We start from the raw sequence: 72089 nt of genomic DNA on the forward strand, positions 1-72089 counted from the left end.
TTCGTATGAACGAGTTAAAATTATAATAACATATTTACGTATTAAAATAAAGTGTAAATCATATATACGTACACACACACACACACACACACACACATATATATATATATATCTATATATATACATATGTATATATCATTAGAAAGGTATCGACGATGTGGTCATTATAAGACTAATGTTGAGCTCGTTCGACATTAGTTTAGTACGAATATCATTAAATCTATTTAAAATAGTATTATAAAGGGGTGTTTAGTTGTTTATATAATTATAAGGTCATTAAGTAATTATGGATGATAGATTTTGAAAATTCAATTAGTATAAATAAGGGTCTCTAGCTCTCATATTTCTTGCACCATTCTCTTGATTCAAGAGTCTTTCTCTTCTTATCCCCCAAGCATTTCGGTCTCTCGTGATTCGACTTCTCTTTCTGTAATTTTAGTATAGTAAGTTGAGCGCTGAAGCGCTGCACGAATATTTCTTAGAAAGATTCAGCAACGAAGTTCTGCCCCTGCAGAGCCCGACTCCTAGCTAAAACCCTCTTGTAAGTAAGTTATGCTTACCTTATTTTAATATAGCTTATATTTAAAACTAGTATTGTTATTATGAACTTATAATAAATATTTGAGCTATTATTATATAAGTGTTGTTATAATATCTTTTTAACTACTTGCGGTACGGGGAATCTGGTTTAAAGGGTCGCATAGGGTTGTTGGATTTTAGAAGTGCTATATGCCAAAATGGTCCTGCCCTCCAGTGTTTTATGTCTGGCCCCTGTCTGTACATAATGGTTGGAAAGTATTGTTTAAATGTTTATATAATAATAATAAGACTAATAATTTGTCACGGTAAATATTAGACTAAAACCTAGTGGTAATAATACTAGGTTTCGTCGAAGAAAATTATTTTAAAGTAAACGAAGCGCTGTCCGAGTACCGAGTCACCACCTTCTCAGGTGAGTGCATAGTTACTTTCATCTTACACATAGATATGAAGTATTTTATATAAATTACATGCTATATGTGCATATTATCAAAATACTTGCTGTCTATGGTAGATGAACGATTTTATACACGTTTTAAATGATTTAAACTGTATATGTATTTTATATCTACGAAAATGTTGGGGTAAAACATGGGTAGATGTAATAGATGGAATATGAGTTGGACGATGAGTTGAGAGGTGTTATAGATCGTGGGGTGAAGGTGAGAGGTGGGCGATGTGAGAAGCCTTTTTTCCCAAATGATGTCCCCGTCATTCGGCAGAGTATGGATGACAACCACAGACTATTCTAGACAGTCTAGTGGAACACTAGCAGGCTCGCAACCTATAGGTGTTGTGAACGATGTGTTCACCCGGTGTACTCTAAACCTTGGTGACCTTGCAAACTTGGTGCCTAAACCCTGGTGATCATGCAGACTTGATGCCTAAACCTTGGTGATCATGCAGACCTGATGCCTAAACCCTTGCGACTATGCAGACTTAGTGCTCGTTGTGTAAACCGTGGCAATGATGGACTTCGTGCTGATTCCTTAGGATGATCCTTAGGAATGAGTGAACGAGAAATAGCTGATTATTAGGGTAGATCCTTAAGAATAAAGAAGATAATGGGGTTGGGTAATTGGGTTGATTGCTTGATTGTTTAAACATAATATGTATATTATTGTGGGTTGAAAACCCTATGTACTCACCATGTTTCCGAACCTGACCCACTCAGTTTATTTGTATCACAGGTGTCGATATGAAGTTCCATTACACTGAGAGATTTAAAAGAGATGTAGATCACTAGTGATAATGAATGTAAGTTCTGTTAATGCTTATGTTTCTGTATTGACGATGATATCCCAAATGTTTTAAAATGAATAAAAATACTTTTCTTCGGAAATTCTTTGATAGCGTATTTATCATGTTTTACTGGAACAAATTCCGCAACATTTTTATTAAAAGAGGTACTCTGATTTTTATAAAGCATAAACAAAATCGGTCTTTTCTGGCCAAGAAAATGGGGATGTCACAAAGCAACAAGAGGTTAGTGTTCTATCTCTTATTTCATTTTAAAGTAGGTTGTTATAACTAGTAAAACCTAGATTTTAGGGTGCTTGTACACATAAATTATTGTTTTTGTTTGCACTGCCTTGATCATGTGTATTGATGTCATGAAAACCCAACATTTCCCACATTCAAAACCTTACACATTTCATAAAAGCTCATTTTCTAAGAAAATCGAAACATTCAATGCGACAATGATACGAAACACAATAATTTGCTTTGTTATAACTTTTACACTAACAATGGAATGCAATTTCATTCCTCGTGCCCACAAAAAAAACAGAAGTTTGAACAAAAATATGAACCATCAATAACGTCATTCGTACCTCCTCTCTTACATCCATGTACCACAATCATTTTAGCGCCATTATTTTCAAATGACCACATACGTACCACATACCTCCCATCCAAAATTTTAAATTACAATGCCAAAACCTAATTGCTATATAACCAAACTCCTTACATCCATCTTTGAGTTTTTGGATGCTTATGTTATCTAATTATTACCTCAACCACTAAAAAAATTACAACCACGATCCACACAATGCATTCTTTCTTGGATACCTTTCAAACCATGGCGGTTTTATATGTTATGTTCTCAACATTAAAGAATCCTCATCTCCCCACATTTTTGTCAATTTTTATGAGAATATATCTCCATTCGACAAAACTATATCACACCAACCCATATCTTCTGATTTATTCCATACTAACACTTTCCCATTCAATTTACACCCCTCCAACACACTAACAAACTCACCATCCCACGGAAAAGAAGCTCAATAACTCTGTTATGGGCCAAACTTATCTTCGATAGCATTGCTACCACACATCCGCCTCTCTTTTAAACTACAAACACCACCCTTAGTCCAAACCTAAGGCTACATATAACATTATGGACCTCCTAACCCGTCACCTCCACCATTTTGAGCCCAGAACCCATCCGCACCCATATTTCCCTCTTGTTGACCACCATTCCAGTCTATACATCTCCCTTTTTACCCATTAATAATAACCCAAACGCTCCAACACCATCTCCAAATATCTCTTCCAATCCTCAAACTATCTAGACCATATAAACCTATAACATGTTAGGAATTACATAACCAAAAATTCCATTTAATCTTCTTACAATTACATAAATATCTCACATGCCATAAAATCCAAAAGGCACTCTATCCGACCCAAATTGGAAAATGCCATGAATGGTGAACTTAATTCCCTTATTGATAATAAAACTAAGGTACTTGTCCCACGAAACTAGACATGTCAGCCATCCGCTCTATATAGATCTTTAGACATAAAATGAACTCGGATGAGGCTTTTGAATGCTATAAAGCATACATTATAGGTGATAGTGAGTCACAACAAGTAGGAGTTGACTACTTGAACAATTTTAGTCATGTTGTTATACTGAAAAACTATATGGACAATCTTACGCCTTGTTCTATCGAAATCTTGGCACAATCACTAAATGTATATCAAGAAGGCTTTCTTATATGGATCTCTTCACGAAACATTATACATTCACCAACCTATGGGATTTCATGACCCATCTCGACTAGACCATGTATATATTTTACATGACCCATCTCGACTAGACCACGCTCTTGGTCAATCGATCCACAAACGATGCACAAAACCTTCATTACATTGATCGTACGCCCAACATACTCATCAGGGACCAAAAATACATATTAAGATCTTAATGGTTAAGCCAATGACTTCCAAAGTCAAATATAACCTTAATAATATGTCTTAACACATAAAATTGGCAACTTTACTCCCTTTTCATGGCTTAATGGGACCAAAACCTTAATACAAACCATAATAAGCACCCAAACTCATGCATGGTCTAACACAACTCATCAAGATGACATTTTTATGAACAAGGGACCCCCCAAATGTCAAGATACATTATATTAAGCTCATGTAGTAGCTCATACTCACATAGACGACTCTAAGGACCAAAAATGAACCTAAAATGCTCCTTAAACTAGATCTAACACCTAGAGTCATCAATATAGAAACTTTTTACCTCCATAAGATAGATCAAGATGTAATAATCTTGGATCTAAAAGCTCCAAGTAATCCCACACTTTTACAAGAAGCTTCGTTTTCTTCAAAGATCACCAAAATACTTGAAATACCACCAAAAGCTCAAAAACCCACTCAAACAGGGGCTAGGGTTTCGTTTCTAAGGTTTAGAGGGATGGAGGATGAAGATAATAAGGTTTGGTGGTGACTTGTGGAGCTTAAATAGGGTCCAAGACCTTAAATTAGGGTTTAGGTCTGACTGGAGTATGCCTAGCGTACTCCATAAGGCATGCACGGTCATATGGCTTGGTACACCCAGCGTACTAACCTCGGCACTAGTACGTCATGAGTAAACATATGTACACCATGCGTACTCGCTTAAACCCTAACACCATGAATCTTCTGAAGGCCATAACTTCTTTTTTATAAGTCCGTGTCCGACGATCCTTATATCCATGAAGAGGTAAGAAGAAGTTGTACACTTCTATCAACTCATACTTGCCTTAAAACCTCTTAAACAAAAATCCAAATTCCATAAAAGCCCGAACTCACACTTTAACAAAATACCCCTTGGCTCCAAAACACAAACCGAACTTCCCGGATCATCCAAATTACCTTACCCACACCCAAATGGGTCTAAATCTATTTTCCTTATAGGCCCTAAGTCTGATGATACTCGGTCTTCAGGTCACCACCCTGCATTAGGAAATGATTCGAAACAGGGCGTTACAATAATCAAGTACCTTGCTCCAACTGATCTCCATCGGGTCTAACCCGCACGATCATAACCATACGGCCTCACCCATGGGTCTCACCCAGACTGCACAATCTAATGGGCCTCACCCACGGGTCTCACCTAATCGAGTGTTGTACAAGCGTAACCTCTCCTCGGTTCCAACGATCCTCATACCAACTAAGAGTAATAGTGACTTCGGTATCAAACCATTTCTTGCAATTTTCATGATTGTGTCGTGCGAATTTGCTAGAAACGAACGTGCAATTTACATTTAATTTTTTACTTTAATTAGTTTTAAAATGTATTAGGTTAATTCTATGACAATATTTGAAATACAAATGATGGGATAAAAGTCCATACCAAATAAATTAAGGTAGGTCATATACAAATTTTAAAATAGGTCACAAAATTTTTTATTAATTACTTGTAGCAATTATTATTTCTTTAGATTCATCAAGTGACCCACCTTCACTTGCAATACCCTCGCCACTACATGATTTTAACATATCCCCGAAAGCACACACTCTATATAAAAGGTATATATATATACGAGTTGTCAATTAATCATTAAAAGTACAAACACTACTAGAAAAGGTGTATTAGCGACGGAAAAATGCATCGAAAATAACGATGGTTTACCAACAGATCTCCAACAGATTTAGAAGGATTTATTGCATCGATTTTAGCAACCACTTTCTAACGGTTTACCGACAAGAGTAAAAAAAATAGATTTTGTGGTCAACATGTTGGTAAATTGTAAAAGAAAGAAAAGATTCTGGCGGAAATTGAATAGTAGACCTACTTATTGATTCCACCACTTCAACGAATCTACTGGATTTGTAAACCCGGTCCATTTTTTTCAACCGAAACCTAATTTACCCCTTCACGATCTAATACGCTTTGCCACCTCTGACTTACGCACACCTCTGATCCATGGCACACTATCTCCGACCATCGCACACCATTGTGCACTACCATCATCACTGATCTGAGGATAATGAGTGGTGATGAAGATCATGGTGGCTCTGAGGAGGAATTTCTGTTAACGAGAATAAATATCGGTGGTGACGGTGGCAGAGGTACGGGTGGTCGTGACGAATCATGTCGATTGAACTTCGACGGGTTTTGGTTCTCGTCGGAACATAAAAAGAAGCTTCCTCGAGGAGGTTTCCACAACTACCTTGGGGTTTTAGGTAAAGTTTTTCAGTTATACCATTCACATTATGTGTTGCTTTTGATTGCTTTATTTGAATAATTTGATTTATAAGTTGCTAATACTATAAACTTTTTGTCAGTGATGTGAAAATCTCTTTTGTTTGTTAATTTATAATTTTATTGATCTGTTTTGTTTGTTTTTATGCTACTGATTTCTTCCAAATGGTAGTGCATGGATTCCTAATATAGTTGAAGTGATTAAAAAGTTGCTACCAATGATAGCAATAGCATTTTGGTTGACCAAAAGTTGATTGATGGTCCAAATGCAAATGAAAAAGGGAAAATGCTCATTCCTCTCATCGCAACATTTCAAGTAAGTTGCTTCTTTGAAATTTTGGGGATGTATAAGAATCAAACAAAGGGAAAGGAAAAGGGACCCTACAACAGTGTTCTCTCTACACACTCTCTTTTAGAACACATAGATGTGGATATGCTTTTAGACAATGAAGCCATTTATGACATCTATAGAAGATCATTAGACATTGAGAGACCTACATACATGAACTTAAACAAATTAATCTCTCAAATCATATCATCTTTAACAACTTCCTTACATTTTGATGGAGCAATTAACGCTGACATCAGAGTTTCAAACAAATCTTGTCCCATACCTACGTATCTATTTCATGCGTTCATCATATGCCATTGTGATATGAGCTGAAAAAGCATACCATGAGCAATTATGAGTTCCTGAAATCACAAATGCACTATTTGAACCTGCAAGCATGATGGCTAAATGCGATCCAAGGTACAGTTGTCAATAGCGACCATAGCGGTCGTTATAGCGAATAGCGTGGCGAAGCAATCATCGACCACTATGGACTAAATAGCAACAGAAAGCGGGAAATTTAGCAATCGGGTTATTTTTCTTTTTTCTTTTTTTTTAAAATTTGGAATAAACGTATTAGGGTTGACGACTTGACGCTAACTAAAATCATGTCGCGTTCGCTACTTCGCCTCCCGCATCTATGCTTTGGACTTGCTCTGCGCCTCCGATTCCTTGCGTCCACCTCCGGTGAACCCCACCAGGCTTTTTCTCCGGTGACTTCTCTAGCTTCGACCAACATTTTCTCCGGCAACTTCAGATCCGATTGGAAGTTTTTGTTATTTTTTTTTCTTTTTTCTTTTTTTTGTTTTCACTTGTTTTTGCTCTCTTTCACTTTGGTTTGATGATTAGGCTTAGTATTACACTTCTAATTCATGCTTTTATCACTGCTACTTTCTTAGAAATGGCTAGTAAAAGAGAAACCGATCCTGGTTGGGCTTATGGTACAAAGATCGAAGGAAATAGCCAATGGGTGCAATGTAATTTCTTTTCTTTTGTGTCAAGAGGGGGATTACAAGGCACAAGCACCACCTTGTTGGTGATACCGCTCAAGTAGCAAAGTGTTCAAAAGTCCCATCTGAGGTAAAGGCTTTCTTTAAAGAAACTTTTGATAAGAAGAAAAAAGAAAAAGAGGCAAGGAATATCATACCACACTTTGATGATGTTGTCGATCTAGATGAAGAAGTAAATGATGACGAATTGAACACTCAAAAGAAGCGTTCCCCTGTTTCATCCTCCGGATCTGTAACACCCCGTTCTAAGAGTAACTATTCCTGGATCCCCGAGACCAAAAGTAAGGGCGTTTTGGTCTTTTATGGGCAATGGGTTTTATATGGGAAGGCTTCGAGTCAGGGAGTGTTGCTAGAAGCGTAGGGCTTCTTCCCACCTTTTCGAGGATATAAAGTCTTTCAGAAACGGACTTAGAATAAAGCAGTAATGACACTTTGAAGATAGTGTCAGTATTGGTCCCTTAATGGAAAAAGTTGTCAAAGGAAGGCCATGCATGCATTTGGGACACGCGTGGGTACGCCTAGCGTAGGCTGGGTTACGCCCAGCGTAATGGAGTAAATGAAATGCGGAGTTCCTCAACGTACGCCCAGCGTACAGGATGTATGCCTAGCATACGTCCAGTGCCCGGAAACCGTAATTTTAGGGTCAGCCACTATATAAGGAACATTATGGTTCCAACCCCAGCCTCCATATCTACCCTCTTACCCTCAGAAAACCTAAGTAGCCATCCTTCTTCCATTGTTGTTGATATTTGACCTTGGGGAGCTTGGTTTGACAAAGGAGAGCCTAGAAAAAGAAAGAAGAAGTTGTCAAGGAAGGAGTTGGGGTGGCTGGAGCTCGTAGATCTGGGAAGGCATCATCTTTTGGAGCCCTTTTGAGGTATAAAGTCTCTTGCTTGACAATTATATTGTGTAGAACTAAGTGTTATGAAGTTTTGACACCATTTCTTGTCCCAAAAACCCCAAAGTGATGCATGATGCGAGTTGGTCGAGATTAACTGTCCTTTCAGACCTTAGGAGAAGTCTTGAGTGAGAAAAATGAGGTCCCAATGGCTTTGGTTGTCTCATGTGTGATGTATGTAGGTCTTAATGGATTAAGACCTTGAGTTAAGAGCTTATTGGACGTCCCAAGTAATAAAGTTTGAGACTTTATGAATCCTAGGCATATTTGGTCGATGGATGTGAAGTTTGGGCTTAAGAGCTTAAGCCAGTAAGAACTTATGATGAATTTTAGTTCAGCGAGATTATGCCCCGCGTAAATTGATGTACACCCAGCGTAGTGGGTCAGTGTCCCGTTTCCAGTCCGTGAGAATCGAAGTACGCCCAGCATACCAAGAGGGGTACGCCCAGTGTACTCCCTCTGTTGGGTTTTGAATTTTGGGCCTTGAGTAATTGGGTTGTTTATGGGCTAGCTAGGCTTGGGTCGTGACTGAACATTATGGATGGAGTAAATTGGACCCAATAATTATTATGGCCTTGGATCTAGGCTCGTTTGGAAAGGTGGTCCCAATTTAGTAAATTGGGCCAATATTTGGCTTTGCATGAGGATTTGGTTTTGGGTCTTGGCCCAATAAGAGGAGGATGGACTTAATGAGTGTTGTGGGACCTTGGCCTAGAAAATCATGATGGTTTCTAATGTAATGATTTTGCATGTGATAGTTAGGATTTCCGGCGAGTCAGCAGTTAGAGATTTGTAGGATTCCGACAGTTGCAAGGCGAGTTATGTTGTGTTCAAGGGTCTAAGGCACCAAGGCCGGCCATTTGAATTGTTGTTTAGAGCTTATTATGTTGTGTGACAATATGCTTGCTAGTATCCTAGTATATAGGATAAGGACATGATGATATGCCTTGTTAGCTTAGTATCCTAGAGAAAAGGATAGTTGTGTGATGGCTAGTCTGTTGGATCAGCGCCCTGGTAGTTGGGTAGTGGTTATTTATAGACTGGTAGTTGGTCTTGCCTTATGTATGCTGGTAGGAGGATACCTGCAGGTTATGTATGTTGAGCAGTAACAGAGGGTATTCCATCCCGGTAGGATGATAGGGCCCTAGTATGTTGGTTCTGTAGAGTATTATGTGGTTGCTTGTTATTTGTGCATGTTTGCTAGTATAGATTGGCATTCCAACCCCATAGTTGTGTGTCAGGAGTATTCCATCCAGATACGATGATTGGACTCATAGCATGTCGACATTCCAACCCGATGGTTGAGGGGCCTGGGGTATTCCATCCCGAGGGATGATTGGACCCATAGTAGTAGTAGTAGTTACCGTATGTATAGGAGGTGGGGCATTCCAACCCGATGGTTGTGGGCCAGGAGTATTCCATCCCGATAGGTTGATTGGACTCATTGTATGTTGGCATTCCAACCCGATGGTTGAGGGGCCTGGGGTATTCCATCCTTAGGGATGATTGGACCCATAGTAGTTATTGTTGTACGTATAGGTGAATGGGCATACCAACCCGATGGTTGTTGGCTGAGAGTATCCCATCCAGGTAGGATGATTGGGCTCGTAGTACGTAGGCATTCCAACTCGATGGTTGAGGGATAGGGGTATTCCAACCGGAAGGTTGATTGGACCCGTAGTATGTTGTTCTTCGCTGTATGCGTATGTTTATTTGTGTATGGGTACTTTGGGGGAAACTCACTAAGCTTTCGGGCTTACAGTTGTGGTTTATTGTTTCAGGTGCTTCAGGAGATCGTGGCAAGCCGAAGGCGTGATCGTACCGCTCCTAATGTTTTATGATTTATGTGATATGGTTATGGGGGAATACTCTGATGTTTAAACTATTTTGAAAACAAGATGTATGATCTTAATGGTTTTTGAATGAAATAAAATGTTTTAATTTGGTTGAAATTTTTGGTCGTTACAAGTTGGTATCAGAGCCTTGGTTTGAGTGAATTGGAGGAACATTCGTGTGAATCCAGTCTCAAATCAAGGAGAGGTTTTCAAAAATGATTTTCAAATGGTTTTCAAAATAAGTAAGGGAGGACGCAGAGGGTACGATCAGCCGGAGCCAGTAAGTTACCCCAAAATACCATACAAGTTATTTGTTTTTGAGATATGTTAGAACAACATGCTACTACTAGGCTAGGGATCTTCAGGAATTGCATGATAGAATTGTCTGATTTATGATTCCAGCTAGCCTAGGGTTTCCTTGTTATGAGTTATTCGGTATTCCTATAGGGGTGAGGATTGAGTGTTTGCTATGTATGTTTGTGCTTAGGGGTTGTGGTAATACTTGAGACAAATATGGGTAGATGTGGAAAGTAGTATGGGCTCGTACTACTGAAAGCACAGGATCCATACGGGTGTCAAGGAAGTCACAACCCCTAGGTTGTTGATTAGAGGTTAGTTCTCGGCGGTTATGCGAGGAATCTGAGATTCTTATGGTTCTTTTCAGTATGGCGGATGCAAGACGTTTGGAGGCAGGATCCGGTTAGGGAACGGGATCAGGAGAGGGTGTCCGGGATGGACCAGTACCACCCGAAGTCATTGGTCAGATGAGTACAGATGAGTTGGATGCTAGGATTCGTGATATCCTGCATGATGAGGTTGCTGCTATGTTCAGAGCTGAGTTGCCAGAACTATTTGGGTCGATCAAGACCGCCAAGGTTGAGTATTTTGATGAGCATTTATGCAGCTCTTGTAAAGACAGCGGTCGCGGCAGCCGCAGCGGCTGTGGCAGCGGTAGGGGGAGGAGCCAATCGGGGTTTTCAGTATCGGGATTTCGACAATACGAAGCCCCCTACTTTTGATGGAGTTCAGGATCTGATCGTTGCTATGAGGTGGTTGTCAGACGTGGAGGGTCGCTTCTTCACGTGTTCATGCCCTGCGGATCAGAGGGTGAGGTGTGATCTTAAACTTTTGAGGCTCGAGGGCGAAGGATTGGTGGAGGTTGACCACGGGATCTTATTCTGATATGCAGCGGGTTGCGGTTTCATACGATCAGTTTCGGGAAATGTTCAGTACTCGTTATGTTCCGCAGGTTGAGAGAGAGAGAGAGAGAGAGAGGTTGGCTCAGGAGTTCCTGGAACTGAAGCAGGGTTCAGAGTCGGTGACGGAGATCACCAGGATGTTCGCTGAGAGGGTGATGTTTTGCCCGGAGTTTGCTTCGGAGCAGGCTCGGATGTCTCGATATCTGAGTATGCTCAAGAGGGACATCAGGCACTTTGTATCCACGTAGAGGTGTAGTACCTTGTTGGATTTGCAGGAAGCCACTAGGCGGCGCGAGTTAGAGATTGAGCTCCAGTTGAGAGAGCAGAGGCAGGCCCCGGTGCAATCGCTTCCTGCACCGAAGCGGATGAGGCCCGCTGATTATCGACAGGGAGGTCAGAGGAGTCGCACTTGCGGGAAGTGCGACAAGGTGCACGAGGGTAGTTGTCGTTCTTCTTCGGGGTGCCACAAGTATGGCAAGGAGGGCCACATAGCCAGGGATTGCAGGCAGTCGACTCCAGCGGCAGGGGTACGACTTTGTTATCATTATGATCAGGTGGGCCATATGAAGGCTAGTGTCCTCTACTGGCTGCCAGGTCAGTGCAGGCCCCAACGCCAACCACTTTGAGACTTACTGATGGAGGTCAGGGTCAAGCAGAGCCTCCGAAGGCTCCAGGGCGTGCTTATCAGCTTGTGACCGAGGAGATCAGATCTGAGCCAGAGGTGGCAGTCGGTATGTTTTCTACCCTATCTTGTTTATGCTTTGATTATGAGATGTTGTATCTTGCATGAGATGTTTTAGTGTTGTATGTATTAGAGGAGAGCGAGTATTGAGGGTTCTTAGAGGGTTAACATCCAATGCGGAATTCGTGAGAAAGGAACGTTATGGTTCGAGAATTTGGGAACATTCAGCAGGAACTTAGTTTCCTTGAAGTTCGGTGTATTAGTGGGTTCAATTAAGCAGCGTGTTAGCTTCGCCGCCAGCGGATGGTGGTTAGTGCCCTAAGTGGGCGAGAATCGGAAATTCTCAGGTAAGCCGCTGGTTGTAGAAGGTTGCCTAACGCGGCTCGAATGTTGATTATTGGGGTAGTGCGATTAGGCGATTCAGTTATAGTAAGGGCTTGCATGTGTCGAGGAAATGCGGCAGGCTATGTATGGGCTGCTGGTTATGCGATCAGTCTCTAAGTACGTATGCATGATATGAGATAGCGGTGGGCACTGCTAAGGGGTGAGGTATAGCAAGGATTTGTCGCTGTGACAATGTTGGATGATGTGTGGGCAGGTTTTCAGTCTCCTTGGAGGAGGAGGGGGATAGTGGCTCCAGATTGGAGGTTTGGACAGAGGAAAATGAGATAGCAGTTTAACAGATGCGGGAGCAGTCTGGACCGGTGATGAGGATTGTGTAAGATATTGCAGTCGGAGGTCAAGGACCTATAGATCGTGATAGGGAGGTATGAGTGGGTTACAATCAGATGTGGCGAACCAAAGAGTTCGAGGGTGACGCAAGGACAAGGTCCTTAGTTCCAAGTATGGTTACAGGGTTGAGTTAGGTATATGGAGGTATTCCAATTTGGGGTATTCCATCATGAGGATGACCGGACCCTATGATTGATTGGACCTGATGTGTTTGGTATTCCAACCCAATGGTTGATTGAGCCAAACATGTGTAGGGATACGAGGGTATTCCATCCTAGGGATGAGCGGACCCGCCGTAGGCATGCCTGGTATTCCAACCCGAGGCTGATTGGGCCAGGGTGTGAGTGTTGGTTTGGTAAGAGCATTGTTTGTATGTACGTTTGAGTATGAGTAAAAGAGAGCAAGTGTGGCCGACAGCAGAGTATGACTCGTGGTCCTATTTTCAGGTTGGAAATTCAGGTTCCCACGGTTGAGTAGTTGCTTTTCATAGCAACGGGAAGAGGTCAGGGGATGGTAAGTTTGGATAGCCTGTCTGGGAGACGGATTCAATCTAACTTTCCGAGTTCAGGGATTTTTGGAGAGGTAAGTATTGAGACTGCATGAGAAGAAGTAGGTATCTCTTCGAGGAGGAGTTCTAGTGGGGCTAGCCTCCCTTGGTGGTCATCACGCTTGAGGGGCGTGAATGTGCTTTTCAAGGTTATGGATAGCCAGAGTTGGCAATTGGCGATTTCGAGGGCGAAATCATATTTAAGTAGGGGAAAATTGTAACGCCCCGTTCTAAGAGTAACTATTCCTGGATCCCCGAGACCAAAAATAAGGGCGTTTCGGTCTTTTATGGGCAATGGGTTTTATTCGGGAAGGCTTCGGGTCAGGGAGTGTTGCTAGAAAGGTAGGGCTTCTCGCCACCTTTTAATGGATATAAAGTCCATCGGAAACGGACTTAGAATAAAGGAGTTATGACACTTTGAAGATAGTGTCAATATTGGTCCCTTAATGGAAAAAGTTGTCAAAGGAAGGCCATGCATGCATTTGGGACACGCGTGGGTACGCCCAGCGTAGGCTGGGTTACACCCAGCGTAACGGAGTAAATGAAACGCAGAGTTCCTCGACGTATGCCCTGTTGGGGTACAAAGTTATTCATGATTGACTTTGTAAATGTTTGACTTTTGTAAAACCCACTTGCATGTGGAGTATTAGCCTTTTGACACATGTGTTAGTGAGAGTGAGAAAGAGAGACATGTAAACACTTCTATATAAGTGGGTTTAGTCCACATGTAGAAGTGTGCTTGAGAGATGTGAAAGTTGAGTGTGTAAGTGTGTGTTATTTATGTAGTCTAGATCTAGATCCTTTTTGTAACACCATATACAATCAATACATCTCTTAAACACCCAAATCACCATGTTCAATTGTGCAAGCTTTAATTCCGCATGCCAAACCATGTTTTATGTCACTACAATTGGTATCAGAGCTACGAAGGACAATCCACTCTGTTACTCAAGTTCTCACAAATTGAGTGACTCCGACTGTTTACAAAGGGGGAGAATGTTGAGTCTTTTTGTTGTAAAAGTTGAAACTTTGTCTTGTCTATTTCGCATGTTTATTTACTAAGTCATCTAATGTCGAAGCTAAAATGTCTAGACTTATTATTTTTTGTACACTCATGTTTCCTATAAAGAGGGACTGAGGATAGAAGTAGAGACACGGGTCATTCTGCTTATTGTAATCAGTATTGTATTCGAATTCTTTGTTCAATACAAAATTGTTGATTAATATTTACATCTAGTGTTCATTTCATTCATTACTCATTCATCTAAATCATGATTGCTTTCTAAATCTCGATTACAATTCTCATCAATTGGTATCAGAGCGGGTCTTCAAGATCAAGGTGACTTTTGAAGAACGATTCTCGATTTGGCAAAATCTGTCACAATTGGAGCAATTTTTGGTGAGTCTCTCTCTATGATCTCTCTTAATTTCATTAAATTTGTGCGTTGCGTTTTTTGATTCATGATCGTTTGATTCGGTGGATCAAATTTTTCTTGAAAACCCCCATTGATGATCCAATAATTTTTTTGATCAAATCCAACCAAAAACAAAATTTAAATTCGATTACTATTCATTGTTTGTTTTGAGAGCCCAAAATTCTGAAACTACTGTTCATGTCTGTTTTCAGCCTAATCTTGAATTACTATTCATTTTATCATCGTAAAATCCATATTCAACGATCACTTGTTGATTATCAATTCATAAGCCCAATATTCAACACTGTTCATTATAGATTTACTTTAAGCCCATTAATACTTGTTTTGATCCAATATCAGTTGATATTAATCGAATATGCAGTGTTGCTCGTATTCATCTTTATACGCTTAAAGACTTGTACATTGACAATATTCTTGCATCGTTTTTCTTTAACATGTTCTTGAGTTTCGTTTTCATTCCATCGTTTCTAATAATCGATGGTTGTTGTTTGTTAATATACAAGTGAGATTTGATTTCAAATGATTGGTATATGATTAAATCAATTTTATTCAAGTCAAAACTAAGAAATCAGGAATTGAGAATTTTATTGGATATTCCGTGATTCTTGTGATGAATGGTCAAGAACAGTTGAAGAACATGTTGAATATGATGAAGAACAGGATGATCATTCTTGAAATATGACGTTTTAATCTAAAAATCGATCTAAGAATGAGACATTTGGTGTTTATCGATTTTTCAGTGTCGATGGGCTAATGAAAAGTGAAACCTAAAGTCAAAATTGATGCTTTGATTTTCGATCAAGGAATTTCAGTTCAAAAATGGTGATGGTTATAAGTTGAAATCGAAAATTGGTTATGTCGACTGAAAAGATTTTGGAGTCGATGTTCGAAGGAGATGATTTTGGAATCGAACTCGATTTGAAATTGATGAGTTGATGTCCAGGAATCTAAGTCAATTTTGAATGTTGTGGTTTGAATGATTAAAGCGAAGTTTGGAAATTGGATGCTTGATCTAAGTGAATGTGCGAAGAGTCAAGGTTTGGATGCTTTGAGAACGAACAGTAGAGTATCTGATTTTGAAGATTGTTGATGTGTTTGGGGTGAATGAAATGCGAATGACGAAAATTTTTTGGTTGCTGATCAACAAGAATGCAATTTGGTTAACTGGATTGAAGACCAAGAATGTTCGCATACAAAAGTGATTTCACATTTGTGGTCATAATCGTGTTTTGGTTTTGTGGGTCAAAATCAATTTCGCATATGAGGTTGTATTGATTGGGTTGATGGTCAAACATGAGTTCGCATACATGGTCAAGAACGTTCGCATATAAGGTTGTGATATGGGTAGTTCGCATCTAGTACCAATTTGGAAGTCAAACAGGAAGTTCGTTCGCAATCTGTGATGTTTTGGAGATGTTCGCATCTGGAAGCAAAGTGGAGAAGAAACAGATTATGTCGATTCGCATCCCTGAACTTTCTAAGAATGACAATTTTTGACCCACTTTCGCAATGGGGTCATAAAATGACAAAAATGCAGAATTTCCATTTCGCACATTTGCAGTTTCGTAATATTGGCAGTTTATACCTAACTTCGCAAATGGGTAATAAAAGATGAGAAATTGCAGAATTTTCATTTTTGGTCCCCACAGTTTATGCGAATTTACACATTCTACCTAGTTTCGCAAATGGGGGTGTGTTTCGCCACGCACCGGGTCACTGCAAAATTTTGAAATTGATAATTTCTACCCATTTTTGAGAAATTTTGTCAAAGGCAATCCGTGAACGAAGATAAAAATTGAATATTTTTTAGATTTTCCGGATTGAAGCACAAAGTTTATGCCACATGTTAAGGGGGAGTTTTGACATGAAAAATTCCAAATAGAGCACGTTCTTTTTCCTTGGAGTTTTATAATCAAATTTCGATTATAAAAAGGGGGAGAAGTTTTATATGGAAATTTGAACTTGAATTTTTCATATTACGCAAATTTGAAGACCAAAGTGATCTTGAAGTTTTGAAGCCACGAGACGATGCAATTGGAAGTTCGGAAGTGATGTATTCGAAATGGGTTTGGTTTTATTGAAGATTTTTGGGGTGTGTTTTTATGCACAACTTTAGGGTGATTATTTGGAGTTAATCATTCGTTGCTGCTCGGATTGTAAGGTCTCACATCCTAGAGCCCAAATTGAAGAATTGAAGATTGATGTTCGTTTCGACATGTGTCACCTTTGAGGCTTGAACCGCGTAGTTGCTCGACTTTGGAAGAATTGAAGTGGGTCATTCATTCCTAACTTTGAGGGGGAGAATGTTGGGGTACAAAGTTATTCGTGATTGACTTTGTAAATGTTTGACTTTTGTAAAACCCACTTGCATGTGGAGTATTAGCCTTTTGACACATGTGTTAGTGAGAGTGAGAGAGAGACATGTAAACACTTCTATATAAGTGGGTTTAGTCCACTTGTAGAAGTGTGCTTGAGAGATGTAAAAGTTGAGTGTGTAAGTGTGTGTTATTTATGTAGTCTAGATCTAGATCCTTTTTGTAGCACCATATACAATCAATACATCTCTTAAACACCTAAATCACCATGTTCAATTGTGCAAACTTTAATTCCGCATGCCAAACCATGTTTTATGTCACTACACGCCCAATGTACAGGTTGTACGCCCAACGTACGTCTAGTGCCCAGAAACCCTAATTTTAGGGCCAACCACTATATAAGGAACATTATGGTTCCAACCCCAGCCTCCATATGTGCACTCTTACCCTCAAAAACCCTAAGTAGATGTCCTTTTTCCATTGTTTTGGATATTTGACCTTGGGGAGCTTGGTTTGACAAAGGAGAGCCTAGAAGAAGAAAGAAGAAGTTGTCAAGGAAGGAGTTGGGGTGGCTGGAGCTCGTAGATCTGGGAAGGCATCATCTTCTGGAGCCCTTTTAAGGTATAAAGTCTCTTACTTGACAATTATATTGTGTAAATCTAAGTGTTATGAAGTTTGGACACCATTTCTTGTCCCAAAAACCCCAAAGTGATGCATGATGCGAGTTAGTCAAGATTAGCTGTCCTTTCAGACCTTAGGAGAGGTCTTGAGTGAGAAAACTGAGGTCCCAATGGCTTTGGTCATCTCATGTGTGATGTAGGTAGGTCTTAATGGATTAAGACCTTGAGTTAAGAGCTTATTGGACGTCCCAAGTAATAAAGTTTGAGACTTTATGAATCCTAGGCATATTTGGTTGATGGATCTGAAGTTTGGGCTTAAGAGCTTAAGTCATTAAGAACATATGAGGAATTTAGTTCAGCGAGATTACACCCCGCGTAAATTGATGTATACCCAATGTAGTGGGTCAGTGTCCCGTTTCCAGTCCGCGAGAATCGAAGTACGCCGAGCGTACCAAGAGGGGTACGCCCAGCGTACTCCCTCTGTTGTGTTTTCAATTTTGGACCTTGAGTAATTGGGTTGTTTATGGGCTAGCTGGGCTTGGGTCGTGACTGAACATTATGGATGGAGTAAATTAGACCCAATAATTATTATGGCCTTGGATCTAGGCTCGTTTGGAAAGGTGGTCCCTATTTAGTAAATTGGGCCAATATTTGGCTTTGCATGAGGATTTGGTTTTGGGTCTTGGCCCAATAAGAGGAGGATGGACTTAATGAGTGTTATGGGCCCTTGGCCTAGAAAATCATGATGGTTTCTAATGTAATGATTTTGCATGTGATAGTTGGGATTTCCGGCAAGTCAGCAGTCAGAGATTTGCAGGATTCCGGTAGTTGCAAGGCGAGTTATCCTCACTGTACTCAAGGGTCTAAGGAACCAGGCCGGCCCTTTGAATTGTTGTTTAGAGCTTATTATGTTGTGTGATGATATGCTTGATAGTTTCCTAGTATATAGGATAAGGACATGAGGATATGCCTTGTTAGCTTAGTATCCTAGAGAAAAGTATAGTTGTGTGATGGCTAGTTTTGTTGGATCAGTGCCCTGGTAGTTGGGTAGTGGTTATTTATAGACTGGTTGTTGGTCTTGCCTTATGTATGCTGGTAGGAGCTTACATGCGAGTTATGTATGTTGAGCAGTAACAGAGGGTATTCCATCCCGGTAGGATGATAGGGCCCTAGTATGTTGGTTCTGTAGAGTATTATGTTGTTGCTTGTTATGTGTGCATGTTGGCTAGTATAGATTGGCATTCCAACCCGGTGGCTGTGGGTCAGGAGTATTCCATCCAGATAGGATGATTGGACTCATAGCATGTCGGCATTCCAACCCGATGGTTGAGGGGCTTGGGGTATTCCATCCCGAGGGATGATTGGACCCATAGTAGTAGTTACCGTATGTATAGGAGGTGGGGCATTCCAACCCGATGGTTGTGGGCCAGGAGTATTCCATCCCGATAGGTTGATTGGACTCATTGTATGTTGGCATTCCAACCCGATGGTTGAGGGGCCTGGGGTATTCCATCCTTAGGGATGATTGGACCCATAGTAGTTATTGTTGTACGTATAGGTGAATGGGCATACCAACCCAATGGTTGTTGGCCGAGAGTATCCCATCCCGGTAGGATGATTGGGCTCGTAGTATGTAGGCATTCCAACTCGATGGTTGAGGGATAGGGGTATTCCAACCGGAAGGTTGATTGGACCCGTAGTATGTTGTTCTTCGCTGTATGCGTATGTTTATTTGTGTATGGGTACTTTGGGGGAAACTCACTAAGCTTTCGGGCTTACAGTTGTGGTTTATTGTTTCAGGTGCTTCAGGAGATCGTGGCAAGCCGAAGGCGTGATCGTACCGCTCCTAATGTTTTATGATTTATGTGATATGGTTATGGGGGAATACTCTGATGTTTAAACTATTTTGAAAACAAGATGTATGATCTTAATGGTTTTTGAATGAAATAAAATGTTTTAATTTGGTTGATATTTTTGGTCGTTACAGGTGTTGGATTAATGTCTAAGTCCATAACTATAATTGGTAAGACTTGACCCGACCCGACATGGTCCTTTTGGGTTGCATGGCATCATGCATTTGGATAGACTATAATGAGAGAAATAACACTTAAGGTTTGCTAATATATTATAATTTATAATATATTAATAATATTATTTAATTAGTATTGATCAAGAATTAATCTAGAATTAATTAAGTGATCAAAAGAAGACTAATTAAATATATGGGTTGATTGTGTAAATCGTCCATACTTGTATAGTGGGCTAATGCTCCATGGATTATCAAGTTAGGCTAAAACCCATATGATGCTCCATGATGTATTTGAACCCATGGATCCAAGGAAATGGAAAGGCATGACAATTAGGGTTTACCCTAATTGTAACAACTATATAAGATCATATTATTTGGGAAAAATCGGCCACTAAGTAAGGAAGAGAAGGGCTAGCCGATTTTAGAAGTGTTCAAGTTTCTCTCAAGTTATTCCAAGTGCATTTGGTGTTGTGTGAGCCATTTGAGTTGTCACACTTGGGGCACTAGGCACTCAAGCTTCTTGAGAACATTCTACACCAAAGAGGTATATATTCTATCTTGTTATATTCATTGTTTTGTATGCTAGATTAGGATAATACCTTGGATGTTCATATTTACATGTATAATAGAGAAAACATAGATCCAAGGTATTTAGGGTTGCATGTACACTTAGGAGTTTTAGAATGCTCAAAACCCTACAGTGGTATCAGAGCTTAGGCTTGTTTTCTTGTTATACCTGCAAAAGTAGCTGAAAAAAATCAAATTTTGATGCTGTCTTCTCAACAGACTCGCCGAGTCCAAGGCAAAATGCATCCAACTCACCGATTTGGTTCGTGCACTCGACGAGTTGGACCCCCTAACAACATATATTCGATTGTTTTGGCTGGAATTGGACTAGGAACATTACCCTAAGATGTTTTTGGACTTATAAACTTGTTTTTGATGTGGTAATGTTCATGCTAATCCAATTTCTAAGACAATTGTCATAATTTCAAGATTTGTATTAGTTTGTATGTTCATGCTAATTTCTTGAAGATTGATGATTTGAATTATCTTGTTCTTGGATTAATAGAAAAGTTGTGTGATATAGTTGATTTCAATCCATTTTAATCTAAGAGTTGATTCCAAAGTGTGTTTTTGTAACTTGTCCTCAAGTTATATGAAAAGTCACATTTAAGAATCATAAAACTCATAAAAGTTGGCAAAGGTTACAAAATGAAGAGTCTAGTTCTAATTAAATGGTTTTATGACTTCATAACTTGTCCTCAAGTTATGGAGGTTCAAGAGTCTCTTCATTAAATAAAAAAAAAGTGTAACCTTAATTAGTTCCATAAGTTACAATAAAAAAAAATTATTTTTTTTTATTAATTAGTTTAAAGTCTTCCATAACTTGTCCTCAAGTTATGGAACTTGAAGAGTTTTTAATTAAAACTATTTTAAACTCATAAGTTATGGAATTAATTAGTTTTGAATAGTTTCAAAACTTTCCCTCAAGTTTTGGAATTTGAAAAAGTTTTCTCTTATGAATACTTTAATTCCAAGTTAAGCCCTTAGGATTTTAAAAGTTAAAATTCAGTCCTTATACTTTATAATATTATAAGTCAATAATATTTATATATATGTATAAGAGTAAAAGTCAGTCTTACCATTAGTAGGCCTCATTCACGAAGCCGGTCTATAAGGGGGGGTATAAGGTTAATGCCTATAAAATGGCAGTTTAATGGGTGTCCACTCTCACCCATCGCTTCCTTGACTGGTGCAGGGTCGTTAGCCGAACGGGTAGGACAAAGACTATAAGTTCTCCCTTCATTAAAAGTATTAATGATAAATACTAAGTAACTAAACCTTTTATAAATTCCCAATCTTAGTTACTTAGGAAAATGTGAATAAGGTGCTAACCCATGAAATTACACTTTGCACTTTGCTTAAGTCGGTTGGTGGAGCGTGTGTGGTTTACCGGCACACTAGCTTGATTTAACAAGGTTGGAAAAGGGTTTCTTAAAGTTTATCATAGGCCGGTGGAGCGTGTGTGGTTTACCGGCACATCGGTTGGGTGATAAACATTTAAGAGTACCAAGTAATTTGCATGGTTATTTCACACCTTGTTTTGTGATCCTCGGCATCCCAGTCACAAAACCTGAAGGGCACATTCGAGATTGAAACATGCCATTGAAAAGTTTAGTGAATCTCAAAAGATCTAGGAGTTTCAAATCCAATTAAAACTTAATTATATTTCGTTTTTCGTGGTGGAAATTGGTAAATCATCATTTACCTACCTTCAACTATTTTATAACTTGGATTACGACATCCCTCTTCCAGTTATAAATAGGTTGTTGGGTCCTAGCCTTAATATTTCATATTGGGTGTTATATTAAGGACTTTTAAATCAACTAAACTTGAATATCTCCCAAAAGATGTCTAGTTCAGACATCTATGATCTTCCCAAATCTCTTGGAACTTCACTTCCTCCACTTCCTCCAAATATTCTCCCTAACCCACAAGTTCAAGGTCACTCAAGCCCTATTGGCAAGGCAAGGTCTAGGTATGATCACATCTCGGAGATAAAGTCACATATTGACAAGCCGGGAGAGTTGGATGTCAAAGTATTGAGAAATTTGGTGGTTAAATCACTTTCTAAGTCACCTAGTGAGTTCCTTTGGGACTCTTATGAAACAGACTATGACAAGACCCTTAATGATCTTATCTATTTGCTTGGTACTGCTGAATCAGCAATGATTTGGAAGGCTAGTAAAGCAAATTTGATTAGAAGATCAACTTCCCAAAACTTTATGGACATTGACAATGGTGACACTGGAAATCCAGAAAAAAACATTCTCTTCCCAATGGAAAGGGGATCGGCCATAGTCAACTCGGTTGACCAAATGGTGAAGAGAAATGCTAAGTCTGTGATAGTCCAGTGTACCATTATCAAAGAGCCCATATGTTAAATTGCTAAAGGAAGGGGCATTGGTTACGAAGTTGCCAAACTTACCTAAGGATGGTAAAGTCAATGGGTTTGACTTTATTTCAGGTAAAGTCCATTGTCTAACTCTGTTAAGTTTCTACTCTGAGATTCTTGATACATGATGTGATTGGGTCACATGTTGATGTTTTAAGAATCAAAGAGAACAGAAGAAACTTAAAGAAAAAATATGCTGAATCTGATCGCGTAGATGGATTTCTATCGCATAGTTTAAAGATCGGAATCATGAGCTACTTCTTAGGAGTTATGAGATATTGCTTAGGAATAGATAACAACAAGTTTTTATATGGACTGTAAGGATTAGTTTTTCCGTAAAGTTTTTAAAATAAAAGGAAAAATTTCTGATTTTATTTATTTTAAAATATCCTTACAATGGTATCTGTGAAACTTTTTGTTGCTTATAAGATTCCATTAATAGCAAGACTGGAAATATGATTTTAATTCTTTTCATTTGTGGTAGTGTCTAAATTTACCAAATAAAGAAAATTTCTCATCATCCAAGTTTCAATTGGACCGGAACTTGGAATCATGCAAGTTGTATACTATGATGAATGAGAACTTTCAAGCATTGGAAAATTAAGACTAATTACTTGTTCACATGGATGTGTGGGTCAAGTGTAGGGCTAAGGAATCGAGTACACAGTCATGTGCACTGATCAAGCCCACCAAAAATAATCGATAAGACTATTCGTCATGATTTACTAAAGTTTAGTAAATATGGTTATACTTACAGGCTTAAGTGTGATTCTGATACATTGGAAAAGTTCCAATGTATGGCAGAGCAAATAAGAAGAATCAACTTAGGCAGAAAGATAAAAGTTTCTCAAATCTGAAAAGATGGGAGAGTAGTTAAGTATCATGTTATATGATCATCCTAATGATTTAGAGACCTTATCACAATTCATCCTCAAAGTGCATTCTGATAGCTAAGAAGAGGAGCTATGAATTGTTGAAGTGGTTAAATCAAGAAAACGAGTCATACTTCGTTCCAAAACAATCCTTAGAGTTATACTCTAAGACTGTAACTTGAGTGACATATCTTAAAGAAAGGTTTAAAAACACTAGTCAAATGTAAGAGTAAAAGGTTATCTACTCCTGTACAATTGAAATTGGTAAGTTGTGATGTTTTGGATAAAACAGAGACCAACTTAGACAAATTGTGTGAAGTGTTTGTCTTGATAAAGAATCCACACTATCCCTTGAATATGTGACAAGAGAGTCTTATATGTCAAGAGGACAGTGGGAGTCTTAAAGGTTTTGAAAATCTCAAGATCTAATAAAACCTGGAATTATTCACTAGCACACGACTTGAGGTGTATAACCTGTCGTGTTGACATTTCTGTGCCCATTCCAGTTAAAGTTGGCTTTGCATATGAGTTCTTAGAGTCCTCAATTGGTTGTATAACAACTTGGAAGCAATGGCAAGCCCTGTACTGCCAGGTGGCAAGAAGTTAAAATTGCATAAGTTCAGTCCATATGTGTTTGGATGTGTCTGTGACTAAGGTTTTGACAAATTCATATGGGTAGGAACTCATACACCATAAAAATCTAAGTGTCATAAGGTTTCTCTCCGATTTCATGAAAATGATGGTGAGGAAACACTTCCGCTAAGTAGATTTGTAAGTAGATAGTAATCTTTGCATTCTCAAAGTTGTTAGTAGGCACACTAACATGGAATTATGAGAAATAGCAAAGGTCTAAACAATTAAGACTATGATTACGGAATCCCTTTTCATAGTTCTTAAATTGTTTAGACATACCTGTGAGCTATCTAAGATAAGGTGTATGATTTTGATAAAGTCTTATCAAAGCAATCTAGTATCAGAAATCTGAACTTTGGTAAAAAAAAGTCAATAGATGATTTCTGAGTACATGTCAAAGCTAGTGGGAGCATAAGTGTTATTCTAATAATCATCATGTTATTGGGAGCATGATAATTATGATAAAGGTTGCAAGTTAGCAATGTTAATTATAGAAAACAAAAGTTTCAATTTGTGAGGTTGCAGTGGTTGAAAAAGTTGTTTTGCTATAATTAAGGGAGAGGAAATTATATTTCATTTCAATTCTAAAAGCATAGATCGAGATTTTAATCAAATTTAATCAAGGATATATATGAATTTCATCTTAGAATGGCTCAACATAAGGAAATTCTATATATGGGTTCATTATTTGCATTCTAAAATTCGATTATGATTACAGCATCCCTTTTCATAATCTGAATTATGAGAACTTGGCAAATAGAAATGAAAATATTATAGCAAAAGACTGGTTTAGTCTTTATGTGAGACATCATGAATCGTGTCTTATATGCTTCGGATATATGATTGATTACATGTGTTATATTCATCCTGTCTAAAATTTTCTAGATGCCTGGGGCATAAAGAAGGGAAAAGGTCTAGAACTGGATATGACTAAAATAATTAAGTAATTGTCGAAGACAATCTAAGGTTTACCAAATATTGGTTGCTCAGGGATAGTTGGAAGTATAGTGTTAATTGTTGGAAGGACCGTATTGACATATTCTGAAAAGAGACAACTCTTGTTCAGAAGTGATAGTCTAAAAGGGTATGTGGAAATGAACCCGTTGGTGGAAGTTGTTCAATATGTTTGTATAAGATTAGGAAACTTAATGCAAGAATGATGTTTCCAAGGAGTTGATCTCCTTTGGAATGCTCTGTAATGTTTGTTGTCAAATCTTTGTGACTTTGTGCACAATCATTACAAGAGAATCATTGCATATAAGTTGAGAATCTAATAGATTTAGGTAAAATGGCATGAATTTGGAATTCCTGCATTTGCCATAAGAATTCGGGAGTGTGAAATTAGAATCATTGAAAGTTTGGTCAAATGGTTTATTTCACAAAGTAAGGTTCATAGACAAACATAGTATGCACACTTGGTGTATGGCATGACTAGTGTTTAGAAAACATAGTATACATGCTTGGAGCATGGGACAACTATTGTTTTGAATTCAAGAATAAAGTTGATAGCTGAAACAGTATACAATGAATAATGTGCAATCATATGGTGATAAATAAAAGGTGTTTTATTTATATTCATAAGTTCTGAGACCATATTAGATTCATTTATTCTTGTGTTTCACTTTGCATGTTTTGACTTCCATAATAACTAGGTTATTCTTCCGGAATGACTAAGTTATTTAAACCATCACAGTCGGTCATATGTTGCAAGTAGATATGAATCAAGACTGTCATGGGTTGGCTTGTAGAGGTCCAAGTTGGTGGACAAAGTTGTGCTACAATGCTCATGAGTGCTCATAAGTTCTGAGTATTGGATTCAACCCGCGCTCATTTGAATCACTTCATGGATTTTATCACGAGTGATCATGAGACGATAATATCTTATATTCTTCAAACCTAGAGATATGAGTTGTTACTATGAGTTGGTTATACATTGATTGCACGAAACAGCATTGGTAACTCGATGTTATAAAACGTGTCTATGTGTATGATTTAACAAGTAGTAGAGCAAACCATATGAGTCGAAGTTTATCCATTCCTTTTACCTTCGGGATAAAAGTGATATATGTGGGCCCCTCGATGATTTAGCGATGACACATGTGAGTGCTTGGCCAAGCCAGGACTGATTTGATTTGCTCAATCAGTCAGTCGTCATAAATCGGAAATCAGGAAACAACAAATGGACTAAGAGAATGATTTATAATCCATGTCTCAGTCCATATGATATCTAGAATGGAGGAATATATGATCCCTTATCTAATGGACAAGTCATTGACAAAGGTCAGAGATCATCGGCAAGGTCAGAGTTCGACGGAAGCTTTTGAGAGCTACGATTGCCAGTTGGTTCTTGAAGTCATACGCAATAATAGTTTTAGACTTATCCAAGTGGGAGACTGTTGGATTAATGTCTAAGTCCATAACTATAATTGGTAAGACTTGACCCGACCCGACATGGTCCATTTGGGTAGCATGGCATCATGCATTTGGATAGACTATAATGAGAGAAATAACACTTAAGGTTTGTTAATATATTATAAGTTATAATATATTAATAAGATTATTTAATTAGTATTGATCAAGAAATAATCTAGAATTAATTAAGTGATCAAAAGAAGACTAATTAAATATATGGGTTGATTGTGTAAATCATCCATACTTGTATAGTGGGATAATGCTCCATGGATTATCAAGTTGGGCTAAAACCCATATGATGCTCCATGGATGCTCCATGGTGTATTTGAACCCATGGATCCAAGGAAATGGAAAGGCATGACAATTAGGGTTTACCCTAATTGTAACAACTATATAAGATCATATTATTTGGGAAAAATCGGCCACTAAGTAAGGAAGAGAAGGGCTAGCCGATTTTAGAAGTGTTCAAGTTTCTCTCAAGTTATTCCAAGTGCATTTGGTGTTGTGTGAGCCATTTGAGGCGTCACACTCAGGGCACTAGGCACTCAAGCTTCTTGAGAACATTCTACACCAAAGAGGTATATATTCTATCTTGTTATATTCATTGTTTTGTATGCTAGATTAGGATAATACCTTGGATGTTCATATTTGCATGTATAATAGAGAAAACATAGATCCAAGGTATTTAGGGTTGCATGTACACTTAGGAGTGTTAGAATGCTCAAAACCCTACAACAGGATCAACCGCAACTAATAAAAACACTAAAGGGCCTATCCATACATTCTACAACCAATCTGAAACAGGGGTAAGAAAAATGGGCATTTGGTTGGTACTCCACAACATAAAGATGTCCAAAAAAGTTTAAGAGCAGATGCGGTCCAAAAATTTTCATGTTGGATGTATGATGCGGGTATGGCATTCAATGTTGTGAAATACGACAGTCTAGGGCCTACAATTGAAGTGATAGCTAGACATGGTTGTGGTATGAAACCGCTTAGTTGTACCTACCGTTTCTTTTTTGGGGTCAATATCAGCAATGCAGTTCATACAACGATAAACCTAATCCGAATTATAGAGCTACGACACAATCAAACCCAAAAGAACAAAATGTTGAATTGAATCGTACCAGCCTCTACTGGGGGTTATTACTCATTTTTGTACTTGCTGTTTTACTTTCCAATTATTTCTTAAATTAAGAAAAGGAGAGAGAACTAAAATAATAGACTAATCGCTCCCTAGGGTTTTATTTTTAGGGTGGTAACGCGCTACTACTTACCGAGTCCCAATGTTGAAGCTTGAAAAGATGCACACTAAGAAAATTATGAGTGAAAATGAGGCTGAAAAGACAACATATGGATGTTCCTTAATGGCAAATGGATGGAGGGACAGAAAAGGAAGGGCACTAATAAATTTCTTAGTGAATACTCCCCGAGGAAGTATGTTCCTTGAATCAGTTGATGCATCTAGTTATTCACATACTAGTGATAACTTGTTCATTTTATTTGACCATTTCATCAAACAAGTCGGCCCGCGTGACGTTGTTCAAGTTGTCACAGATAGTGCTAGCAACAATGTTTTTGTTGGCAAGCTTGTGGAAGAGAAATACCCGCACATCTATTGGACTCCTTGTGCAGCGCATTGCATAGATTTTATATTTGAAGATATCTTTAAATTTCCATATTTAAAAAGGACACTTGATAAGGCAATCACGGTGTACACGTATATTTACAATCGTATTTTACTACTTAATATGATGAGAGAGTTCACCGGGAAAAAGGACATGGTGAGGCCCGCAAAGACCCGATTTGCCACAACTTTCATCACCTTGAATTGTTTTAAGGCTAACAAGAGGAATTTAAAAAAATGTTCACTTCTGAACAATGGAACATAAGCAAGTTTTCAAAGCTGGATGGAGGCACACACATGGCAACTACTATATTGACGCCTAACTTTTGGAACAATATAGATATTGCAATGAAATTTGGTTGTCCGTTGTTAAGTGTTCTTCGATTAGTTGATGGAGAGAGAAAGCCTCCAATGGGTTACACATATGAGGCGATGGATAGACCAAAAGAGGCGATTGCTCAGGCTTTCAAAAACAAAGAAGATAAGTATGCATAAGTCTTCAAAATCATTGACAGGAGGTGCAATTGCCAATTGCATCAACCTTTGTGTGTTACTGGGCATTACTTGAATCCGGCCCTGTATTATTAAAATCCGAATGTGGAAAATGATGATGAAGTGATGAGTGGATTGATGTCGTGTATTCATAAATTAGCATTGAACGAGGACGAGGAGATGAAGATTCATGCTGAGCTCCCAATATACCAAAGTGCACAAGGGATCTTCGGGAACCCGATAACGAAGAAAATGTGAGTAAAAATTGTACCAGGTAAATACTATAAAAATAATATACTTTGTATAATTATAATTTTTAACATATCTTTAATTCTTTATATTATTTTGTTACTAAATTAGTGGAGTGGTGGATGCAATATGGAGCATCAGCCCTGACATTAAAAAAGTTTGTGGTCAAGGTGCTTAGTCTTACTTGTAGCTCGTCAGGTTTTGAGAGGAATTGGAGCGTATTTGAACATGTAAGTAACTCTATTTTTGTGAGTTTAAGTAGATATGTATTTTGTATAATTATAATTTTTAACTTACTTTTATGTAGTTACATTCTAAGAAAAGAAACCAGCTAGAGCAACAAAAGTTGAATGACCTTGTTTATATCAAGTATAATCGGGCTTTAAGAAGGAGGTACAATATACGTGATACGATTGACCCAATTATATTGGATGATGCAAATGTTCTACATCAGACTGAGTGGTTGATGGGAGGCGAAGAAGAGGAGGAAGATGCCCCGGTCTTCGAGGGTGATAATTTAACATGGGGTCAAGTTACAGATGATGTTGGGGCATGTGAGCCACCTTATTCTCAAAGAAGTAGGAATAGGGGGGCTGTTGACAAGTCCGCATCGAGCTCCATAGGAAGATGTTTAATAGATGTGACATCCCCAAAAATCTCGGCCAGAAAAGACCGATTTTCATTTATGCTTTTAAATATTTTCAGAGTAAATCCTTTTGATTTGAAAGAGTTGCGGAATTTGTTCCCAAAAACAAAACATGATAAAACATTGTTTACCGAAGCATTTCATAAAAAGAAATGTATTTTCATTATAATCAAAACTCGGGGTGTCATGTTCCGATACAGACCAATAAGCATAAGCGAATACATTACAAGTCATATAACAAATATAAACATATGCAGACTTGTAAACAAAACAACTTGATGGTTCATCCATCTCATGCCCTTCCGCCACTACCTGTAATACAATTTAAAACTGAGTGGGTCAGGCTTGGGAGCCTGGTGAGCATATAGGGTTTTCAACCCACAATAAATATCATATTTAATTTTCACCAACCAACAATAACCCAATTACCCATTCCCGTTATTCTCACTTTAATGTCCCTAAAACAACTAACATAAGGGACCTAGTCTAAGAATATTTCATCGGGGCGACAACACATGCTTCGGGGGTACCTCAGCAATATAAGTCAAATAAGGCAACCATGAGGGGGATGGAGTACAGCGAATGAACACCCAAGTTCATTAACACCTACAGGTGGCGAACCTGCTAATGTTTCCACAAGACTGTCTAGAATAGCCAGTGGTCGTCATCTAAACTCCGCTAGATGACTCAATCAAACAACAACGAGGCCTCTCATCTGTTTATTACACACCAACTGTCTACCCATGTTCTACCCAACATATTAGTAGATAAAAATATACATTTGTATACATAGTTTAAAGAAAACCTGTATAGCATGCTTTAATCAACACATATATCACATAACAGATGAGGCACAACACACATAACACATATCTCATAAAGAAATAAGCAGATCTGTAAGATAGAAGAGAGTGAATACTCATTCACACATAATACAACCAAATATATACACATAGCACGTATTTTATATATAATACTTCGTATTATTGTATTTGGAAAGAAAATAACTACACACTCACTTGATCAGAAGATGATCGGACAGCACTACGGCTTATAAAAGTAGTATTCCTCAGCAGATCTGGAAGATCTCCTCGAAAATCGAACTTCTTGCGGGCAGAGCTTCGACTCGGGAACCGCACTTCTCGGGATCTTCGGGATCTCGGGACTTGCCTCGGGGCTAGAGTATGATACCGGGGCTTCGGGGTAGCTTCGGGGGTAAAAATGCAGAGCTTCGACACGAAAATGAGAGGGAATTGGCAAAAATACCCGGAACCCTCGCATCCTATTTATAGGAGGCTGGAGCCTCGGAGTACGCGGGGCGTACTACCCAAAACGTCATTGCTTACGTATCCGAAGTGCTCGAGTGCGAGTGTCGACATCCCTCGGAGTACGCGGGGCGTACCTCGGATCAGATCGGTGACTCCTTCGGATAATGCTTCCGAATTTTGATTTAAATTTAAATACAAAATGATTTATAAACTTCGGAAATTCATAACTTCTTCATACGAACTCCGTTTTCGACATTCTTTATATCCGCGGAAAGGTGAGACCATGCTCTACGACTTTCGTTTAGACTCCGTCGGCTAATTTTGACTTTATTTTTATTAATTATTTTTAATAGGTCGGGACAGAAACTTTCGTTATAAATTCATAACTTCTTCGTTTGACGTCCGTTCTCGCATAACTTTTTATCGCTTCGATACCAACAATGAGATCTTCGATTCTCATTTAGATTGCTTCGGCTAACAACCGCTCGATCTCAAATCGAGTAAAACAGGCTGTATACCGCTAAGCCGGAACTTCGATAAATCATAACTTCCTCATACGAAGTCAGATTTGGGCGTTCTAAATATATTCGGAAACCTCGTTTCAATTACTACAACATTAATCAAATATATTAAGTTTATTTTACACTTAAATTTTGACGCTTATTTTTATTCTTAATTAATCAAACCACATAATTAAGCAATTAAGCACAAAACACATAATACTCAAATAATACAATCTTTATTATTTCAAAACGAGTTACAGAGGTTAACTTAGACTATTATATTGCTACAAATGGCAAGCCCGGAAACACAGGCGTTACAATAGATGAGGATGATGACATTAACTTCAGTGAAGAAGAAAATGGTGTAGCTGCTTATAAAGATTTTGAGTTGGCATATGTTCAAGATGATGATGATGAGCCTGTCTATGAATATCTAGATGATCTTTGATTTGGCTTTTTGAGTTTTGACTTGCCTTTTGTTATTTATGTTTAAAAACTAACTTCTAGTTGATTACAATCGGCTACAAACATGTTTAAAAACTAATATTGTTAAGTTATTTAGCTAGTTTAATGGTTTGTTTGCTTATTCATTTGTTATAATAGCTATAATAGTTACATAAGATATATATATATATATATATATATATATATATATATATATATATATATATATATATATATATATATATACTTATCGCTAAATACGAAATAGCGGTCGGTATTTACCGCTATTCGCTATGTAGCTTATAGGTGGCCCATCTCTATTTACCGCTATTCGCTATCAATAACTATGATCCAAGGCATGGAAAGTATATGGCTTGTTGTTTGATGTATCGTGGTGATGTTGTCCCTAAAGATGTTAATGTTGTTGTTGCCACCATTAAAACCAAAAGAACTGTTCAATTTATTGACTGGTAAGAAATTAATTAGCCATGGTTAAAGTTAATTTTATTTAGAATAAAAATGAATAAATAAAGAAACTTTTGTATTAATTTTTTAGGTGCCTAACTGGTTTTAAGTGTGGAATCAATTACCAACCACCAACAGGTGTTCCAGGGGCTGATCGTGCGAAAGTTCAAAGAGCAGTTTGCATGGTAAGCACAGCATAGCTGTTGTTGTTGCTAGGTGTTTGTTCATTCGTATGTTGGTGAAGGAATGAAGGAAGGCAATAAGAATGAATATTTTTTACCTTGTAAAGATCCTTTTTTTCCTTGTTATTTTTATCTCATATACTGGGGTCTCCTTCAGGTTACATGCAGTCATTCTTACCATTCCTCATTGTATAACTCGGATTAAGAATATTCGTATAGACCAGTAGGTATCAAAATTTTAAATGTGTATGATGTTTAATAAGTCTTTTCCCTTAAACACTATGTTGATTTCCTTGTAGGTCATAAGGAATGAGGTGTTGTCATTTCACACCTACTTGACCCGAGAAGCAAAGGTAAATTTCCTCCTATTTACTGTCAAACTCTGTGCTTAACAATAACGTTACATTACTTTTTGTTTCCTGCCTAATGTCCTTTGATTGCTATATTAGGAAATCCAAAAAAATCTTGGTTTTTAAGGGTGCTTTTGAGAAGATTTTCAGTATCATTAAAGAAGAGGGAGGTTCAAAAGGTGGTGTTGTTGTGAAGGTGATTAGTTGACTCTTAGTTAAGTCTATAGCATCAATGGGTTTCTATTGTTTTTGGTTATCTTGTTATGCAAAAATATTGAATCTGTTCCAATATTTGTAACTTCACAAGACTGTCTTGAATTGTTAAGCAATCTCATTCGCAACAATGCATCAAATCAGGTATGCAGGGGCGTAGCCAATATAGGACAAGAGTGAGCCTTGGCCCACCCACACAAAATTAAGGTTATATATATATATATATATATATATATATATATATATATATATATATATATATATATATATATATGTACGTACGTATGTATGTATGTATGTATTTGTTAAATAAAAGGAATCAGGGTTGTAATATGGTCTATTCCATTCAAAACTTGAAATTAGTATAAGAGAATACATTGTTGTCTATGTCGATTAGACTCAATTTTAGATTATTTTAATGATATAAGATAACATCGTGTGCAACTTAAAATAAACAATTTAGTTAAGAATGCATATATAATTACATTTTGTTATCGTTTGAAGAATTTTGCCACTTGTTCTTATTTTGTATGTTATTTGGTCTACCCTAAAACAAAATTCTAGCTACAACATTGAGGTATGTGTTTCTTTTGTTAAAATATTTGCTGGAGTGAAGTTTTTTTTATTTATTTTGTTTCCTTATACCACTTTATAGATGTTATTTAGGTGTTGTTGAGGGAGACTATAAGCTTTCATATCAATTTTGAAGCTAAAAGCAACCACATACAACTTTACTCGGCAAAAGGTCATATATTAAGTACTTATTAGTTTATTTAGATTGACATTTACCTTTATAAAAATGCTTTTAAAGTTTTATCATGTTTTAAAGTTTTAAGTTTGAAATCAGTGTCTACAGAGAGTCAATCTACTGAGTGGCTTGGAAAAAATTCATTTGTTGTTGGGTGGAGGTCTGGAAATCGATCCTAGATGAAACTTCAAATACATCAGAAGCCACTGATTTGACATTTTTCAACAGTATCAAACCTTCATCATGGATTCTTCTCCTCCTTTTTATGTTGTAGTAGTACCCAAACAAGCCTTATGTCTTTGGATGTTCAGCTGAGGATGATTGTGTAAATATTTAGGATTATGAACAGGTAAAAATGACTTTTCCCTTATCAAGAGTTACTCTTTTTTAGATACCCATTTCAAAGTTTATATTCTTTTGGGTTAAATAGCAATTTACTTTCATTTTTTAGGATCCTACTTTTGTTTCTTCCTATTACAACATTGTAGTTGAAACTATGATAATGTCATTCAAAGACAAAGCAATTTTCAAACTACAATGTCCTAATATGAAAAAATTAAAAGTATAATTGTATTTGATTTTTGAAACTACAATTCCTTTTAAGCAAAACAAAAAGTACAACGAAAAAAAACCTTTTTTTTCTCTTCCTTAACACTAACTTTTTATTTATTAATTTATTTGCATTTTATCTTTTGAAAAGGTTGGTCAAAAGATGGAACGTGGGACAATTTTTAAAAATTTGCCCTTATTTGTTTTTCTTACAATTTTCTTGGTTTCCAATCATTTTCTAACATATTTTTTGAGTATCATTTCTCCAAACAACACTTAATGAAAAGAAAAAAAGACATGGCCAACCATACTGCATGTGTCCAAGATCACATATCTTGAAAAATGTATAAATCTTCATATATATATATATATATATATATATATATATATATATATATATATATATATATATATATATATATATATATATATATATATATATATATATATATATATATATATATATATATATATATATATATATATATATATATATATATATATATATATATATATTACCTTTTAGAACATTTATTATTTGTTGGTGATTGCCGCTAAATGCAGACTACCATATTTGAGAAGAGTATGATTGAAACAATGGTGGTGGTTTTCTTCCAAAACAAGATATTTTACCTGATAAAGATCACATATTTTAGGAAGAGTATGATGAAACGAACATTTACTACTATTATATTTTTTTTGTTATTTTATAAGTTTTTGGATGATGGATTAAATGAAATTAATTGTTTTTTAGGCTAATGCTGACTGATTACAAAGGTGTATGCCATGTTGCTCTTGCACAAGGTCATTGTAGGCCTCGAGAGGTACACACAAACTAATTAAATTCAATTTTAAATATTAAGTATTATTTAAGTAATTAGATATGTTATATTAGTTAAGTTTGTTCATGGTTTGTATTTAGGTGTTACTTGGTACCGATTCCTACATGTGTACTGCTGGAGCATTTGGCTAGTTTGCTACAAGAATCGAAAACACTGATGCCGAATTTGTGTTAGGAACCGGAAAGCTATTGCTTAAGGTTTGAAATTTTGTGTTTTAGTTCTTTCTCTTGCCTTTTCTTCATAGGTGGTGTTTGTTTGTTATGATGGAATTAGGGAAGGAATGGAATGATTCATCCCATTGGAATTATAAAAACTTTGCTTGTCATTACCTTGTTTACACTTGTTTACAGGTGCCTCCAACCTTAAGATTCGTATTGGATGGAGAAATGTCAGGTTATCTTCTTGCAAAAGATTTGATTTTACAAGTAAGATTTACTCTCAATAAGCTCTTGTTACAGTGTACCAAAAATTAATCTTTTAAACACAACTTTAAATTTCCTATCTTGATTCACTAATCAGTTTTTTTTGTCATAGATAATTGATGAAATATCTATATTTGGTGCCACATAAAAAACAATGAAGTTTGTTTGTTCAACTATCGGTCTAATAGTAAGTTTTTTACCAATTTATACAGTCATGTGTTACTTTTAATGTAAATAGGATATCAATTTTTAATTTTATACAGACACCTTTGGAAAAAGATTGGCTTGTTTTAGAGCATCTATTTTAGCAGCAACTAAAGCTTATATTATTTATGTTTAAAAAAGTTTTTGTTAGGCTTTTCTGAGTTTTGTGTTTTTCTATTACATTTTTGCCCATTTAATATAAAAGAAAGAATTTTTATGTAATCATTATTTTTAAATAAAATTGCTACTTACCGATGATTTAATGGATGTTGAATATTGAAACTTTTTAATTTTTATATTTGCTGGTTTTAAAATATAGAATTTATGTGTGTTTTGATATTTTTCTGTGTTGAATATGTAATTATTTTTAATTTTTCATGAATTTATAATTATTTTTGATAATGCCAAAATCCGTCGCTAATCTGTCACAATAATTTGTTGATAAGCCGTTAGTAAGTTATTCTGAGATTATGTCGTTGGTAATCTGTTACAAACACATTTCGTCTGTAATCCGTTGCAAAACTATTTCCATCGGAGATCGGTTACTAGTTACTAATGGAAAATTCCGTCACTAAAAATTTGGCGTTGTCATTGGAAATCTATTACAAACAATTAGCAACAAGAATATACTGACGGATTTTTGTCTGTTGCAATTTTGTCGGTATTAGCGATGGATTATTAATGATTTTGGCTGTCGGTAATACTCTTTTTTGTAGTACTGAAAGAACACAACTCATATTCAATAAAGCTTTCTCGAGAGGCCAGATAATAAAAAGCTCTCGGTCTCCAAAATAGCCCTATAAACGCATAACGTCCTTCAAGATCGATAGAGGTGTCTCTCTTCTATATCGTTAATCTATGCTTTAAACATGCGATTTTATTCTGACTTATGTATTAGAGAACTCCCACAGTATATCTCTTCTCGTTTGTATTATATTAAGGAGATTGCATATTGAGGACTTCACCAAAAAAAAAGGCAAATATCATTAGTCATATCATCATATCCTCATATTTGCTCACAATTCTAGTATCAATATTTGATATTAATTTAGTTATGGATAACTCTGATTATGTATGTGTCCACGTGTCTGCTCAATAACCGTATAATGGACATCATGTAGTGGTTAAATGAATGCTCTAGATGTCGACAGCTTGTTCCAAAATAATTATGACCACCTAATACTTATCTATTAAAAAATTTCCTAATCTTAAAACCAATGTCGTAGAACTCGCTACTCGGTACCTGCTCGACCGATTGGGGAGTAGCGAGTACTCGGGGATTACACGGATTCAGTAATTCATGTAGAAATATTTTTTAGAAAATTATATATATCAAAATCATAAGTAAAAATCATAATTTGATTGAATTATATAACAAAAATTAGATAGATGTGAATACATAAAAACTGAAATACATATAATTGTCTCACTACGTGGATAATTACTGAAAATTTAAGATATATATGTAGTAATAATCACATGTTTGTGTTAAATAATACATAATTAAGTGCATTATACATATTAATCTTAAAATTCTTGATTTTTTTCTCTTTTTATGACAATTTTGACCCTGTGACCGAGTTTGACCGATTTTGACCGAGTTGGCCGAGTTTGACCGAGTAGGCCCGAGTTTGACCGAGTTTGTCCGGTTTTTGACCGAATTTGACCTTTTTTTGGCCAATTTTGACTAAATCCGAGTTATTTGACCGACTTGATGTTACTCGCCTCGGTGGAGGGCCGATTCCTAGTAATCGGCCGAGTACTCAGCCGAGTAGGCCGAATTTTGCAACAATGCTTAAAACAATAGATATTTATGTAACCAACAAGGTAAGTGTTACTCATGTTGAGTTTTTGTAAATATTATTTATTTCAAATTTATTTTGTGAAACTCAAAAGTTGAAGAATTTTTTTTTAAGTAATCTAATCGTTATAAATTATAACGAGTTTTTTAGTTTTTGAAAAATAAACATTTACTTCGAAATGCACTTATTCAGGAATATTGTTCATATTCTTGGAGATTTTTTTTTATTTCAAAGAAATCTTTATTTTTGGGATTCCAAATATTAAATTTGGAAGTTTTAATATCATTGTTTTCAGAAAAATGTTAACTTTTATACACTAATATCATATATAATTAACATTACTATGTTTGTTCAAATTTTTGTTAGATTTAAACAAAAAAGACGAATTTTATCTCAAAATTTCAGAATTGTTGATCGGATTTCAAATTTGTTTTTAAAATTCCGATTTTATTTTCTGAAATCCGAAATTTCATCTGGAATCCGTAATGTTGGTTCGGAATCAGGAATGTTGTTCTGAAATACAAACCAAATGAACTTTTTGTCAGAGAAAATATTTTTTCTTGCTACCAATTACGAAATACTCATTTCGAACCAACTTCTTATTTTTGCTAAAAATATGTTTTTTTATGATTTTTATTAAATAAACATTAAGAAGGTATTAAATTACTTAAATTCTCAAAAACGTTGAAAATGAGATTTTCTTTTGGATTACTTTAAGGTTATATTAAAACCCTACTTTTTCTTTTTATCCCATGTGTCATCTCATTTTGACAAACAAAAAGGTCATACTCTCTATCTCTTAGGTATATGGAGAAGTCGGTGTAAAAAGTAAGATGTGACTCTTTGTCTCTTAAAAATGTATTTAACTAGAATATATATATATATATATATATATATATATATATATATATATATATATATATATATATATATATATATATATATATATATATATATATATATATATATTAGGTATATGGAGAAGTCGGTGTAAAAAGTAAGATGTGACTCTTTGTCTCTTAAAAATGTATTTAACTAATATATATATATATATATATATATATATATATATATATATATATATATATATATATATATATATATATATATATATATATATATTGATCGAGCTTGAAGTTTTGATTTGGAGGGCCGAAAGTATAACGTTTATAAAAATTGATTATAAACTGAAAAACAAGAGGCTCAAAATCAAACTTTATAGTTTTAGCCTTTTAGGCTTAATATATAAAATTTTTAATAGTAGAGAACTAAATCTAAAAAAAGGGGGAGGGGATAGCCCCGTAGCCCAAAAAAGCTCCGTAATAAATATATATATATATATATATATATATATATATATATATATATATATATATATATATATATATATATATATATATATATATATATATATATATCCATGCAAACTAAAGAAATTTTTCTAAAATCTTAAAACAAAATCACAAAAAATTAGTTGGTTTTCAAAAAGTTTTGAGTTATCAAATGATCCTAATTTTGTTCTCTCTCCATATATATATATATATATATATATATATATATATATATATATATATATATATATATATAGAGAGAGAGAGAGAGAGAGAGAGAGAGAGAGAGAAAGAGAGAGAGATCAAATAAGTACGAAAATTTTGATAGTAAAATAAGAAAATTTTTTTGTATATATTTTTTTAGCGAACAAACAAAATAAATTATAAGATGATTTAAAAGTAAGATGATTCACAAGAAAAAATTCCGATAAAACATTTTCATAATTTAAAATATGAAATAGTTAAGATAATATTTTAAATTTATCTTACCTCTTTATCTATTATTTAATTACGTAAAATAATGTGTTTTGTACCCCATAGTGATTTTGTAGCACATTTAAATGGGGTTTATTTAATATTAACGTTAAATTATTAATTTTAGTGACCGGCTAGTGAAATCATTTGATCCGTTTAACACATGGTGGTGATGAAATACCTTAAGCTTATCGCCTTTCTTATAAATAGCTCAACTCTACTTCATGCTAATATATAGAAAATGAAATAACATACATTGACAAAAACTATCAATGAACATGTCTCTTACACAAGAGGAAGTTACTCGCCCCCTTGTCAACTTTCCTCCAAGCGTTTGGGGAGATCAATTTCTCATCTACGATGAGGTATGTAAATTACTAGATATTAAAAGAAATAGATATTACTTTTATGTGTATCGATGTATACATGTACAACAACTTTTTTGATGATTAATAAATGGACGTAGCACGAGGAGCATGCTAGGATGGATCAAATAGTCAAAGATTTGATACAAGAAGTGAAGAAAGACATAATGGCAACTTTGGATGTTCCGAAGCAACACACAAATTTGTTAAGAATGGTTGATGCAATCCAACGCGTAGGCATAGCCTATTATTTTGAAGAAGAGATTGAGAAAGCTTTGGAACATATTCATGATGCATATGGTGATGACTGGAATGGGGGTAGTCCTTCCCTTTGGTTTCGACTTATGCGACAACATGGATTCTATGTTTCATCCCGTGAGTGTGCACCGTGCATAAATAAAATAATTATTATTCGTATAAAAGAAGCTATCTAACAGTGTTTTACATGTATCGAAACAGAAATTTTCAATAGGTACAAAGAGAAAAATGGAGTTTTTAAAGAATGTTTAATCACTAATGTCCAAGGTATGCTTGAGTTGTATGAGGCAACTTATGTGAGGGTGCATGGCGAAGTTGTACTAGATGATGCTCTTGTTTTTACAAGAATTCACCTTGAAGAAATAGCAAAGGATTTAGTTCAAAGCAACTCTACTTTGTCTTTCCATATACAAGAAGCACTAAAGCAACCTTTACAAAAGAGGTTGCCAAGACTAGAGGCTTTGCGCTACATTCCTTTCTATGAACAACAAGCTTTTCATAACGAGTCTTTACTTAAACTTGGAAAGTTAGGGTTCAACTTGCTTCAGTCACTGCATAAGGATGAGCTTAGCCAAGTTTCCAAGTATGCATATATACTCCGTCAATCCAACTCTCTCCAGTTTCATTCTTCTTATCTTTTTTTTTTTTCATTCTTCTTATCTAAAAAATATAACCTGAATATTATAGGTTGTTTCCTAGTTTGAATTTGTTATCGAAAATTTGGTAGTTTTTAATAGATTTCTACATGCGGATTAATGTAATGTAGGTGGTGGAAAGGTCTTGATGTCCCAAACAATCTACCTTATGCAAGAGCAGAATGGTTGAATGTTACTTTTGGGCACTTGGTGTGTACTTTGAGCCACAATATTCTAGAGCTAGAATTTTCTTAGCCAAAGTGATTTCAATGGCAACAATTCTTGACGACACTTATGATGCTTATGGTACTTATGAAGAACTTAAGATCTTTACCGAAGCAATTCAAAGGTATCTTCTATTCACACCATCTACATGCACTCGAACACAAATAAACTTGTTCTAATTATGAACATAACCTTCCTTAATTCTTAATTCTTTTAATCAAACTAATCAAGAAATCTCGTGTGTACATGTGTGTGTGTGTGTGTATATATATATATATATATATATATATATATATATATATATATATATATATATATATATATATATATAGGTGGTCGATTACATGCTTGAATGAGCTTCCAGAATACATGAAACTGATATATGAAGGACTTTTAAATATTTACAAAGAAATGGAAGAAATCATGGCATGTGAGGGAAAATCATATCATCTCAATTACGCCAAAGAGGCTGTAAGTTTTTACACCTTAAATTAATTTGCAATAATGTTTTATAATCAAAATTCTTACAATGGATGTGAATGTTGTGATCATGTTTTCATTTATAGATGAAAGAGTTTATTAGAAGCTACATGATGGAAGCGAAATGGGCAAATGAGGGATACATACCGACAATAGAGGAGCACATGTCAGTTGCATTTATCAGTAGTGGGTATAGCATGCTTGCAACAACATGTTTTGTTGGCATGGGTGATATAGTCACAGATGATTCGTTCAAATGGGCTCTTACCAAACCACTTCTTATTAAATCATCATGTCAAATTGCTAGACTCATGGATGATATTTTCTCCCAGAAGGTATATATCGAAATTTGATATTCACTACAAAGAAATCATTGGTTATTGCTAACAAGATTATTTTTTCTCGCTTTGCTGGTTTCGAAGCATTAACATAGTTTTCTTATTTAAAATGCAGGAGGAGAAAGAAAGGACGCATGTTGCATCGAGTGTTGAAAGTTACATGAAACAATATGATGTTCCAGAAAAGTATGTCCACGACTTATTCAACAAGAAAATTGAAGATGCTTGGAAAGATATAACCCAAGAGTCCCTCATGTGTAAAGATGTTCCAATGACTCTAATAACGCGTGTGATCAACTTGGCACGAGTGATGGATGTTCTATATAAGCGTAAAGATAGTTTCACACATGTTGGAGAAGAATTAATAGATCATATCAAATCTCTGCTTGTTCGTGCTATATAAGTATATGAGTTTCAAGTCCTCGTGTTGTGCAGTGTTTGATACGGTGGTTTGATGTCCGACCACCCATTTTCTTGAAAATGGTTTATTTTGGCAATCTTGATATTTAGTAAGGTCGCAAGTTATTTGATGTTTGATAGCTCGATCTGAATGTAATTTATTATTGTTTTTTTATTAATCAAGTAGACGTGTCAACTATATATACATATGTGAATGACTTTAGCTTGTTATTTATATTCCTGTCTCGCTAATAAGAATATTTAATGCTTTAAATTTGTCTTTTTCTGTTGTTCCGAATCCCAACTTTTGGAGAAACAAGCCAACTACAAACAAAAATAAAGGTTATTCTAATATAAGGTTGGACGGAGTGGTAGGAGTGGTGAGCGTGGAAGCCGCGGGAAACGATCCCGCACCGGGGGTGCGGTAAAGGAAAGGCGGGAAGAAGGTGATGGAAGAAAGTCCCGCACTCTCTCTCTTCTTGTGAGTGGCTGAAATTTGTTTTTTTTTTTTTTTTGAGTTGCAGGTTTTAACTAGAGGAAGAAGATGAAAGCTTCTGAAAATGACATATTTGGCCCCTATGTTTTGGTCTTATGGCAGAATACACCTAACTTTAAAATCTCTTTACAAAAATAATTTTTAAAAATTACAAAATAGACCCTACACTTTTAATTTTCTACTAATTTAAATATTAGGTTTAATGTAATTTTTATTTTAATTAATTAAATGCTTTTTATTTTTAATTAAATTTTATGTTTATTATTAATTTAAAATTATAAATCATAAAAAAAACTATTTAAAAAGAAAAAAATGAGGGAAGTCTTTCTCACCCATTCCTTGGGTTTTAGGTGAGGGAAAGAAAAATGAGGGAAAGAGAGGTATGGTCCACAAAAAGTGAGAGAAATTTCCCTCCCACTCCCTCCGATCTAAGTCACAGCAAGTGCAATCTCTATTTTTCTGGCTGCAGTGTAAAAAATTTTGAATTTATTTTTCTATTATTTTGTAATACTTAACTTTCTCGTGCAACCCCTACCTTGAAATCCTACTTCCGGCCGTCCGTTTAGAGTATACGGTGTGGGTCACAACGAGAAACGAATTTGCTGAGTTGGCACACGAAAACCAATAAAATAATTCTCTTTTTTTTTTCTCTCTACCTCTTAACATGATATAACATGTGGAACATTATTTCCCCCTTGATGTTATGATGATGTTATGGATGAAATGACATCAATTTGGTGTTACATTCAGTTGCCCACACCTAATGCTCTTACAAAATAAAGACCCTTTATGGCTACACTTTTGGAGAAACACCAACAATATTCTACACTTTTAAATAACTCTTATGCTTAAAGAGTATCATACCATTAAATTTCTAACCAAAAAAAAATTATATATACACTAAAGTCTCAATATTTTCAACGATTTGACAAAAAAGTCTTAAACTTTATTTTTTTGACAGTAAAGTCCTAATTGACGATTTGACAAGAAAGTCCTAAACTTTATTTTGTTGACAAAAAAGTCCTAATTATCGGCTAACCGGGAAAAAAGGGTAAAAGTGTCAAAAACTACCGGTAATTTGGACTTTATTATCAAAAAAATAAAGTTTAGGACTTTCTTGTCAAATCGATGAAAATATTGGGACTTTACTGTATATATCCCTTAATTTAAAATGTAAGCAAGTGATTGTACTTTTTTTTAATTGGGTGACATTAGTTTCAAATCCTTTAAAATCCTCAATTTCTTTTTTTAAATCAAAAACTCTATTTTACTCTTTTGTGGTTTCAATATAGACAATACTTTTTTCCTATTAATAACCATCATGCCATTGTTGATATAATCTCTATTTTTTTATTTAATGGACACAAATTGGTCATATATGCAAACTATCTTTCTCACGATGAACGGTATAAACACCTCATATGAACACAATATATCTAACTATAGTTCAACGATAAAGGGATCAACTTATGTTTAAATATGCTTGCAACCCTTTAATTGATGGCGATATATTAGGTCACAAGTATATTTTCAATGGAATAACATGAGCATGTTACACATTAGGAAAAACCCAAGCATGTAACATTTACATATTAAACTACGCATTCCTAAGTCTTTATGCTAACATGCTAAAAACATTAATATCTGTAATGGGATCAACATTCGACTCCTTCCTGATCCTTGGGGGGGGGGGGGGGGGGGTGAGCACCTGGAAGAGGTTTGTAGCACTTGGGAGTGATAGGAAGCAACAAGGGGACCTTGTTGAGCCATCTGATAAAGGGATGGGCCAAGAAGGATGTTGTTGCGCAATAAGCATTCCTTCTTGCGCCATCCTGCTCCCTCTTGAGCCATGAGGTATCCCTCTTGTGCCATGGAGTATATTGTTGCGCCAAGCATGTTCTTGTTGCGCCAAGGTGATGATGTTGCTCCAAGATAGAAGTTCTTGCGCCACACTTGAAGCCTGTTGCGTCATCCTTTCACATGTTGCGCCATCATGGTGCAAGATGGGTCATTTTGGTTCCTTGATGAGCCATGGTATCCTTGAGGAGCAAAGTATGCCATGAAGTTCTCTATGATGTTCAAGATCGTTTAAGGATGCTCATGAGTTGGTATTGCTCAAGGATTACACCATGTTGTGCCATCACGATGGATGTTGGACCATTAGTGTTCATGATGCGCCACTTGTGGATCATGATGCTCCACTATGGTCAAGGTGGTCCATCATGTGTGTTGTTGATGCTCATGGGTTGTATGACATGGAAGAATGTTCCAGAAGATGTTGCATGACGGAATATGATTAGTTTTCACCATTCATGGGCTATGGGCCAATGGGCTTGACCCATTAGGGTTTTAGGTCTGATCCCTCAAATATAAATAGGCTCATACCCCCAACATTGTAAATTGCTAGATTTATGTGAGAGCTCAAAGTGAGATACAATTTTAAGTGCTTGTAATAGTTCCATAAAGTTAATAAAATCCTCTCTCTCTCTCTCAGTCTCTCTCTTTCTTTCTCGTTCTCTCTCTCTCTCTCTCTCTCTCTCTCTCTTGTTCGCCCATGGACGTAGGTCATCTTGACCGAACCACGTTAAATATCGTGTTCTTTTGATTTACCTTTTTCAAAAGTTTTGTGAGTTCATCGAAGTTTGTTTTTGATATTTTTTTTTTGAAGTGCTTAACTTGTTTTGTTGTCACCAAACATTCATTGAGCTTTAACATTAACATGTTAAACCAAAACAAAAAATTAAGGTCTCAAACTATCCTTCCATGTATGCCCCTAAAAGGGTTACGAAATGTTCATCTCCTCAGTCATATCAAAGCCTTGTTTTTTTACTTACTAGTTTTCATCAAACGCTATCTTGGAATTTATTTTTAAAGTTTGTTTTTATCAATATATATTCTAAATCTTTTTCAAGATATTTCAAAGTTTTTTTCATGGTATTTCCTAAATCTTATGCTTATCAAAGTTTATCCTTCGATCTTTTTGGAAATACTTTAAAATATTCTTTTTACTTGTTTATATACTTATTTTATGAATATATTTAAAAGATAAATGATGCATCTTTTTCCAACCATTCCTAAGAATCACATGAAATTTTGTAGCAAGCATAAACCATTCAAATATTCAAAACAACAATCAAAACGATACTCCCTTAATAATGGCAAAAGCCTAAAACTATTAAATTGTTTTCAAAGATATCCAAAAAAAAAATGTTTATGAAACCATGTCTTAAACAAAAGAACCCAAACAATGAACCTCAAGGGCAACACCTTCCCCTTCTGATCACCACCATCTTTTTCTTTGTTTTCCGCAACCACTTGCATCTCATGTCCATCTCTATTCTTGTCTCCACTCGAACCAAATTTCACCTTTCCAGCATCCTACTCCTCACCGATCATCTTTCTCAAAAATCTGCTCCACTCATCCTTAGTCCAATAAGCATGATTTTTATACTTGAAGTCCTTCACCATTGCAAGCTTCACCTAATGAAGGGACCTGGCAACAAACGGTAACGACTCGAATTCCCCTTCCATCGTCAAGGTTAGTATCTTGTTATGTTCCTTTGTTGTACTAACATTTTCTCATGTTAAAAGATGTTTTAGGGGGTCAAAGTGTAATAAATCAATTCTTGGACTTACACATTAGTCAATGTAACGACCAGAAAAATCATTACCTCTTTAGCAAGAAGTGAAATTAAAAATGGAAAGCCACTATTAGGAAACTAATTAAAGGAACTTGTAGTACTCTTTGAGATGATTCTGCAGATATAAAGATTGCCAAAAATGGAGTTCGTATGAAGAAGTTACGACCATTTTAAAAGTAATGTTGATGTTCTGAAAATTCGACAGAAATCAAAAAAACGCGGGGCACCCCATTTAGTAGTGCAATGCGCCCTCACAACTGACTTAACTTTTTAAGCCATTAAATTTCTTAATAAGTTATAAGGAATTCATTTTTTGAGGTTTTTTGTTCCAGATGGGCTGATAGGTCGTTCCAAGCTCAAATTCCACCAGAGACGCTTCGTGGCACGATAACTGGGAAATAGGCCAACATAAGGATTCGGTAATTCTTTGATTCCCTTAAGTGTTTCTCCATGTAGTTAATATGATGTTAGACAAAGGGTTTCTTGATTTTTGAAAGATACATGTGTCATAAGTGATAAAATTGTAACAAAAGTGATTAATCTTATCCCTGAGCTTAGGTTTAGCTTGAATCGTATAAAATTAGGTTAGGGTTTGAAAGAAACCCTAAATACCTCAAACATACTAGAAGTATGATAATGGATGTTTTGAGCACGAGGTACGATTGGGTACACTATTGGTAGAAAATAAACAAGTTATGACGAGTCGGATAGCTAATGTGCTAAAAGTGGTTATGCGTGTGCTAAAAATTGAAATATTTGTATGTTTATTAGGTGGTGAAGATGTAATTCAACCGGAAGGTTGGAGAAAGGAAAGAGGATTAGTAATCCATCCTAATCAACTTACGGTGATTAAATATTGATTTTCTAGGTACATAGCAAAATAAATATTTTCATGTGAAAAATGTCAATACGTAACTAGGTTTGATGTGACAAATTGATTATATGAAAAGAGTTTTTATTGTTAAACATTATAGTATATAATTTACTATCTTCCTCGGGTAAGGAAAAAGGCATATTGCTTGTTATTTAATAAATTGACAAATTATATATTATATAGTTCGGTGATGAGAGCTTTGGATGAGCTTAACAACCATGTAATTACTTATGGATGAATTTGGCAAGTGCCTATATGTGAATTGCATTGTGAACTCAATAGAGTGTTGTTTGAGGAAAGAATCCTATTGTGTATTCATGTTGAAAGAATTAAGGAAAACTATATTGATAAAGGCATGAAATGTCTACACAGTCGAAGAAATGAATAAATTGAATTATTAATTTGGAATTTGTAGCTCTATATCAAGAGCATATATGAAAGGCTTAGTGATATGACCTTATTTAACTATATATTTTAGACTATTATCTTAATATATTTGATTAAAAGTGTTATATATTAATATATATGATACTTAATATGCTTTGAAATGTTTAGTTACAGTTAAAATGGGGGTTGGGATGCAAAGGAAGAGAACAGAGTTGAAAAAGATGAAAAGGATGTTGCTGGAAAGATTGATATCTCTTTAGTATTTTGGCCATATCTGATGACTCGTAACTCTGATTGATGAGATTCAAGATGTTCTGGAAACTAGACAATATTTCATATGACTTTCGTGTTTGTGCCAAATAAGGATTCTAGTTTTCACACCATGGAAAAGGCATTAGCATGCCATGGAGGATCAAAAATCCTGAAAAAATGACCGTCTCGGTATACACATTCATGTCTAACAAGGAAATCAACCACCATGTCTTGGTAAGTGCATTACCACGTTATGGAGTCATCGAATCTATAAAAACACGAGATTTCCAACCCTAATCATGGAACATCCTTCGGCAGCCTATATATGCAACTTTTACTTCGATTTGACGTCTATATACCCTCTAGGGGTCGATTTTGAAGCTAGAGATTTGACTGGAGTAAGGATTTGAAGATTCAAGCGTTATTGCATCGAGATTTCACTTCGAGTTTGCTTAATGATCGTTGCAATCTTTTGGTGATGTATTTTGTTTTAGTTTACTGATTATGGTGTAAAAACCTTGACTTTCACTAGATGTATATAAACCCTTGTTGATATGATGCGATTTCGTTAGTTTGATTAATACTTGTGTTTGATTGATTGTTCATATTTCATGTCGAAGTAATGATATTTATTGGCTATTGATGAATTATATGTAGTTAAGAAGACCAATCTAATTACATTAACTTGAATCTTAATTAGTTTATGATCATTAAACTTTTTGGACTACTGATTGATCAAATCATAAGGTTAGGTGATATTAATCGGTGACTTGATTGTGTTAGAGAGTCATAGATATCCATGCTATGCGTTAATTTATTGTCATGATAGTTGATAAGAATCGCTAGATCATACCCTTTATAGTTCAAATATATTTAGTTAATTATGTGTTCACTAATTGCATGATCTCTGTGTTAGTTGTTCATTAATTATTACAACTAGGAAATCCAACCAAGATAACTAGTCATATTACAATTCGGTAATCATCTCATTAATCCATTGCACTTCTAATAAATCAAATATAGAAACTTTGAAAATCTGTATTCTAGTGGAAGTACTTCATATCTATTGTTTTAATTTGGTTATTTACTCCGTTTGTTTAATTGAGCATTAAAACTAGTTTAATTTAATTTAAATAGAAACCCTTTTTACTTTACTTTTATTAATATATTTAACATTTGAAATATTTAATCTAAACCATTCTCGTTCCATGTGTTCGACACCCTTTCTTACCTTAAACTATATTACTTCACGACTAGGTACACTGTTTATTTGTGTTTAAGACTAGTTGAGATTTGATAGGACTTTATAAATAAAAAATTATTGCATAAATATCCACACCAAGTTTTTGACTTTGTTGCCAGGGAATGGTTGCGTTTAGTTCAAATTTTTTATTTGTTAATTAAGTTTTAGTTTTTAGTTTTTAGTTTTTAGTTTTTAGTTTTTAGTATTTAGTTTTTAGTTTTATTTTAATTTTTTAAATGGATACGATTAATGCTATTCTTGAGCATGAGTTGTAGGTATTTTTGTTGGATTAGTGTCTAAGTCCATAACTATTTTGGTATGTACTTGACCCGATGGTGCATGGTCCTTTTGGGTTGCCTTCACCAAAGCAACTTGATAGGATGAATTATGAAGAGAAAGAATTAATTATGATTTATTAATATATTATGAGAATAATATATTAAAGGAGAAATCATATTGTTTAATTAATATTAGTCAAGAATTAATAAGAATTAAGTTTGTGGCTAAAAGACATTAATTAAACTTAAGGGACTAGAACTGTCAATTGTGTGATAGTTAAATATTAGGCTAATGGACTCCATAGAGGATAGAGTGGACGAATTCTATGGGGAAACCCATTAGAAATTGTCCTAGGCCTCTAAGAAGGGAGTCCATGGGTTGCTTAGGGCCTAAGCATCCAAATTAGGGTTTCCTTGTTAGATAACCCTAATAGCCTCACTATTTAAAGGACCCTTAAGCCCCAAAAACGTGGTGAACTGGTTCTCTAGGGTTTCCACACATTTTGGGCAGCCTCCTCTCTCCTTATTCTTCATCCTCTTGCTCTTGGTGTTTGTGAGCCATTAGAGGAGTGACATTTGTGACTCTAAGCTTTCTAAAGTCATTACAAGGACGATTTGTGATTGTTATTGCTACATAACAATCAAGGTAATATCTTAAACCCATTATTATGTTAATATTGATTATCATATGCTAGATATAGGGTTTAAAGTCTTGGATGAATAGCATGTACAATAGAGAAACCTAGATCCAAGCATTAGGGTTTGCATGAGCACATAGGATGTTCTTATGGCTAAAACCCATCAATTTTATGATCTATTTGATATGGGAAAAGATTTGGAGGAGCTGGAGAGGTTGCTAGCAGAAGACTAAGACGAAGAACAAGAATTAGTTGAATCGCAGGAACCACGCGGTGGTTTGATCATTACCACAACGCGGACCCCTGTTTTTTCGGTTTGTGTTTCGAAGAAAGAGGTGACGATTTCATCTTTGGAGAGAGTTCTGATGTACGATCCATTTCTGATGAGTGTCCAACCGGTTCCAACCCTTGTTAAAATTCTAGGATTTTATGGATTGATGCTCAATTGGCCGATTTTCGAAACAAAGAGTCAAATTTTACAATTTGGTCCAAAAAGAATATTAAATTCAACATATAGATTGTCATCGACTTTATTAGAAGTTTATTAAGTCGGAAGTTCAGCTTAAGACTCACACAAAAAGAAGCATTTATCGGGAGGCAACCCAACCTTTTATATTAGTTTGCATTTTATTTTAGTTTTTATTTTTATTTTCAGTTTTAGTTGTGTTTAGAATGCTTTTGATGATTCTTATTTTTGTTACAAGAAATTTTCAGCTAAGAAAATGATGATGGAAAAAATGCAAGTGTAACACCCAGAATCAGAAAGACCAAGAAAGGAAAGGAAAACCCTAAGTTAAAGGGGCCAACTTGTCGAGTCCATGGGTGAACTCGGCGAGTTGGAGCGGGACCCGTGTTGGGGTTTTATTGACCGACTCGGCGAGTCAGGTCTGGGTTGGAAAACCCTAATTTTCGGGCTTAGTGCCCTATTTAAGCATCATGTCAGGCCTTCACCCCAGCCTCCATCACTCCCTCTACCTTCACTTGAAACCCTAATCAACCATTGAGTGTCATTGAGCTTCTCTTGCCATTTTTGAGTGATTTAAAGCTATAAGGAAGAAGGAAGACTTTGGGTGATTCAAGAAGTAGCAGTGGACTCTGTGTTGGTGTGTCATTTCAAATCCTAGAAAGGTATAAAGCTCATACATTGGCTGTTATTCACTTAGATCCCCTTTCCTAGTTAGATTTTGTCATTTTGGGCCGTTTCCAAGGCCAATTCGTGTATTGTGCCTTTATGAGCAAAGAGAACTTCGGATCTAGGGTTGTGTTGGCCTAGAAACCCATAAAGCAGCAGTCTTTGGTGTGTTGGTGAAGTATGCTTGTCACAAAACCAAGCCCTAGAATGTTTTAAGCCTATAGCATCTTGGTTTCACGTAAAGTTTGCAACTTTACGTGAAAGATGAAGGGTTTTGAGCATTCTAACACTTCCTAAGTGTACATGCAACCCTAATAACCTTGGATCTATGTTTGTCTAATTATCATGCAAAGTTGAATTCCAAGGTTATATTCCTATCTAGCATACATGGGGAACAATTTTAACTTGAATAATAGATAGAATAACTTACCTTGTTGTTGCTTGTGTTCCTTGAAACCTTGTGAGCCTAGCACCCCAAATGTGATGCCTCAAATGCTTCACACAACACCAAATGCTCTTGGAAGAACTTATGAGAGAACACACACTTCTTGAAATCGGCCAAGCCCTCTTGTTTCTTTTGTGTAGCCGATTTTGGTGGAGAATATGATTCTTATATAGTGTTGACACATCTAGGGTTACACCATGTAAACCCTAATGTGTCATGACTCTTCATTTCCATGACCCATGGGTTTGTAACTCCCATGGAGCATCCATGGAGCATCCTATGGGTAGAACCCAACTTGATAATCCATGGAGCCTCTTAGCCCACTATACAAGATATGGATGATTTACATAATCAACCCATATATTTAATTAGTTCTCTTTTGACCACTTAATTAATTCTAAATTAATTATTGATCAAACTAATCAAATAATATTATTAATATATTAGAACTTATAATATATTAATAATCTCCAAGTGTTATTTCTCTCATTTAGTCTATCCAATTGCATGGTGCCATGCAACCCAAATGGACCATGCCGGGTCGGGTCAAGTACATACCAGAAATAGTTATGGACTTAGACACCTTATCCAACAGTCTCCCACTTGGATAAGTCTAATAACTATTACTGCAAGTATGACTTCAGGAACCGATCGGCAATCGTAGCTCTTTTCAAGGTTTCTCGGAACTGAGAAGATGATGGTACGCCATTTAAGATAAGTGATCATATAATCCTCTGTTCTAGATATCAGCCGGACAAATACATGGAACACCGTCTTGCTTATTGTCCAGCATTTGTTTCCCGATTTCCGATTTGTTTGACATAGAACTTAATTGAACACATCAACTTAGTTCTGACCGGGCCCGGTACATGGGTCAAAACAAAATCATCGAGGGGCCCAGATATCAGCTTCTAATCCAAGAAGGAACAGATAAACTTCGACTCATATGTTTGTTCTACCACTCATTGAATTACACACAAGAGCACGATTTATAACATCGAGTTACCAATGCGTTTTCGTACAATCAATGCATAACCAACTTGTAAGTAACAAATCATATCTCTAGGTTTGAAGACTTATACGATATTACCGTCTCACGATCACTCGAGATAGAATTCCATGAAGTGATTCCAGTGAGCGTGGGTTGAGTCCAATGCTCAGAACTTATGAGCACTCATGATTGCTGTAGCCTTGTTCAAGACCTCTACAACCAAACATGACAGTCTTGATTCATACCTACTTCCGACATATGACTGACTGTGGAGGTTTGAATACTATGTTATACCAAACAAAATTATTCTAGAAGTCAAAACATGCAAAAGAAATATAGTAAACGATCGACAAGAGATAGCAACACCTTACTCATAAATAAAACAATTTTTATTCATCATCAAATGTCAATTACACTTTACAAATTTCGAGGTTATCTAACTACTAAATCTAATATCATCCTTCAGCCCTATGCTCCGAGCATGCTGAAGATGCTTAACCCGAGTCAGTCCCTTTGTGAGGGGATCTGCCGGATTCTCATCTGATGATACCCTCTTTGCCACGAGGAGTCCTTCTTCGATCCGATGTCTGATGAAATGGTATTTTCTGTCGATGTGTCTGGATCTCCCGTGATCCCTTGGTTCCTTGGCTAAGGCAACAGCACTTTCACTATCACAGAAAATTTCCATTGGCTCTTTAATAGCTGGTACAACTCCAAGGTCTCCAATGAAGTTCTTCAGCCATATCGCCTCCTTTGCTGCCTCGCTAGCTGCAATATACTCTGATTCACAAGTAGAATCTGCCACTGTCTCTTGCTTGGAACTCTTCCAAGAAATTGCTCCTCCGTTTAGGGTAAAGACCCAGCCTGACTGAGAGCGGAAATTATCCCTATCAGTCTGGAAGCTAGCATCACTGTACCCTACTACTCTCAAGTCATCACTCTCACCGAGGGTAAGGACCCAGTCCTTAGTCCTCCGTAGGTACTTGAGGATATTCTTTACCGTAGTCCAGTGTGCCTTGCCAGGGTTCGCCTGATACCTGCTAACCATACTCAGGGCAAAGGCTACATCGGGTCGAGTACACGTCATAGCATACATGATCGATCCTACAGCCGAAGCATAAGGTGTTCGACTCATTTCTGCTATCTCAGCCTCAGTGCTAGGGCTTTGTGTCTTACTCAATCTGGTGTTACTCTGGATGGGTAACTCTCCTTTCTTAGAATCCTGCATGCTGAATCTCTTCAGCACCTTATCCAAGTAGGTACTCTGACTAAGTCCAATTAGTCTTTTACTCCGATCTCTCAAGATCCTTATCCCTAAAATATAGGCAGCTTCACCAAGGTCCTTCATAGCGAAACACTTCCCAAGCCAGGACTTTACTTCCTGCAGGGTTGGAATGTCGTTTCCTATGAGTAGTATGTCATCCACATACAATACCAAAAAGCTAACTATACTCCCACTAGCCTTGACATACACACAAGATTCATCTTCACTCCTAGTAAAGCCAAATTCCTTGACCTTCTCATCAAAGCAAAGATTCCATCTGCGAGGTGCTTGCTTTAATCCATAGATGGATTTCTCAAGCTTACACACTCTATTAGGGTACTTGCTGCTGACAAAACCTTCTGGCTGACTCATGTAAACATCTTCAGCCAACTTTCCATTAAGGAAAGCGGTTTTGACATCCATCTGCCATATTTCATAGTCATGAAATGCAGCTATGGCTAACAGAACCCGAATAGACTTAATCTTGGCTACCGGAGAAAAGGTTTCATCATAATCCACTCCAGGAATTTGAGAGAAGCCCTTTGCAACCAGTCTAGCCTTATAAGTGTGTACTTTACCATCCATGTCGGTCTTCTTCTTGAAGACCCATTTGCACCCTACTGTCTTACGACCTGGTACATTTTCAACCAAGTTCCAAACTTGATTGTCATACATGGATTGTATCTCGCTATCCATAGCCTCTTTCCATTTAGCAGACTCGGGGCCTGCCATGGCTTCCTCGTAGCTGTTAGGGTCATCTTGACTTACTAGTGTCCCATCACTAATAAGTGTCTCACCTTCTGCAGTAATATGGAATCCATAGTATTGCTCAGGTGCACTCCTAACTCTCGTGGAACGCCTCAGAGGTACAGGTTTGTCAATTGGCTCAACAGGAGTTTCCTCCTCAAGTTGAGGGCTAGAGTTTGAAGTTCCTTCACCACTTGATTCTTGAATTTCTTCAAGATCAATTTGCCTCCCACTGTCTCCTTGGCTTATAAACTCTCTTTCTCGAAAGACTCCTCTTCTTGCTATAAAGACCACATTGTCACTAGGTCTGTAGAAGAGGTAACCAAAGGATTGCTGTGGGTAACCGATGAAAATACACCTCTCGCTTCGAGGTTCGAGCTTATCATGAGTCTCGCGTCTCACGAAAGCCTCGCAACCCCAAATCTTGATGTGGTCTAGTTTAGGTACTTTACTAGTCCACATCTCGTGAGGAGTTTTGGCAACTTTCTTTGTAGGGACTAGATTAAGAATATGGGCGGTAGTCTCTAAGGCATACCCCCAGAATGAGATTGGTAGCGTAGCTCGACTCATCATGGAACGAACCATATCTAACAAGGTTCGATTACGCCTCTCAGCCACACCATTCAACTGTGGTGTCCTGGGAGGTGTCAATTGTGAGACAATCCCACATTCCCTAAGATAGTCGAGGAACTCTGAACTAAGATACTCACCTCCTCGATCGGATCGAAGCATCTTAATGTTCCTGCCCAATTGATTCTCGACTTCCTGTTTAAATTCCTTAAACCTTTCGAAAGTCTCTGACTTATGCTTGATCAAGTAGACATATCCATATCTACTGTAATCATCAGTAAAAGTCAAATAATAACGATTAGCATTCCTTGTGGCATGTTTGAATGGTCCACACACATCCGTGTGTATAAGGTCCAACAAACCTTCACCCCTTTCACACGAGCCTGTGAAGGGTGACTTTGTCATTTTTCCAAGTAAGCATGATTCGCAACTATCATCTGACTTAAGGTCAAACGACTCCAAGACTCCATCCTTTTGGAGTTGGCCTATGCGTTTCTTGCTTATATGTCCAAGGCGACAATGCCATAATGATGCTTTATCCAAGTTATTATTAGTAGTAGAATCAATACACAAAACATTATTTCCTAAGTTATCTACAACAGACACAGCTTCATACACACCATCACAAGTTAATGCTTTAAAACAAAAGACATTATTATAGAAAACATCTATAGAACCAACTTCATTATTAAATGAAAAGGTAAACCCTTGTTTGTACAAAGCATGAAAGGAAATAATATCTCTTGCCATTCCTGGCGAGTAACAACATTAATTATTTAAATCTAAACTAAACCCACTACTTAGCGATAAAGTATAAACTCCAATCTTGGTGACAGGTGAAGCTTTCCTATTCCCCATGATCAAGTTTATTCTTCCTTGCTCCACATCCTCACTTCTTCTTAGTCCCTGCAAGTCACAACAAATATGAATACCACAACCGGTATCAAGGACCCAAGAATTAGAATGGGGTGAGTTATTAGAAATGATAGTGTAAATACCTGCATGGTTGGATTTAACTTTCCCATCCTTCACATCCTGCTGGTACTTTGGGCAGTTCCGCTTCCAATGAGCCTTTTCATGGCAATAGAAGCATTCAACCTCTTTTGGGTCAGAAGAAGGAGTAATGAAACCTTTCTTGGTTCCACTTGAAGAAGAGCCATCAAGGGTCCGAGCATTGGTACCCTTCGAAGATCTCTTTCTCTTCCTCCCTCGACTTTTCCTGATTGCCAAAACCGGAGTTGAGTTTGGAGTAGGAGTGATAGCAACTGACTTCCCCTTAAGACCTGATTCTGCGGTCTTGAGAAGTCCCTGAAGTTTGCTGAGGGTGACTTCTTCCTTGTTCATGTGATATGTCATGCGGAATTGATCATAGCACGATGGTAAGGAGTGCAAAATGATATCTATTGCAAGATCCTCAGGGAAGTTCACATTGAGCTTCAGCAAACGATCCACATACCTTTGCATTTTCTGCATGTGGCTTGTGACGGATTCCCCGTCCTTCATCATGGTTGTTATCATGGAGCAGATGATTTCATACCTCTCTTGTCTTACACTTTGATGGTATCTTTCCATCAAATCTTGGTGCATTTCATAAGGGTAGAAATCCTCATAAGACTTTTGGAGTTCCGCTGTCATCGTGGCCATCATGATGCAAGCCACTTTCGTAGCATCCCTTTCATGTGCCCGAAAGTCAGCGATCTCCTGAGGAGTTGCAGTGGTCTCATCAATCTTCTTAAGCTCCTTGTCAAGGACATATTCTTTGTCCTCGTAGCGGGTAATCATCCTGATGTTTCTGATCCACTCATTGAAGTTGGATCCATCAAAGGTGACTTTCCCACACAAGTTCATAAGGGTAAAGGAGCCATTAGGATTAGAGCCAGAAGCATTGTTGAAAGACATCTGAAGAAAAGAGAACAAGATTAGTTTAGATATAAGAGAGTCCTTAATAAAACACCCAAATGTAATATTAAGGCTAGGATCCAATCACAATATAATATAACTTAGAAGAGGTATGTCGTAATCTAAGCTATATCATATTTGAAAGGTAGGTGAATGACGATTCACCAATTTCCACCACGAAAACCGCAATATTTTAGTATTAGGTTTTTGAATGGTTCTTAGAAATTCCTAGATTCTTTGAGATTCAATGAACTTTTCAAAGGCATGTTTCAATCTCGAGTGTGCCCTCCAAGTTTTGTGACTGGGATACCGAGGATCACAAAACGAGGTGTGAAGTAACCATGCAAATCACTTGGTACCCTTAAAGTTTATCACTCAATCGATGTGCCGGTAAACCACACACGCTCCATCGATACTATAATAAACCCTAAGTCACCCTTTACCTACCTTGTTAAGTCCAAGTTAGTGTGCCGGTTAACCACACACGCTCCACCAACGACTTAATCAAAGTGTAAAGTGTAATTTCATGGAATAGCACCTTATTCACATTTTTCCTAAAGTAACTAAGATTGGGAATTTAATAAAACATTTAGTTACTTTATAATATTCATCATACTTTGAATGAGAATTTGTAAGTCCTTGTCTTACCCGTTCGGCTAACGACCCTCCACCAGTCAAGCAAGCGGTGGGTGAGAGTGGACAGCCATTAAGTCACCATTTTATAGGCAACAACCTTATACCCACCTTATGATGGGTTTTTGTCAGAAGACATCCTATGTGCTCATACAAACCCTAAAGCTTGGATCTAGGTTTCTCTATTGTACATACTTTGAATCCAAGACTTTGAACCCTAATACTAGCATATGGAAATCAGAATTCACATGTAAATAGGTTTAAGAACATACCTTGATTGTTATATAGCAATAACAATCCAATTCCTCCTTGAATTGACCTTGGAAAGCAAAGAGTCACAAGTGTCACTCCTCTAATGGCTTACAAACACCATAACCAAGTGGAGAAGGTATAAAGAGAGAGGAGGGAGGTTAGAATTCGTATCTAGGACTTCTTGGGAAGGGATACACGAATTCATAACCCTAGGGGTGTTTATATAGGTGTAGAGATAGGGTTTCAGTCATTATCCTTATCTAGTTGATTATCCATTAAGCAACCAATAAGATAATCCTTGAATCCTTATCATACTCGAATTCTAAGGCTTTTCAACCTTAAATTCGTCCACCATACTTATAAGATAATCCTTACCTTATTTTGTAACTATCACATAATTACAAATCAGCCCCTCTAGTTTAATTAATTACATTTGATCACAAAACTAATTCTTAATTAATTATCGACCAATATTAATTAAACAAATATGATTTCTCCTTTAATATATTATTCTTATAACATATTAATAAATCATAATAACCTCTCTCTCTATTTATTTCTCCAATCAAGTTGCTTTGGTGAAGGCAACCCAAAAGGACCATGCACCATCGGGTCAAGTACATACCAAAATAGTTATGGACTTAGACACTAATCCAACAGTCTCCCACTTGGATAAGTCTAACAACTATTATGCGTATGACTTCGGATCCCGATCTGCAATCGTAGCTTTCCAAAGCCGCTGTCAACTCTGATCATATCAAATACGCGTGTCCTTAGATAAGGGATCATATATTCCTCCATTCTAGATATCATATGAGATATGATTTCAAATCATTCTCTTTGTACTACTTCTCGAGTTCTGATTTATGACGACTGACTAATTGAACAAATCAAATTAGCCCTAGCCCGGCCGAGCATTTACGTTTGTCATCACTAAACCATCGAGTGGCCCAAAGATATCGCTTTTATCCTACTTTGGATAAAAGGAACGGATAAACTTTGATACAATGCTTGCTTGTACTCACGCACCGAATCACACACAACAATATGTTTTATAACACCAAGTTACTGGTGCGTTTACATATTATCAATGTGTAACCGATTTGTAAGATACAACTCACACATCTCGGTTTCAAGAATATAAGATATTATCGTCTCACCAATCACTCGTGATACAATCCATGGAGTGATCCAAGTGAGCGTGGGTCTAATCCAATGCTCAAATCACATTCATAAGCACACATGAACGTTGCAGCAAACATTTGCTTATGTCTAATACTCTTTTAGACAATCCACACACCAATTCACGACAGTCTTCATTCATACCTACTTCCAACATATGAACGACTGTGGCCCGTTTGAATAATTCGATTATTCTTAATAAACTCAATTATTCTGGAAGTCAAAACATGCAAAGTGAAACACAAGAATAATACTAATCCCATATGGCCTCAAACCTTTGAGTATAAATAAAACACCTTTTATTTATCACCATATTGATTACTCATTATTTTTCGTTTCGGGTAATCAACTTCTTACTTGAATTCCAACACTTGACCCATGCTCCTAGCATGCGCACAATGTTTTCCTATGGTTCTTACTTTATGAAATAGATCACATTGAACACATTTTCAATCATTCTCATTTCACAACCCCAAATCCTTTTTCCATAAGTTAAAGAATATCAAATTCTTGCTACTTATAGAATATGCTAGATTCTAACATTCTATGCAACGATCCTTTCGTAATGTCACTGCACTAAAGTCACAAAGACTATTGCCAATGATATTACAAAGTCTTTTATCGGAGATTGTTACAAGAGAATTCCTTAGATATGATGTCTCTCACTCAAAGTACATTCCTTTGAACATCCTTTTGTATAAAAGTTTCTAATCTAGTCATTGATTTTTAATATTCCATTCCCAATATGGACACACTTCCATATTTTCCATATGACAACTCATTCTTAATAGAATCTTATCTATTCATAATAAAGTCGATATGGTCCATCCAATATGGAAACATTTCCATAATTTCCAATACTATACTTCCAACTACTCACAAACGACCAATCCTCGTCGAACTTTGGATTGTCCTTTGATAGTTGTTTAATTATTTTAGTCCAAACCGATTCTAGTCCTTTTTCCCTCTAAATGTGCTCGACATTTGGAAAATTTTAGAATGGTCAAACATTAAAGCATTTGCAATCGATCCTATACCCGAAGCGTATGGGACACGACGCATAATGTTTTATTTGCTATGTTCTCAAAATTCGAATTGTGAAGAGGGATGCCGTAATCATAATCGAAATTTTAAGAACACACTTTGTACCTTTGACTAATTTTATTAACATTTCTCAACCTAAACCTTTAGATTTGAAATGAAGCATAATATTTTCTCCCTTAATTATAGCAAAACAACTTTTCAACTATTGCGACTTTGCAAAGTATGACTCATGTTTTCTATAATTAATATTGCTAACCTTGCAATACTTTCCTTAATAATCATACAATCATAACTTTTGTGCTCCCACTATCTTGATGATTATTATAAAACATAACACTTATGCTCCCACTAGCTTCGACATGTATTCATAAACATCTTAACTTTCAGAAAACAATGCTTATTGAATTTCTTAAGTTCATGTTTCTAATACTTAGTGCTTTGATAATCTTTTATCAATGTTTCTTGAACTTATACACATTTGCCTTCGATAGTTCATATGTGTGTCTAAACAATTAAGACTAATTGCCAAACCTCACAATTCAAATTATGGAAAGGGATGCCGTAACCATAATTGAATTCGAGAATGCAATTTCACTATCTTCTTAAAATCTTTCTTAGTGAAAGCATTTCCTCACAATCATTTTCATGAAGGAGGAAATCTTATGACACTTAGATTTTAAACGGTGTATGTGTTCCTATCCATGTGAATTTGTCAAAACCAAAGTTTACGACAAATTCAAACTCTTATGGATTGAGCTTTCTTGATCTCGATTTCTTGCCTTTATGGTAGCACAGTTGCCCACCATGTCTTCCAAGTAGTTAAGCAGCTCACCTTTTTCTTATCAATGTACCTTTCATTGATTAAGGTGCTTTGCCTTTTATGCGTTCAAAATGAGAACTCATAGAACTCACATGCATAATTAACTCGATTGGATTGGCACAGAATCAAAATAATGTCGACACGATAGGTTGTAAACCTCAACTCGTGTGCTAGTGATGATCGATTAGGTTTATTTGATTTGTTCTTGAAACCTTTCAAGACCATTAAGACTCCCACTGACTCCTTGACATATAAGATTCTCTTGTCAAAACATTTCTTGACAAACAAATATTCAAGAGTTAGTGTAGCTTTTATCAAAACTCTTCATAAATTGGTCCTAGTTGGTCTTTGTCTTATCTAAGACATCACAACTTACCACATTTAATGAATGTTTTAAACCTTCTTAATACTTTTCACTCATTGTCACAATCTTAACTTTAAGACTTGTTATTGGAATGAAGTATGATTGACTTATTGATTTAACCATTTCTTCAATTCTTGATTTCTCTTCTTAGACATACAATTGTACTAAGACTCACTTAGAGGATCAATTGAGATATGGTTCTTAATCATTAAGACCTATCATAAAGCATAAAAGCTACTCTCCCATCTTCTTAGAATGGAGAAACTTTTATCTTTCTGCCTACTTGATTCTTCTTATTCGTTCTGCTATTGATCTAAACCCTTTAATCAATTCAAAATTACACTTAATCTTGCAAGTATAATCATATTTACTAAACCTTTAGTAAATCATGACGAATATCATTGTTACTCTTATGGTGGTCTTGATCAACACGTAACATTGTGTGCTCGATTTCTTAGTCCTTCACTTGACACTTTGTCAATGAATTTGTCTAATTTCCAAATATGAAATTTCTCATTCATCGTGCAACCAAGTTGCGTGATTCCAAATTTCTGTCCAATTGAAACTTTGGGCGATGAGAAACTCTCCCTATTTGGTAAATTCTTGACATTTCCATAAATAACATAACTAAGAATCATATCCATTCGTTGTAGAAATATTCGAACATCAATTTTCATAACGATTTCATTGTAAGGAAATAAACAAATGAATAAATATGTCAAACAAAATTTATTTTATTTATAAAAGCAGCGGAAAAATTTGTCCTTACAATGCAAAATCCATTGAAAACTATGTACAAAAGAAAATTTCTAACAACTCTATCATAACTTTCTAAGCTCAAAATCTAATCTTCAAGTCCATGCGATCAAGATCCATCTCTTGTGATTAGATTCATCTTGCTCTCTTATCAAGCTTCCTTTCTTTTCACCGACCCTACAAAACACTCAAATGTAATCTTATTACATCATGTATCAAGAATCAATGAGTAGGAACTTAATGGAGTTAGATAGTGGATTTTTACCTAAAGCGCAGTCATACCTTTGACTCTCCCATCTCTTAGATCTCTTAGGTAATTAAGGCAACTTCGTCTCCAATGCCCCTTCTCTTGGCAATAAAAGCAAATTGACTCTTTTGGAACAACACATGGAACTACTTCAGACATCGCCTTTCTCTTATGATCAAACTTTTCGATCATTGCATGTCTTTCATTGCCATTGTCTATATCCATAGAGGTCTTGAAGGCAGATTCACCAATCAACTTTGCTTTTCTATTGCGCCAAACCATTGCTGATTCGGCAGCAATAAGCATATAGGTGAGATCTATAAGGGTCACGTTGTGGTTCGTCATATAGTACTCTCTTACGAACTCACTATATGAGTTGGGAAGTGACTGAAGAACCCAATCAACAGCCATCTCTTTACTAACAACGGATCCCATCATTCTTAGTCTATCAATGCGAGACTTCATCCCTAGGACGTGTGCACACACCGACTTTCCTTCTTTATGTTTACTTGCCAAAAGGGCTTGAGTGATATTGAACCTTTCAATTTTACAATCTTGTGGGTTAGGGAGAATAATTGGAGGAGGAGGAGGAAGTGAAACATGATTTCTTGATCCTCGATCGAATCGTGGAATATCATCTTCATGTGGAATGCTTGTTCCACGGGATTTGGGAATACCATAGTTGTCGAACTTTGACATCTACAAAACGGGAGAAAACGAATTCAAGTTAGTTGATTGATTGAGTCCTTGGTAAATCACCCAAATGAAATTCCAAGGCTAGGACCCAACACAATACGCTACAACCTAGAAAAGGGATGCCGTAATCTAGTTGTAGAATATTTGAAGGTAAGTGAATGACGATTCACTAATTTCCACCATGAAAAACGAAAAAGAAATTTAAGTTTTAAATCTATGAAAACTCCTAGATCCTTTGAGATACATTGAACTTTCAATGGCATGTTTAAATCTCGATATGCCCCTCTTGTTTGTGACTGGGATGCCGAGGATCACAAAGCGGGTGTGAATGACCATGCAAACTTACATGGTGCCCTCACATGTTACAGTCATCTATTCGATGTGCCGGTAAACCACACACGCTCCACCGAACTATGACAAACATTGAGTCACCCTTTGCTACCTTTGCTTAGACCCATTTAGTGTGCCGGTAAACCACACACGCTCCACTAACGTCTTCGCAAGGGCACAAAGTGTAATTTCATGGAATTGCATCAATTCACTTTTGCCTAAGTAACTAAGATTGGGAATTTTATGAAAACATTTAGTTACTTTAGTAATTCATTATACTTATAATGGAAGGTTTCGTCCTATCCTACCCGTTCGGCTAACGACTCTCCACTAGTCAAAAGTGCGGTGGGTAAGAGTGGATACCCATTCAATCGCCATTTTATAGGCAATTTCCTTAAACACCCCTTATAGACTAGCTTCGTGAATGAGGCCTACTAACGGTAAGACTGACTTTTAGTTATACACATATATAATGTTAGACTTTTAATGTTATATATATATATATATATATATATATATATATATATATATATATATATATATATATATATATATATATATATATATATATATATATAGTATAAGGTGTATTTTATAACTTTTAAAATACTATGTGGTTAACTTTAACAATTACACTTTTAATTCTATTAAATGGTTAACCTAAACTTTTATGGATTTATTAAACATCTTTTAATTATACACCTTAATTAATTAATAAAAACATAAGGGTGTGATTTGAACTTTTTCAAAACAATACTAGAGTTTTAGAATTTAACATTTCTAATTAAACTTTTAATCAACCTTTAAATTCCAAAACTTGAGGGCAAGTTTTGAAACATTTCAAACCATAAGGGTTTAGAATTTAAATATGCATCAAAATTAAACCATTTAACCAAAATTTAAATTCCAAAACTTGAGGGCAAGTTTTGAAACCTTTTTTCAAAACATTAGGGTTTCAACTATTTAAATTTCAAAACAACAAAACTTTTGGGGTTCAAATTTAAACTATAAAACCTAAAGGGCCAAATATGAAACTTTTCACAGCAACAAGGATCAAATAACAAATAATTCAAATTAACATTTAATCACATAATTATCCATATTTGAAGATTTCTTGCAAAATAATTTATCAATTTATTTAAAATAATTAATCAATTATCTTATAAGGAAACAATTATCCTATTAATTGATAAATATCTTTAATTAGATTAAAATTATAGTCAAATATATCATATAATCGGATTAATATTAATCTAACATGATAAGGTAACTATCCATAAGCAAAAACAGCAAGAAATCCCGAAGTACCCTCCTTCTGACGAGTTGACTCGTCGAGTCAGGCTTGGACTCGTCGAGTCTGCATGGACTCGGCGAGTTCAGCCATGGACTCGGCGAGTCCAGCCTCCAGAATGCAAAAAATCGAATTTTTCAGTTACAACAAGCATCAATACAATAGAAACCAATCTAGGCTCTGATACCACTGATGGGTTTTTGTCAGAAGACATCCTATGTGCTCATACAAACCCTAAAGCTTGGATCTAGGTTTCTCTATTGTACATACTTTGAATCCAAGACTTTGAACCCTAATACTAGCATATGGAAATCAGAATTCACATGTAAATAGGTTTAAGAACATACCTTGATTGTTATATAGCAATAACAATCCAATTCCTCCTTGAATTGACCTTGGAAAGCAAAGAGTCACAAGTGTCACTCCTCTAATGGCTTACAAACACCATAACCAAGTGGAGAAGGTATAAAGAGAGAGGAGGGAGGTTAGAATTCGTATCTAGGACTTCTTGGGAAGGGATACACGAATTCATAACCCTAGGGGTGTTTATATAGGTGTAGAGATAGGGTTTCAGTCATTATCCTTATCTAGTTGATTATCCATTAAGCAACCAATAAGATAATCCTTGAATCCTTATCATACTCGAATTCTAAGGCTTTTCAACCTTAAATTCGTCCACCATACTTATAAGATAATCCTTACCTTATTTTGTAACTATCACATAATTACAAATCAACCCCTCTAGTTTAATTAATTACATTTGATCACAAAACTAATTCTTAATTAATTATCGACCAATATTAATTAAACAAATATGATTTCTCCTTTAATATATTATTCTTATAACATATTAATAAATCATAATAACCTCTCTCTCTATTTATTTCTCCAATCAAGTTGCTTTGGTGAAGGCAACCCAAAAGGACCATGCACCATCGGGTCAAGTACATACCAAAATAGTTATGGACTTAGACACTAATCCAACACCTTATAGACCGGCTTCGTGAATGAGGCGTACTAGCGGTAAGACGACTTTGTTCTTATACATATATATATATATATATATATATATATATATATATATATATATATATATATATATATATATATATATATATATATATATATATATATATAATTATTAAATCATAATAATATAAGTATAAGGGTTGAATTTTAACTTTTAAAATTCTAAGGGTTGGAACTAAAGTTTTAACTTAACTTTACTTGTTCCAAAACTTGAGGGCAAGTTTTGTAAACTTTCAAAACTTTTTATTTCTTGTAACTTATGAGTTTAATAGAGTAATAAAATGAAGACTTTTCATTTTTCCTAACTCTTGTGTTCTTTTAATGGTTTTTTTAATCCAAGAGACTTTTGGTTTTCCATAACTTGAGGACAAGTAATGGACTCCATTAAAACACATTATGATCAAGAATTAAACTACCACATAGGTTACAAATAATTCCTATGATCATCTAAACATCATAAGAACAAGAATATGAACATGAACACCTTCAAGAATCAAAATCACATTTAAACTTTGTAATTTTGATAACTAGTTGTTGTAAATGAGTTACAAAAGACATTACACCTTCTAAAACAAGTTTTCAAGTACCAAAACAATTTAGGGTAATGTTTCTAATCCATTTCCAGCAACTAAAGTCGAAATTCTGCACTCTGTCGACCCTACTCGCCGAGTGCATAAATCTACTCGCCGAGTAGGTTGAAGATACAAGTGGACTCGGCGAGTCCCCCCCCCCCCATGGACTCGGCGAGTCCATCAGTCAGACAGCAAGATTTCGACTTTTTTCAACTTTTAAGCACAAATAACAAACAAACAAGCCTAGGCTCTGATACCACTGAAGGGTTTTGAGCATTCTAACACTTCCTAAGTGTACATGCAACCCTAATAACCTTGGATCTATGTTTGTCTAATTATCATGCAAATTTGAATTCCAAGGTTATATTCCTATCTAGCATACATGGGGAACAATTTTAACTTGAATAATAGATAGAATAACTTACCTTGTTGTTGCTTGTGTTCCTTGAAACCTTGTGAGCCTAGCACCCCAAATGTGATGCCTCAAATGCTTCACACAACACCAAATGCTCTTGGAAGAACTTATGAGAGAACACACACTTCTTGAAATCGGCCAAGCCCTCTTGTTTCTTTTGTGTAGCTGATTTTGGTGGAGAATATGATTCTTATATAGTGTTGACACATCTAGGGTTACACCATGTAAACCCTAATGTGTCATGACTCTTCATTTCCATGACCCATGGGTTTGTAACTCCCATGGAGCATCCATGGAGCATCCTATGGGTAGAACCCAACTTGATAATCCATGGAGCCTCTTAGCCCGCTATACAAGATATGGATGATTTACATAATCAACCCATATATTTAATTAGTTCTCTTTTGACCACTTAATTAATTCTAAATTAATTATTGATCAAACTAATCAAATAATATTATTAATATATTAGAACTTATAATATATTAATAATCTCCAAGTGTTATTTCTCTCATTTAGTCTATCCAATTTCATGGTGCCATGCAACCCAAATGGACCATGCCGGGTCGGGTCAAGTACATACCAGAAATAGTTATGGACTTAGACACCTTATCCAACAAAAGATGGGCCTTAGAAGGGTGGATCTACAGTTTGGAGCCCCTGCATGGATCAAAAAGCCACTGTATGGATTAAGAGCTGAAGCTACTCGGCGAGTCACATGGGTGGACTCGGCGAGTTGGATGAAGATAGGCAGGAACTTGACAAGTTGTAAGAACAAATCGGCGAGTATGTTGAAGATTGTCTAGGACTCGGCGAGTCTGTTCTTGGACTCGACGAGTCAGGTCGCAGAACCCCCCAACCTCATCTGGTTAAGACGCAAATCAATGAGTTGAGTGGTGACTCAGCGAGTTGGACAGGAAGGGACTCAAAGATCGTTGAACTCGACGAGTCTTGGGTGACTCGACGAGTTGAGTCGTGTTATGGGAGTTTATGAGTTAAGGATTCGGCGAGTTTATGGGTTGACTCGGCGAGTCGAGTCAACTGGAAGGTTGACTAGGACTTTTACTTTGACCATATTTGACTTGGTTTGACTTCTAGAGTTCAGTTTGGAACTAAGTGTTTTATTGGTATTAGCAACTCGGAGAGCTAGGGGAGTAGCAGTTCAGAAAGTGGTCGGGCAACAGCCAGAGGATTATCAGCAAAGTTCAGCAGTGTGAGGTAAGTCTCCTCACTGTTTGTATGGGTCTAAGGCACTAATGCCGGCCCATTTAGTTTATGTATGCTAGGAAGACCCGGGGGTTAGCCCTCGGTATTATGCATGAAAGACCAAGAGGCGGGTCCTGGCACACAGTATGTTATTATGTATGATAGGAAAACACAGGGGTTAGCCCTAGGCAATATGTATGAAAGACCAGGAGGTGGCTCTTAGCGCACTGTATGCCATATGTATGAAAGACCAGGAGGTGGCTCCTGGCGCATTGTATGCCATTATGTATGAAAGACCAGGAGGTGGCTCCTGGCACACTATATGCGGAGTAGCCTAGTAAAGTAGTGTGTATGGTTGTCTTTGTGATACTTGCATGAAAGACCATGGGGTGGCCCTTGGCACCTGTCTGTAAAACCTAGGGAATGGCCCCAGGCTGGACCAGGAAGACCACGTGCGGCCCGTGGCACAACCACTAGACTATGTTTGGCACATAGCACCTTAGCAATACTATGTTTGGCACATAGCACCTTACTTGATTATGGTATGTTGATTATGTATGACTCTTGGCTAAGTATGGCATGTTTGGATCAATTGGTTGTATGGTATGTGGTATCTGGGGAACTCACTAAACTTAGTGCTTATGATTTTCAACTTTGGTTTCAGGTATCCGGTTTTCAGAAAAGGAGCTCGGGAGGATTGCAGTGCACACACCATGACAAGTTAACCTGGGATGTTTTACTCTGATAAGTAAACAAGCGATTTGGAAATGACACTACTAGAAAAACAGCCTTTAATGACGCGCAAACAATGACACGCAGTGATTTACGATACGCAAAAGCATGCGTCCAAAAATTAATGTCATCTCTTATAAAATTTGAAGGATAGAAGACACGCATTTGTGCGTGCCCTGAAATTAGTGTTAGAAAAGAAAAAAAAAGAAATACGGAGGACGCCTATTATAAAATGTGTGTCAAGTAAGTGTGTCGCTTTATATTTTTTTTAATGAAACCGCGTTTTGAGCGGGAAATGAAATCCCCAAAAATTGAAACCCCGCCTTTGTGAAAAAATAACCCCCCTCCCAATCAGCAAGAAAGAAGCCTAGGTCTTCGTCTTCCTTTCTCTCTCTCTAACCTAAAACTCATCTTCTTCGTTGTAGCCTTTCTCGCCGTTACATCCATTGGCGCCATTGCCACCACCATGCCGCTCTATCTCCCTCCGTTTCTCACCCGCCTATTGGATCCCGAAAATTAAAACCCCCACCTCTTCCAATTAGCAAGAAAAAGCCCTAGGCCTACGTCTTCATAGCATAATTGCTCTTGATTTTATGATCAAATGCATCGAGACGATGATGATAACGATCTGCATAAAGAATCCAAATACGTGAAATAGAGGCAAGGGACGATTCTACTTCTTTTTTCAAGAACCCTATTCAACATATGCCGACTCTCACACACGCATAGACTTATCACTATCTTTATCTCTCTCTCTCTCTCTCTCTCTCTCTCTCAAACATACACACACACAAAATTGAAGGGACGATTCTAGGGCTTTTTTTCAAGAACCATTCAAAATGTAAAGGAGTGCTCTCTACAATAGTTTGGAGACTTCATCTCACCTCACCTTGTCAGCGACTGTGACTCCTCGAAGATTTAGGGTTGTGCTCGGTGTTGTGTTCAGTGATTCAACAACTAACTGAGGTCTAAGGTTATGTTGTTGTATCAAATTTTAAACTATCATCCTCAGATGCTTCAGATGTTCCTTTGAACACGAAGATAACAGCTGACTGCTGATGCCGTCATTTCAATGGTGTGGAGGAGCTTCCTTTGCACCCACACATCCGACATCTGTTTCTTCAACCAAAAACCCGCCGACGTTCGCCATCCTCAACTTCCATTTGTTCCTAAGGGATAAACTGAAAACAGGGATGCCCTGTTACAGTTTTTCATGTCAACCATCGTATTTAGCTTCAATGGCTCAAGATGATTTTGACTTCAATCTCTGCATATATGATGGTAACCCTCATCTCTTCTTCTTCCTCAAAATAGTCTGAAATCTGATCAACATGCTTCTATCTGAGCCCGCTTTTCTTTTACTCTCCCCTTTAAGGTATATCTTACTTGTCCATAGCACAAGAATCAGCAACAAAAATTCAAATCGAGGATATGATGTTTGGTGATTGTTCTGTGATGGAGAAATAAGGGTGTGTTCATAGGCAATTTAAATCTATAATCACTATCAAAAGATTATCTTCCATGTTTTTGTTGGCTTTGTTGGCATAACAAACAGGTCATAATTCAATGATATACTTTGTTGACCAAATTGGACCTTCCCCTTTGCCTCTTCATGATGTGGGTTAGCATCCTCTCTATCATTCTACATTGTTTTTGTACTTCTTATTCAAATGTTGATAAACAACATTTTATTTTAGGTTATTTTTGTCTCTGAGAAATTTGAAATTGGTGTGGGCTATGACTGCAATCCCATGGTTTTTGCAGTAGATGGAATAGGATCATGGTACAATTTTGAGTTTTAGTTTTAAGGGTTAATTACAAGAAAAAGAAATAAAATTTCATTTGTTTTTTTTTATCTTTGTTCTTAGGAACTTTGTGAGGTTCCTTGATGAAAAAAAGTCAGCATCTTCTACTGCAAGATGAAAAAAAGTCAACAAACTTATGGGATGTCGGGGATCAGCAAGTAACTTGGAAATAATCATACATGGGAGGCAAGAAAAGGACCCGTGTACCTCCCCTCCTAGAGGAACAAAACTCATAAAGACCGAAATACCCTTTGCGGGATTGACCCTAAAACTCGGGAGACTACAGAACGATGATTAATGAAATCTGATGTGGTTGTTACAGGGAGTTTTGGTATGTGATGATAATGGCCTCTAGAGCAATTTTAAGGCAGAGACGACTTCTTCTTCCCAATTACCTTTATCATGTCTCTGTTAGTTCATTCTCCACCATCCTTGTCCTCATTTCATCTCAAACTAATTATTCTTTTTGTTTTTTTAGGAGTCTGATGGAAATAAGGTTGTGAAAAACATCATTTATGGTCCTGGAAAAAAGAAGTATCGTTATTGTAAGGTAATTGATTAACTTTTTATGCTTGAAAGTTGCAATTGCATACTTTTATTTTCCATCTTTAAAAGCTCATGACGTTTATTTGTTTTATTACACAACATATAGCAAAAGTACGACTGCCTGGATTAAGTGATGATTTGACAAAAAAAAGAAAACACTTTATATTAATTCGGAATCTGATTGATTCATTGGTAGTTGACACAAATTTACAATGGTTTTTGTTAGACAGTGTTTTTAATAATCATGGTTTATCTTTATTTGTTGTTTGTTTTTAGCAATCTTTTGACAAGGTTGTCCCTTCATCCTTCCATGAACTAGGGTTAGTAGACCTGGTTTCTGTATACAGTGAACTCTCTGCATCAGAGAAACCCCCTCCTATTCTTGATGTTGCTCATCTTCAACAAGACCCTGAGGTTTTCAATTTTTTTTTGTTTTCTTTATGTTTTCTTAAATAACTGTTTACTATTTTACGTTGTTTACTGGCTGCATTACGAGGTCTTTGTGAAGATCTTGACATTCCATTCCAAGATTCAATGCCCAAGTATGTCAATGTTTTCTACCAGTTAGCTGTTACTTAGATTAAATTACATTTTTGCTCCCCCAATATAGCTGATTTTTTCAATTTTGGTCCCGAAATTTTTTTCGTCCTTATTTGAGGTTCTTGTAACGTTTTTGGTCCCTGAGTAAAGCTGATTTTTTTCTAGTCTAAATAAATGTCATATTACTTGGAACAGGGACCAAAAACCTCAACTAAGGACCAAAATTGAAAACAAATCAGGTATACACAAGGACCAAAAAGGAAATTTACTTATCCTTTTTGTATATCCAGATGGGAAGCTGGTCCAAAAAGTGTTGATGGGATTTGGGCTCCATAGTGGTACAAAAGTGTGCACAAATCTACACGCTTTGTACAACCAGTAAAATATCGCCCTGTATGTACTACTTAATTAACTCTTGCTTCTGTAACTGCTAAAAACACCAACTTTTATGATTTATGTATGATTGAAATATTGAATAGAAAACGATTGGTTACTAAGTTGCTTTCTTTTCTCTTCAACCTTTTCCACCATCACTTTATGATCTGCTAAATAACGTTTATCCTCACGAAGATCTAAAAAATAATTGAAAAAAAATTCTGAATTTTCATACATTTTATTGTAAAGTAACTAGTCGTAAGTATGTCTGATAAGCCCCCAAATTTCTGTTATCTTTTTGGCCAGGGGTAGAATGGTCTTTTCTTGCTAATTTTGTCATGTCAT

At 36.3% G+C, this 72089-nt stretch overlaps 1 protein-coding gene, 1 long non-coding RNA gene and 1 pseudogene across 2 annotated transcripts; all 3 read left to right on the top strand.

Annotated features, from left to right (window-relative positions):
- The first annotated feature begins 5816 nt into the window (after nt 1-5816).
- On the top strand, nt 5817-32435 carry LOC111899255 (tubulin alpha-3 chain-like; annotated as a pseudogene).
- A 2384-nt stretch (nt 32436-34819) lies between these two features.
- LOC111899250 (uncharacterized) lies at nt 34820-36740 on the top strand. The gene is made up of 6 exons (XR_008226537.1): nt 34820-34938; nt 35032-35101; nt 35200-35316; nt 35470-35544; nt 35654-35728; nt 36462-36740. It is a non-coding gene; the product is annotated as an uncharacterized LOC111899250 (long non-coding RNA).
- A 2813-nt stretch (nt 36741-39553) lies between these two features.
- LOC111899251 (E-beta-caryophyllene synthase-like) lies at nt 39554-42326 on the top strand. The gene is given in 8 exon segments (XM_042898169.2): nt 39554-39717; nt 39819-40092; nt 40177-40558; nt 40742-40785; nt 40788-40959; nt 41168-41306; nt 41402-41650; nt 41769-42326. Coding segments are annotated over 8 exon segments (1641 nt in total). The 5' UTR covers nt 39554-39624; the 3' UTR covers nt 42057-42326.
- Nucleotides 42327-72089: the final 29763 nt, after the last annotated feature.

This window comes from Lactuca sativa, chromosome 9 (assembly GCF_002870075.4).
Source record: "Lactuca sativa cultivar Salinas chromosome 9, Lsat_Salinas_v11, whole genome shotgun sequence".
In the NCBI taxonomy this organism is placed as follows: domain Eukaryota; kingdom Viridiplantae; phylum Streptophyta; class Magnoliopsida; order Asterales; family Asteraceae; genus Lactuca; species Lactuca sativa.